The sequence below is a fragment of the Vitis riparia genome, chromosome 5 (genome assembly GCF_004353265.1).
Source record: "Vitis riparia cultivar Riparia Gloire de Montpellier isolate 1030 chromosome 5, EGFV_Vit.rip_1.0, whole genome shotgun sequence".
NCBI lineage: Eukaryota > Viridiplantae > Streptophyta > Magnoliopsida > Vitales > Vitaceae > Vitis > Vitis riparia.
The window spans coordinates 21,200,665-21,262,643 of NC_048435.1; the positions used below are offsets into that span (position 1 = coordinate 21,200,665).

At 30.9% G+C, this 61,979-nt stretch overlaps 3 protein-coding genes across 4 annotated transcripts; 1 reads left to right on the forward strand and 2 right to left on the reverse strand.

Annotated features, from left to right (window-relative positions):
- Nucleotides 1-2,140: 2,140 nt before the first annotated feature.
- Nucleotides 2,141-4,581, reverse strand: LOC117914061 (ankyrin repeat-containing protein ITN1-like). The gene is made up of 4 exons (XM_034829227.1): nt 3,859-4,581; nt 3,209-3,753; nt 2,658-3,080; nt 2,141-2,471 (listed from the first exon to the last, which is right to left on the reverse strand). The coding sequence occupies exons 1-4, from the start codon at nt 4,445-4,447 to the stop codon at nt 2,433-2,435; spliced, it is 1,596 nt and encodes a 531-aa protein (XP_034685118.1). The 5' UTR covers nt 4,448-4,581; the 3' UTR covers nt 2,141-2,432.
- A 3,378-nt stretch (nt 4,582-7,959) lies between these two features.
- On the reverse strand, nt 7,960-10,401 carry LOC117914060 (ankyrin repeat-containing protein At5g02620-like). The gene is made up of 3 exons (XM_034829226.1): nt 9,650-10,401; nt 8,920-9,467; nt 7,960-8,575 (listed from the first exon to the last, which is right to left on the reverse strand). Exons 1-3 carry the CDS (start codon nt 10,377-10,379, stop codon nt 7,988-7,990), a joined length of 1,866 nt encoding a protein of 621 aa, XP_034685117.1. The 5' UTR covers nt 10,380-10,401; the 3' UTR covers nt 7,960-7,987.
- Nucleotides 10,402-25,259: 14,858 nt separating this feature from the next.
- LOC117914195 (ankyrin repeat-containing protein ITN1-like) lies at nt 25,260-49,647 on the forward strand. 2 transcript variants are annotated; one of them, XM_034829423.1, is made up of 4 exons: nt 25,260-25,982; nt 26,476-27,008; nt 27,550-28,076; nt 49,593-49,647. In XM_034829423.1, the coding sequence occupies exons 1-4, from the start codon at nt 25,289-25,291 to the stop codon at nt 49,624-49,626; spliced, it is 1,788 nt and encodes a 595-aa protein (XP_034685314.1). In that variant the 5' UTR covers nt 25,260-25,288; the 3' UTR covers nt 49,627-49,647. The 2 variants fall into 2 exon arrangements, with proteins under 2 accessions (XP_034685314.1, XP_034685313.1); XM_034829422.1 differs by lacking the exon at nt 49,593-49,647 and having other exon boundaries at nt 27,550-28,314.
- The last annotated feature ends 12,332 nt before the right edge of the window (nt 49,648-61,979 follow it).

Here is a 61,979-nt window from a genome sequence, read left to right on the forward strand (position 1 = left end):
AGTCCCATTTTTCTTATGTGGTTGTAATTTGTTCATCTGATTGTTCTACTACCTTATTTTTTTCCGGTGGTTTCTGCTATTTGAGTCGCTTCGTTAACTTCTTGAGCCTTTTTAAAAAAGGACGAGGAGGGAATGCTGTTCATATATAGTTTTGCCTTCACATCTATTCTGTTCTTTTGATGTCACAGCAGACACAACTTACACTCGCTGCTTCCCAAACCAAAGCAGTTCTACCACCAGTCGAACTGACAAAAAGAGCTGGCAACCAACACCTTGTAATATAAGTCTATGTGTGTGTATATATATATATATACTACCGATGAATATTATTAGTGGATATTTCCAAATCTTTGGAGATTGCAGCAGAATTAAGCAAACCTTTCAAGCACAACACATAATGTTCTATTCCTAATCACTCCCCATTAGGGTGTGTTTGGTACTGTGAAAATGAGGAGTGCATTTTCTCTTTCACTCCCATATTTAGGTAATTTAAAAATGATGATGAGAATGAAATGAAAAATGATTTCAATGGAAATGAAATCTCATTGAGATTTCAATTCATTCAAATTAGGAGGTATTTTGATTCTTTAGTGCAAGTTCTTAAAAATATTTTTCAAAAAATAAAAAACTAAGACTTTTTTAGATAATTTATTTTTAAAAATATTTTTTTTATTTTAATTTTTTAAAAACCACAAATTATAAATTCAATTTATATTATGCAAATTAATTTTAACTCACGTTTTATTAAAAATAAAAACAAATTTGTAATTAAAAATAAATAGTTTTTAATAAAATATGAATATTAACAATGTAATAAAATTACAAATTATATTTTTTATAAATATTTTCAAAAATGTAGATATTAACATTAATTGATTTATTTTGTTGAAAATAAATAATAATAATTCAAAATTAGTAATTTCTAATACCATTTAAAAAACTTCATGGGTGGAATAATATTGTTCTATGGCATCAAGCTTTCTGCTCTCGAAAGCTACAAAGTGCAACAGTAACCCACCTAAAGTTTTGTTAGAAGCATTCGTCTACACCTCAAGGAAGCATCAGGTGCAGCAGTCTCAACATTGGCAACACTGGCCCCATTGTAATCGTGTTTTTCAAGCATTGGACAGCTTTCTTGCAATCCGACTCCCAATAAAGAAAATTAGGTAAACCAAGGAAGGAATATGGATATTGAGATCTTACAAAAGCAAAATTAATTTATTTTGTTAAAAATAAAGAAAAATTATTCAAAATTAATTATTTCTAATAATATTCTATTTTGAATGAATATGAAAACAAGTAAAATTTAATTTTTTAAGGTATAAATGTGCCAAAATTTTCATTATATGCATACATTTATTACTCAGTTACAAATAAAACATTCTGAATTATTTTATTTAATATATAATTAATTAATTAGTTTTCTGAATTTCAAATTATTATTAAAAATTACAAGATTTGTTAAAGAACCTAAAACATTAATCGTGTTTATTATTTTTTATAGTCATTATATATATATATATATTAAGTTTTAAATTATTTTTTAAAATCATTAAACTTATTAATAAATTAATACAAAGTCTCACTTCATTTAAAATTCATTTTCTCTAATAAAAACAAATCGGAAGAATAATTCTCTATTTTACTTTATTTTTAAAGAATAACAACTAAATAATGGTATAAATTTTTAAAAACAATTTTGTTTTCAAATCACATGGCTAAATGGGTTTTTATTATTTAGCAAAAAAAACACTCAAGGATTTTCTTTTAAATGAAAATAAAAAATTATTTCAAATTATGTTCAATATGAGATTTTTTTTAAATAAAAAATTATTTTAAAACATGAGAAAGAATATCATTGAAAATTTCGTTTATTTTTTCATTTGTATTCCCATTTTTACTTAGAATTGAAATGGAACTAAATTATCATTTTCATCTTATATTTTTATATGGATCCGAATAAAAGAATTAAAATGATCAAATTTATTTTTATTGAGAGAAAATAAGTCACATATTTTTGTAGGGAATTAAACTGAATTCCCAACATGTGAAAAACAAAAAAATAGAGAAAAACACACGCCAAAGAAAAAACAATCACACGCACAAGACAATATTTACGTGGTTCTGCAATATGCCTACGTCCACGGAGTTACAGGGATATTACTATTATCAGGGAAAAATACAGAGTACAAAAACTCCAATGGCTATAATATTTTCTCTCTATATATAACACGGCAACCACACCACACTAAAAAAACCTTAATTACAAAATGTGGTTCCACAATGTGCTAAACGGGCCCAACAGGCCTCAGTAAATCTTCCATTAAAAAAGTCATGCAATATTATTCGGTCGGTCGTCAAACCAGATCAAACAAAACTAGGCTCCACAAAGCCGAACAATTTTTAGTTTCCACCGCCCAAGACGCATGCTCTCACGCCCAACATGTGAAGCATGGAGATGGAAGAGGCTGCTGAAGATGCAATGCAAAGTGAGAATTGGGAATCCAAAGGAATGTGGCAGCTACCACCATTGATCCCATCCCAAACAGGGTGAGATGAGAGGCATAAAAAAACAAGCGTAGCCACGTCCTCATATTGAGGTCATAAAACAGTGCATGTTGCACTGCCATACTAAAAAATATGAATACGGCACTTACCGAGAACGTCAGGGCTATGGTATCCGACACAACAAATGCTTTGAAAGATGCTTTCTTTGTTAAGATTGCCATCCCATCTGTGTCGCTGTAACCACCAGGCAAGGTGAAACCTGCCGCAAAGGTTACTGTTGCCGTAAGTGTTGCCACTATCAAATGGGTTTCACTTGCTTTTTTCACGGAAGAGATGATTTTATCATCCTCCTCCTCATCATCATCTATTTTGCCACCATATTTGCTGTCATCCTTTCTGATGACGTGCTGCAAACTGGAAGGTCTAAAAGGCAGTCTTGAATATTTCTTAAATCCTTCAAATCGGTCATCTACTTGTGCCTGCTGCGAACTGGAAGATCTAAAAGGCCGTCTAAGATATTCCTTACTTCTCTCATGTAGGTGATATAACTGCGGACATTCTAACGCAGAGAGCTGAAATTTGACCAGAGTAAAATTCCTATTAGAGAAAAACAGAAAATTATATATATAATGCATGATCAAATAAATGGATGATTGTCAAATGGGATAAAGTAATTAAAAATTTAGTTAAAAAGCCTTACCGTGCCCCATGAAAATTTATTCCGGGAAGAAATAAAGTTGTCAGAAAAGTTTAACTTTTCTTTGTTCCGTTCCATCTTATCCACCGTTTCGTCCAATATGAAATCTACATCATTAACTCCGAAAGAAGCAAGCAGGTGGAGGGGTGTGTCTCCTTGAGCATCTTTCTCATTTACAAGTCCTCTCACTCTTAATCCATCCTTTATTAATAACTCACTACCAAAATGAGAAGGGTGCTTCTTCATCATGGCAAAGTGAAAAACATTATTGCCATTCTCATCAACCTGCTCACAACAATCTGGAGCATGTGACAGCAGCAACTTTACTATGTCCATACAGCCATTGTAACTTGCAATGTGAAGGGCTGTTCTGTTGCTATTTTTTATTCCAAGGTAGATTACAGACTTGTCTTGTGATGATTCGTCTAGTAATTGCTTGGTAATTGCGGCATCACGCATGTATGCAGCACAATGAAGCGGAGACCAGCCATTTTCATCCACTTCTTTGATTAGCATTGGCTTCCATCCTAGTATCTTCTTTGTCATTGCTGATCAAATAAATAAATGAAGAAAGAGAGGTCAAGGAATATTAAAGAAAATTAATTATAAAATGAACAACCTAACGCATTACTATAGGCCCTTATATGCACTACCTTGGTGACGGCAGAGTACAGCAGCATGCAAAGCTGTTCTACCCTCGATGCCTTTGTGATCTGATGAAGGGCTGGTGTCTATGATTATTTCCACCAAGTCCTCATATTCTCTCTCGGCAGCCATGTAAAGAGGAGTGTAGCCTGTACTGTTAGCACCATAGATGAAGTGAGGGTCTGCCTCAATCAATAACTTCACCACTTTTGAGTGATGATACCGCACCGCCTCGTGCAAGGCTGTGTCTTTCTCCTTATTGGTCATCCTCAGCATCGCCTTGTCTGTTCCAACGCCACTTTCGATCTCTAAGTGAAGTGCTTTTGCATCAAGGAGAGCTTCCACAACCGCCCTATGGCCTTCTCTCGCAGCAAGGTGAAGTGGAGTGTCGCCTTTAAGATTGGGCTGCTGCAGTAGAGGTGAACATGAATGAGAGTCAAGGATCCACTCTACGCATGCCAGCTGACCGAACTGGGCTGCAATGTGGAGGACAGTGTTCCTTTTTGGGGTTAGTTGGGGTTGAAGATGAGCAAATTCCGAGTACTTCCCCTTGAGGACTGATATCACCTCTATACAAAGCCTTGTACAAATCAGCATCCATGTGGGGGATCTCAGTTTGGCTAACAGCTGCAATCTGGTTCGGCATCTCAGTTTGGCTTGAAAAGGTTTCCGAGTTAAGGTTCTGCGATTCTGTAATTTGATTGGAGCTGGACTGATCCATTTTTGGTGTTGGAGGAACAAAGTAATAATCAACTCTTCACATTCTATCTATCCATCTATCTATATATATATATTTATATTTTGTGAGCAATTCCCTTCAAGCTTTTGTCCTTAATTGAAAGATATTTTATGTAGAGCATATGTGGTAAGGGCTTTTGTAAGTTGTTTGCCCGTATATATTTTTCCCTTTCTTTCTTATGAGGTTTTTCTGTCTTTTCTGACAGCTCCCCTTTTTATTTACTTTTTCTGATAGGGTTGTGAAACCACTGCAAAACGGGTAGATTTTTATGATTTTCTCCTCTCTTTTTTTCTTATAAACAATAAAAAATAAATAAATAAATAAACTCGAATAAATAATTTTGTTAATACATGTATAATATAAAAGTTTGTACTCTATTTTTCTATTTCATTTTAAAAAATATCATATCTTTAGAATAACTTCTTAAATTATAAAAAATATAAGGACATGTTTGGCAATTATTTTCGAAAATAATTTTTATATATAAAGTTTTATTTTTAATCATTCTATATATTTGTATAATTATTTCTTAAAACAATCATTAGAAAATAAGTAAAAACAATAAAAAAAACTGAAAGATATTCTCTTAAAACACTTTATTTTTTTGTTTTTAAAAACAGAAAAAAAAAACATAAAACATTTTTTAGTTACCAATGTGTTTTTTGTTTTAAAGAACAAAAAATTGTTTTTAAAAACAATTCCCAAACATATCCTAAATATCTAAACATATTTTTAGTTTTAATTTTTATTTTCTAGAAGAATGAAAATACCATACAGAATCTTAACCTATCTTTAGTCACACTAATTTTAGGGTAATCTCCGCTCAAGAGTTTATTTTCGTACATTTTTTCTATATATGACTACTTATCTTTTTTATTTATTTGTTTGTTAGCTAGAAAAATAGACTATGTGGGAGGTCACCCCAAGTATAATATACATCCTTTATAACGCTTGAAGAGTAGTCATCATGAAAATCATTTCATCATTTCGAGAATATTATAATTTTGAGAATAAAACAAGTGCGAGTAAGCCATTACCAAAGTAATAATCAATTTCCTCAATCGGAAACAAATTAATAAATAAATATGATAAAGGGAAACGAACAAAACACCACTTATACTACATATTAAACAAGTTACAACTTGCAGCCATGAAAGCTATCTTAGACCCGACACTATTATTTTAGTCCCTTCCAAACTTATTTAAGCCAAACCCATTTAGGTTTTGTTTGCAAACACTTTATAAAAAATAATTTTTAAAATTCATTTATGATATTTAGTATAATAAAATTTGTTTAGAAATTTGAAATGTATTTAACCTATTTTTTTATATTTTAAAAATAATTTTTATATAAAATATTTCTTTTTATTATTTTTAATAATTATATAATTTTTTAAAATAATTATAAAAAAGTAATAAAAAAAAAGTGATAACAACATAAAATAATTAAAAGTTATCGGCTGAAACACTTTATTATGTTTTTAAGGATAAAAAATTGTTTTTCACTTTTTTGTTATTACACATGTTTTTCTATTTTTTTTTTAATTTTTTATGAAAAAAATAATAGTTATGAAACAAGACTTTAACTTCCACATCATGTTCTCCTCAACCGTCATTATTAATCAACTTATAAATTAATTTTGCTTATTAATTCCACAAGATCAAAATTTATTTTAAAATTTTAATATTAAAATTGAATGGAATATGATTATTTAGTATCTCAAAAATTTGTCACTGACAAACTATCGGTAATTTTTATCTTATCAACTTATGAACTCAGACCAATAGAGAGTTAGAGCTATTTTCCATATACCAACAAATAAAAAAAGCTAAATAGTCAAATTTGTACATCTAGTCAAATTTAAATAACGCAATTTTTCCCACTTATCGACCGTTGGGTATACTGGAATACTAAAATATTTCATACAATGCATATTAACCATTTCTCATCGCTTGTGGCCACAACTTACCACATAAAAGAATGTATAAAAATTATGGTAACTATAATGAAAAGAAGAACACTACTATTTATTATTTATTAATATTAAATAACATTAATTATTATAAATATTTTATTTAGTACTCATACTTTTAGGTTTAATTTGAAGATGATAATTATCAGGTTAGTTTTTCAATTCTAGGTTTTATTGAAAGTTCCTATTATCCATAATATGTTATACGAAATATAAGTATTAATGTAATTTATTGTATTCATCGAATGGTATGTGACCATGTGACAACGTCAGAGTATATAATGTTTCTTCTTTGTTTTAGTCTGCCACTCAATGGATTCGTCTATAGTGTGTTCTTTGTTTGATCTGCCACTCAATGATTCCGAATCATTGCATGTGCAAGTGTTTGTGATAATATATATCACGTGAATTGTGAAAGAAAAGTGTCTTTTCTCCCTTTGATTGCATTCACTGAACAGCATGTGACCACTCAGAGCAAAACCAAGATGAGTTTGGAATCCGACGGGGAAAAGGGCAGCAATGGTAGGGCCCACTTCCCTTTGAAACCTTGTTCAGTCGTCCGTCCCCACCCCTTTGATTGCGTAGGACAAACCCCCACCATAACACCATGTGGGTTGCCCCCTCTTTCGACATCATTCCATGAAAACAATGCCGTTCTATGAACGGAGCGGAGGATCGCTTGCACATGGCACTTATTTGATTTTTTTATTTGAACAGCCAAAGGTAATGCTAACATTATTAAAAATAGTACTTATGTGCTAGAAGGTATGTAAAATCTGAATTATTTTTAGATAAATGTATTCAATTTGAAAATTTTAAATTAGGATTGTTATTTGATTTTTTTCAAATGTATGTATGAAAACACAATTTAACTTATATCATATATAATGTTAGTGTAAGGAAGAGTTGTCTAGCTAGATCCTGATCCTGGTCTTATTGGGATCCCAAAATATGATTTGATCTCGAATTACAATTATAAAACAAGATTCTGTGTTCCTTTGCTGTACAAAATAGGAGCTTCTCTACAACACTACCCATTTTCTGCTCCCCACAAAAACCATGGCCGTGGTTTTATTTTTATTTATCTAGGCTATGTTTGTTTAAAAAATGTTATAGAAAATGATTTTTCATATTTGGTTTCATCATTAAAAATATAAAAAAATCAAATATAATTAAAATTAATTAAAATTTTATATATTTTAAATTTATTTAATCTTTATATAAAAAAAGAAAATAAGTAAAATAAATTTAAAGAAACATATAAAAATAATTTATTAATTTAAATATATTTTTTATTTTTGTTCTTTCTTTTTTTTCCACTTTTTTCTCTCCATTTTCTTTCCTTAAAATTTTATGGGAATCAAAGATAGCCTTATTTTGTATATTGATTTGTTTACAAGATCTGCTATTTGCCCAACTGCAAAATCATAAACTTAAATATTTATTTTCATCTTTAGGAAGTTGTCTATATACAAAATAATAGACAAGAAGAAAGATGCAGCAGATGATATAAATAACGGTTGGAAGGCCAGAGGAAAGTGGTAACACAGCGTTTAGGCCCGTCATGAATGCAAACACCATTGCTCCCATGCTTGACACGGTGAGAACAACGCCCATAATTAAGTGTTTGTCAAGGAAGTCCTCGTCCTCATGAAACGACATAGAAAAATAAACCAACACAGCAGATAGGGACAGGATCACGGCTATGGTGTCTATCACAATAAATGCTTTGAAATCTGCTCTCTTTGTTAAAATTGCCATGCCATTGTCATTGTAACCACCAGGTAAGGTGAAACCCGCAGCAAAGGTTACAGTTGCTACAAGTGCTGCCACTATCAAATGGGTTCCACCTTGTCTTTTTGTGGTCGAGATCCTTTTGTCTTTTTCGACGTCTTCGCTTTTACTATTATTACCATCACTAGTACCACCACTGTCTTCATTGATAGCCTCCTGCCAACTAAAGGGTCCAACAACTTCTTTCTCCCATTCCCTCCATTGACTTCGAATTTCTTTCTGAAATTTGATCAAAATAAAACAAATAAACCTTTTTCCTTAAAAAAAATAAAAATAAAAATAAAAGAAATAAAGAAAGAAAAAGAATGTAGTTCATGTGTCGCTGTTTTGGCTTTTTGCTCTTCCTTTATATAAAAAGATTTTCTCATCTTCCCTCAAAATGTTTTTCCATAAGTCTACAATTTAGACCCACAGGTTCTACAAATTGCCTTCATTATGGTAATTTGGTAGTTAATTTCTATTTTAAGCATGATTGTCTCTACCGATAATAAAAATAGAAAAAATAATGATGATGGAGTCTTTCCATATCATTACTAATAAAAAGATTAGGTTAGGATCCTTACCATGTTCATACTTGCTCGAGGCTTAACGTTAGCCCTTGAAAAAATGTCTGGGGCCGTTAACTTATCCTTGTTGAGTGCCATTTTATCCACTCTATTGTCCTTTGGCCAATATGTATCCAAAACTTGGTAAGAAGCAAGCAGGTGGAGGGGTGTGTCTCCTTTAGCGTCTTTCTCATTCATAAGTCTTCTCACCTGTAACAAACTATTCTCAACCAAGATATAACTAGTAGCAAAATGCTGCTCGCTCATCATGGCAAAGTGAAGAACATTATTTCCCTTATCATCCACTTGCTCGCAACAATCTGGGAAGCGTGACAGCAGCAGCTTTACTATATCTTGATGGTTACGGTTAGCTGCAATGTGAAGTGCTGTTTTCTTGCTGTCCTTGATTCCAAGATAAGTTACAGATTTATCTGGTGATTTGGCTAGTAATTGCTCCACAATTTCAGTATGACCAAAGTATGCAGCACAGTGAAGGGGAGACCATCCTTTCTCATCCACTTCTTTTGTCAGATCTGGCTTCCATTCCAATAACCTCGCTGTTATTTCTGTAAACAAACGAACCAACAAAAAACAGAGAAAACAAATTGAAGAAAATTAAGTTAATAATTGAAGTTCCCTCTAGTGAAGCATGACTCCTAGAGGTGATCATGTTTTCTAACAATAGATTGCATGACTATCTAACCACATGGGAATCGAGATTCAAGGGAAGGATCTGCATATGTGATACCTTGGTTATTGCGAATTACAGCAGCATGTAAAGCCGTTCTACCCATCATGCCACTGTAAGATGGTGAAGTGCAAGTTCCTAAGATTAAATTCACCAAATCTTCAAAACCTCTCTCGGCGGCCATGTAAAGAAGAGTGTAGCCTGCAATATTAGCCCCATAAATAAACTCGGGGTCTTCCTCGGTCAATGACTTCACAACCTCTGAATGATGATACCTCACTGCCTCATGCAAGGCTGTGTTTTCCTCCTCATTTTTCATCCTCATAATCGCCTTATCTCCTCCAACCCCACTCTCGATCTCTTGGTGAAGTCGTTTTGCAGCATCAATGAGTGCTTTCACGACTGTCAAATGGCCTTCTCTCGCTGCATGGTGAAGTGGAGTGTCGCCCTTCAGATTGGGCTTAAGCAGGAGAGATGAAGATGAATTCAGCCCCAGGATATACTGAACACAGTCCAGTTGACCGAATTGGGCTGCAATGTGGAGGACGGTATTCTTATTTGGGGTTAATTGGACCACAAAATGATCTTCTGACATTTGTTTCAGGACATCGATCCTGCCATATGCTGCGGCCTCGTACAAAGCAGCATCCATGCAAGTGATCGGAGTTTGGCTGCCATCTGCATCTGCCGCCTGGTTCGAGATCTGGGTTTGGCTACCGTCTTGAGCTGCAAGCTGTTCCAGGTAAAGAGTATGTGATTCTGCAGTGTGGATGGAAGTGGAAAGATCCATAGGTGCTTCAGCAATCAGCACTATCCTCCTCTACACAACTTTTCCCCACCCCACCTTGCCTCCATTATATATAATATTAAAAAAAAAAATTATATTAATTAATTTTTTCATTTCTACTTTTTAACATATATAAAATATTTCTTTCCATAAAAATAAATTATAAATATTTATCATATTTATTTATTTTTAATAAAATTTAAAATTTTATAACTAAAAAACTTGAAAATTTTTGTCAAGATATATGCGTTGACCCTACCACCTTTGTCAAGATCTGGTTGGTGATCTGGGCTTCCCGAGCATCTTCAGCTGCAACCTGAATGGACTCTGTACTCAAGTTAAGTTTGGAAGTAGTGGAATCGGACATTATTGTTTGACAAGTATCCGTTCTATATTGTGCTTCGATGAGGAGGCCGAGGGAAGCCACTCCCAATATTATTTCGTAATTCAGAACTGCTTCCACTGTGAGAGACGGGAAAGAAGTAGTGGCTCTTAGCTCAACCATTGGAGCAGTTGGTACTATTTATAGGCCGCAGGCCAAAATGTTAGGGCTGCTAATTTTTAATTTGAACAAAAACTTGCATAAACAGTACAAAAAAATATTTCGTGAGGTATTCAATTTTTGGCAATCTTTTGCATGATCAAAGAATTTCATTGGGTTTGACCAAAAAATATAAACATTATATTATTTGGTATCTGTAATTTATTTTGTTCTTAAAAAATATATATAAATACAAATTTATTTTTGCTAATTATATACAAAGTAAGAAATACAATATTATTTTTTGTAATTATTATATGAAAATTACCTTTATGAACATGTGCAAGTTAAAGAATTCATTAACACATACAAAGTTAACAAAATTAGTATGCACGCGCACAGCTGCATGCTAGAACAAATTTATTGTTAAAAAAATACTTTAATCTACATCATTATCAGTCATCTAAGTTCATCATCTTCCAAAAATGATTGAATGCATTATCAAATTGATATCCCTTTAGGACTTGTGTTTTTATTTTTTCATTTTTTGTTTCTTATTTATTTATTTACTTATTTTTGTATCTCTCTATTTTAATTTCAACTTTTTCACAAATTTTATTGGATCCATATATGTAGCATTGTAAACTAACAATTTCACTCTCGGATTGGGTTGGTATATTTGCCATATGTCACCAAGTTTTAGTTTAATTTTTCTAAATGATAATTGGGCATTTTTCTCTTACATTTGAAAGCTAATTAGAGTATATTTGACAACTATTTTTTAGATCAATTTTTAATTTTCTAGAACTAGAACAAAAAAAAAAAAAAAACACACACACACACAAGGAAAGACATTGGACAACTAAAAAATTATTTTTTATTTTTTATTCTTAAAAATAGAAAATATGATATTTTTAAAGAAAAATTTATAGTTGTTTTTAGTTGTTTTGGTTTGTATTTTTAAAAACTGTTTTTAAAAAATAATTATACTAATATATAGAATAATTAAAAATAAGTACTGAATATAAAAATTAATTTTAAAATATAGTTAAAAATATTAAAATAAGTTAAAAATATTTTAGACTCTCAAACAAATTTTTATTTTACAAAATATTATAAAAGAGTTTTTAAAAATTATTATAAAATAATGGTTTTTTAGAAATATTTTTTAATATAGTTACCAAACCGGGTTTGAGCTTTGCTCCCCTACATGTTGACTCAATTATTAATTATGTGGCATTGTATAATTTTAATAGGAAAAAGACGGGTATATATCTATCATAACAAACAAAAAGGTGATAGATGTGTGTTTTAAAGCAGTTGGTTTCAAGTTATGTCTATATTCAAAGATATTTTATGTAGCTTATGTTGACATTTAAGGATATTTTATATAATATTAATATAAGGAAAAGTTGTTTGTTTGATTTTGTTTCTTTTTCTACTATAGATCCTACCTAGATCCTAATCCTTGTCTTATTGGGATCCCAAAATATGATTTGATCTCGAATTATAATTATAAAACAATAACACCATGGTAGCTATGTGTTCCCTTGCTACATAGAATAGAAGCTTCTATACAACACTACGCAACTTTTACCCCCACAGAAACCATAGTCGCTCCTTTATCTAGCTAAATGCATTTTATTAAATATTTTTATAAATGGAATTATATTTCTGACATTCCTTGGATTTCCAAGGATAGAAGATGGAAGGATTATAAGGAAGAGGATGTTTAATCGTAATTTTTTTAGTAATATATTTTAATAATATATATATATTCTTAAAGAAGTAATTGCTCCACTTTTATCTCATATTTGGATTAACTAATTAACTTGATTTCCTCCTTAAAGAACCAATTTGTGTCAATTTAAATATAAATCAATATCAAATATTAATGTTGATGAAGACGGGGTACCCAATCAAAGTGGTAGAAGTATCTTAAGGTCATATCACCTTTGTCAAAATGCATGTGTTGGTCCTACCACCTTACCACCTTTGTCAAGATGTATGTGTTGACCCTACCACATTTGTCAAGATGTATGTATTAATATCCTCGAAACTTTATCATACGAACTAAAACAATAAGTGAAAATATATCATAACCCAACAATTGTTTTTTTTGACAATAATTGTTTTTTGGAAGATGAGTAGTCCTTTTCAACTTAGGTTCACATTCAAAGATATTTTGTATGGAATAAATCCATATTCAAAGATTATATATATATTCCAAACATAAATCAACTTCAAATATTAATATTGATAAAGATTGGGTATCTACCATATCAAAATGGTAGAAGTATCTTAAGACCATACCGCCTATATCAAGATGTATGTGTTAATATACATACATCAACAAATAAAAACAAAATTAAATAGTCAAATATCGTATTTTTCTAGAGTTGGAAGTACATATAAACACCGCAATTGGTTTTCTAGAGGTAAGTAGTCCCTTTCAATTAAGTCCAATTTCAAAGATATTTTCTATAACTCTACATTTCACATTCAATATATTTTGTGAGCAATTCCCTTCAAGCTTTTGTCCATGATTTAAAGATATTTTATGTAGAGCATACGTGGAAGGGCTTTTGCCCACGATTGAAAGGTATTTTATGTAGAGCATATGTGGAAGGAAAAGTTGTTTGCGCACACATATATATAAATATATATATTTTTTTTCTCTTTCTTTCTTTTTAGACATCTCCCATTTTTATTTACTTGATGAGATTTTTATCCTATCACACTCCGGCCTCAATAATTTGGCTACATTAAACCCATTAACACCATTTTATTATTTATTTTTCTAAATTGTAATGCTTCATATTTCTCTCATATTTGAACCAACCATTCAGCTTCGTTTCACGCTCATTCCTTGATTCACCCATTTGATAAGTGACTGTCAATCATAAATCAATATAGAGATGAGTCGTTGCTTTCAAATCATGTCCAAAATTTTTAGATATTTTTTGTAACTCAAGTCCACATTCAAAGATATTTTACGTCCAACATGGGTGGAGAGGAAAGTTACTTCCTCAAATACCATATTCTCTTTCCTTCTATGGATAAGATAATGCTTGGTTCTAATTTCATATGTAGTATAATTTTAATTCTTAATTTTAAGAAAATTATAAAAATAAAAATAAATAGTAAATAAAAGATTCATTCCTAAATTTGTTTAAAGTCATTTTAAATCTTACAACTCATTCTCATTATATTTATAAGGCAATCAAGCAACTTGCTGTCTCACATGTAAAGATTAAAATGTGGTCAAAACTCATCAAAAGAATCATTAAATGTTTTTCTACTTATTGTTATATAATCATCATTATATTCTTGTGTATTTTTTTTAAAAAAATAAAACTAGTTTTAAGAAAAATATTAAGTATTTTTAAAAGCTAAAATTCAATTGAAAATTTATTTATACGTTCTACTTTTGAAAATAGTGAAAACCAAAGCATATTTAAATGCATTTTTTTCCCTCTTTTATTTCTTTTGTGCACATTTGGACTTTTCACAAGAAAATGGACAAAGTAGCTTTGGGAATAAAAAATAGAAAATGTTTATGGTATCAAAACCTAGTTATGTTTTTTTTATAGAAGAAAGAAAAAAAAATGAATGAATTATACATATATATATATAGTAAGGATCAATGTGAGGTAAAATCCCAAGAATATTACCAAAATTATTTTGGTAAATTATTATTATTATTATTTTGGTAATATATATATATTCTTAAGAAGTAATTGGTCCACTTTTCTCTCATATTTGGATTAACTAATTAACTTGATTTCCGCCTTAAAGAACCGATTAGTGTCATTTCAAATATCAATGTTGATGAAAACCGGGTACCATATCAAAGTGGTAGAAGTATCTTAAGGCCCTATCACCTTTGTCAAGATGTATGTGTTGGCCCTACCACCTTATCACCTTTGTCAAGATGTATGTGTTGACCCTACCACATTTGTGAAGATGTATGTATTAAAATCCTCGAAATTTTATCATACGAACTAAAACAATAAGTGGAAATATATCATAACCCAACAATTGTTTTTTAGGAGATGAGTAGTCCTTTTCAACTTAGGTTCACATTCAAAGATATTTTGTATAGCATAAATCTATATTCAAGTATTATATATATCTATATATATATATATTCCAAACATAAATCAATCTCAAATATTAATATTGATAAAGATTGGGTATCTACCATATCAAAATGGTAGAAGTATCTTAAGGTCATACCACCTATATCAAGATGTATGTGTTAATATCCTCAAAGCTTTGTCATTTGAATTAAATCAGGAGGTGAAGTATATCTTAACAGAACAATTATTTTTCTAAAGTTGAGTAGTCCCTTTCAACTTAAATTCACATTCAAAGATATTTTATATAGTATATGCCTATATTATATATATTTATATCCACTCATATCTTATTCTTTTTTTTTTTTTTTTATCAAATCCACATCAATAATGTCTCTTGTGCAAACATTGAAAAAATCGTCAAACCCATTAAAAAATCATTAAAAAATTCTACTAATTTTGATATACTAATTTAATTTGATAGGAAGAAATCCTACTAGTTAATTATGTTTTTATTCCTTGATCATTTACACTTTCGTATGATCCATCAAATTCATCTTCCACAATTAGTCTACTTCTTAGTTAATTTTGTTTACCAATTTTAATATGATCAAAATTAATTTTAAAATTTTAGGTTATGTTTGGTTTAAAAAAAAATTGAGAGAAAATATAAGGGAAGAAAATTAAAGACGAAAAGAGGAATGAAAGAAAAATGAATGAAAATAAAATAGATTTAAAATTAATAAATTATTTTTATATGTTATTTTATTTTTATTTTTTAAAAAAAGAAAACAAAATAAAATAAAATAAAACATGTTTAACTCCTTATTTGGAAAAAATAAAATAATAAAATAAGTGTATGGATTAAGAATGAGTTTTGAGGGTCAAGTTCCCTATAGGGTAAGCCTTAGCATACCTCCAAACCCATTTGTTTACAATCTCTAATAAACAATAAGAGATACTTTAACATTTAATTAGTCAATCAACGGATAGAAAAGAAATTAAGAAACTTGATGCCTCACGTACAAAGATTAGAAAGTGGTTGGAACCACTCATGAGAAAATCATTAAATTTTTTCCTTTTTATTAATGTATAATCATCAATATATTTTTCTACTTTCAAAAATAAAAATAAAACTAGAATTAAGGAAGATATTAAATTTTTTTAAAGGAAGATATTCAATATTTGTTTAAAGTTAAAAAAATGTAATTAAAAATTTATTTATACGTTCTATTTTTAAAAATAGTATAAACAAATGTATGAATACATATTTCTTCTCATTTTTCCATTTTGGTATTTTCTTTCTCTTTTTTATTTGATTGGTCTATTCAATGGATTTCATTGATTATTATTGATTTCTTAAGTAGTAATTGATCCACTTTTATCTCATATTTGGATTAGCTAATTAACATGATTTCCATGGTAAGGTCCCAACTAGTGGCATTTCAAATATAAATTAATATCAAATATTAATGTTGATAAAGACTGTGTATCTACCATATTAAAGTGGTAGAAATATCTTAAAGCCAAATAACCTTGAAGATATATATATATGTGTGTCCGCGCGTGTGTGTTGGTCCTAGCACCTTTGTTGAGATGTACAACTTTGTGCTACAAAAATATCAGGATGTTTTTTTTCCCCACTAGATATGACTATTTGGGACCACATCTTTTGTGGGTGCATTTGGCCCGGATCCTTTTGCTGCACCCACAAAATATAATGCTTTATTTGCTTCTAACTTGTCTCTTGTTTTGAACTTGTATGACAGTAGGAATAGTCCATTATTATCTTTATTCAGTGAAAACATGGCACGCCATGCACCTCCAAATACACAAGCTGACAAGAGATATGAAAGGTTGTCGGTTTTTTAATATATAAAAAGTTATAATTTACAAAATTTATGAAAGGGTCCACATATATAGAATATTTATAAAATATGATTTCGATATATTCTAAAAAATTGTAAAATGATTGACCTTTGGGTCATTTAAAATTTGTGTGCCTATTCATAGAAGTATTTAATGAAATATTTAATTATTTTAAAATAATATAATTAAATAAAATATAAGATGATGATCTTAAAGACTTAAGCTTGGTGTCTAATAAAAGTTAATACTTGATACATAATTATTATACGTGACTTTAAATTAACTTATGTTTAAACCATCAATTTAAAACTTATTATAAAATTATATTATTAAATAAACACATTTACCTTCATCAATACTTACAAAATGGGGGAGAGAAACACAAAAATAAAGAGACACATTAATGTTATTTTAGGTTGAATTATATATACTTATTTATTATTTAGTTATTAAGAAATAAATTTATTACTTCACATTAATAATAATAAATTCTTTATTAAGTCATCTTTATTAATGTTTGAGTGTTGTTAAGTATGAACTTATATTTTTTTAATTATTATTTTTAAATGGTAAATTAATTTACTTTTATATTTTAAAATCTATAAAATTAATTATTATATTTCTTTTTATTTTATGCATTTAAGATAAAAAAATAGTTAAAATTAATAATTTGAAAAAGGAATAGCAATGTAATATATTTCCAAACATCAAAATTTATTAACATAATAAAAATTTTCTATTTTGAGTAATAGCTCATTAGAAAATTTTATATTAAAATTTCTTAAGAAATAAGAGAAATATAACTTAAAACAAAATCTATTCCAACTAAAATAAATTATTATTTTTTATTTATTTTTAAGACAACAGTTATCAAAATTTTAAAAATAATAAAAATAAATTTAAAAATAAACTGAATTAAATAATATAGAAATAAAAAATAAATAAATGAATGAATAGATGTGATGTATGATATTAATGGGTAATTAATTATTCATGGCACCCATTTCAAGGCTTACATCACACGTATCTTCTTAAGAATTATTTTTCAAGTCATCCTTTCAAATAAAGCGTTATTTAAAATGGATGTCCATTTAGTTATGATTTTAAAAAATATTTTTAATTTTTCTAATAATTCAAAAAAATTTTATTATTTAAGTGATAAAAAAAATTAAAAACTTTTTTTATGTTACTATCAAACACATTCTAAAAGAAATGGTATTAAAATGAGTTAATATTTATTATTTACTGATAATAATATAATAATGGATTTTAAATTCAAGAACAGCAATAAAGAGGGGACCCGTGAGTATCCTATTTAATGTTGAATATTTTATTTATTAATTAATCTCTTTAGTTGTATCAACAATAAAAAGCATGTTAAAATAATGGAATAAGTTTTTCTATCCTGTGAATTTATATATAACTTTGAAGAACTCATCTTAGAACTACAAAATGATTATTTTAACAAAATGGTACAGACAAAATTGTGGGCCTACCCTCAAGATTCCTTTCATATTTCAAACTTGTAAAACTTGTTTATGGAGGAGTTGGTGGTGGTGGGAATAGTTTACAATTTTTATTCATTTTTTGTTTGGCACTAGGGTGGACAAATTTAAGCAAGTGTTTAAATCTTGGTGATGACAGGATGGATGAATGCATTTTTGAAAAATTATTTGATTAAAAAAGAATGAAATGATTTCAAATTTGTATTATTGATGCAATACCAACCAAACTTGTGTTCGTTTATCATTTTTGGAGTCAGACGGATATCTTCCCTATACAAAAGGATGTCTGGATAAGGTGATTCGGACATACCCATCCGAAGCTTAAGTAAAAAAATAATAAAGACGAGTCTACTTATTTTGAATGACTTTGTACATGCGTTCCTTTTTCATGCTTCTTGAGGGGTATTTATAGAGCGAATGACACCATTGTTATAGCGTTGATGGATGTCAGATGGAATGGACAAATCACACCAATTGAGATTTTTGGACGAATTAACCAACATAGCCAGAGATTTTAGGTACTGAGCATATGGATAATCACACCCAGTGTTTGAGTAGGACAACATTTACATCTAAAAGTCAATGAATACTAATTGCTACACACAATTAGCGACATTGAAAAATGTAAATGCAGAGTCAACTACATGGTCCGAGACTCTTACTTGACAACCAGCAAATGACATCAGTCAGGGAATTTTGTTTGGTATGATTGCCCAATCCGTATAGAAATGATGACATTGACTCTCTTGCTAAGGCTCGATTTCCGCCTTGATAACAATCATCATCATAAAAAAGACATGAATGCACCATCAATGCTATAGCGATGGTGCCATCTGTTTTATAAAAATCCATCAAGAAGCATAAAAAATGTACACACGTATAGAGTCATTTAAAATAACTAGACATATTCTTATTATTTTTTTACTTAAGCTTCAGAGGGATGTGCCCGAACCACCTATCCGGACATCCTTTTGTGCAGGGAAGAAGCCCGTTTGACTCTAGAGAAGCTAGACGAACACAAATCTGGTTGGTACTGCATCAATATGTATATCTAATTTCTTGTCTTTATAACCTGATAATCCTCTTTAACCTTTTTATTATTTACATATAAGTTATATATATATATATATATATATATATATATATATATATATATATATATATATATATATTATTTTTATAAGAAAAAGATAAAAATATTTTTTTCTAAATGGATAGTTAAAAAAATGTAGAAAGTTAAATTTATAAATTGAGAATCATTTCATCCTTTAATCAAATGACTTTTTTTCAATAACTTATTTCTATTGTAAAGGGCTGGAATCATTTGTAATGTTTATATTAAAATTTGTGTGCCTATTCATAGAAGTATTTAATGAAATATTTAATTATTGTAAAATGACATAATTAAATAAAATATAAGATGATGATTTTAAAGACTTAAGCTTGGTATCTAATAAGGGTTAATACTTGATACTTAATTATTATATGTGACTTTAAGTTAAACTATGCTTAAACCATCAATTTAAAACTTATTATAAAGTTATATTATTGAATTAACATATTTACCTTCATCAATACTAAAAAATGGGGGAGAGAAACACAAAAATAAAGAGACATATTAATGTTATTTTAGGTTGAATTATATATACTTATTTATTATTTAGTTATTTAAAAATAAATTTATTACTTCACATTAATAATAATAAATACTTCATTAAGTCATCTTTATTAATGTTTGAGTGTTGTTAAGTATGAACTTATATTTTTTTAATTATTATTTTTAAATGGTAAATTAATTTACTTTTATATTTTAAAATCTATAAAATTAATTATTATATTTCTTTTTAAAAATAGTTAAAATTAATAATTTGAAAAAGGAATAGCAATGTAATATATTTCCAAACATCAAAATTTATTAACATAATAAAAAATTTTCTATTTTGAGTAATAGCTCATGAGAAAATTTTATATTAAAATTTCTTAAGAAATAAGAGAAAATATAACTAAAAACAAAATCCATTCGAACTAAAATAAATCAATTTTTTAAAATTTAATTTTAAGACAACAATTATCAAAGTTATAAATGTGATGTATGATATTAATGAATAATTAATTATTCATAGGTCGCACCAATTTCAGGGCTTACATCATATGCATTTTCTTAAGGATTATATTTCGAGTCATTTCAAACAGAGTGATATTTAAAATGGATTATTAAGATCCCGTTTAACTATGTTTTAAAATTTTTTATCATTCAAGTGATAAAAAAATTAAAAATATTTTCTATAACCGCTATCAAACGCATTTTAAAACAAATGGTATTAAAATAATATTTATTATTTTATAATAGTATAATAATGGATTTCAAATTCAAGAACAGTGTTCAAGAGGGAACACGTGAGTATCCTATTTAATGTTGAATATTTTATGAATTAATTAATCTCTTTATTTGTATCAACAATAAGAAGCATATTAAAATAATGGAATAAGCTTTTCTATCCTATCAATTTATATATAACTTTGAAGAACTCATCTTAAAACTACAAAATGATTGTTTTAACAAAATGGTACAGACAAAATTGTGGGCCTACCCTCAAGATTCCTTTCATATTTTCAACTTGTAAAACTTGTTTATTGAGGAGTTGGTGGTGGAATCATTTGTAATGTTTATATTCTAAAAAAAAAAATTGGGAAATGATTGGCTATTAAGTCATTTAAAATTTACGTGGCTATTCATCAAAGTATTTAATTTGATATTACTTTTGAATGTTCAATTGAGTCAAGTATTTATAATAATCTTATTTTATGTTAATATAGTACTTATCTTTTTTATTGATTAATATAAAAAAATATTTCTTTTCTCAATAAAGATAAATATTTCATTAACTTATGTGGACCAACATCTTTCTCGTGCGTTTCTATTTGAAAAAACTAATTTTATTATGAAAGATTATTTTTTTAAGAAATTGAAATAACCACTTATTTTTGTTCATTAAAAAAAATATATATTAAAAAAACCAATGACTCCTTTTTAATTTTATATTAAAACTTTGCAAATTATCTCAATTCAATAAAAAAGAATTCAAATTTATTGTTAAAAAAAGTTTGAATTTTTTTTTAAATATTAGAAAATATTTTATTCTTATTTAAAAAAAAAGGGGATTTTGCCCTTTCTATTTTAGAAAAAGGATTTGCAGTTTTTTTATTTTAGAATAAATACCTTAGAGGGTTTTTTTTTTCAAAAAAAAAAACTTTGAAAAAAAAAAAAAGAAAAGACTTTTACAGTTTTTATTTAATAAAGGCTTGATAGGTTTATTCTATTAAAAAAAAAAAAAAAGATGTTATTTTATTGGCAAACTTGGTGATAAAGAACAAATCAAATGAAACCGAAATAAAGAACAAATCATACATTCATAGAATTGAAAGTGAAAACGAAGGAAAAAAAATACGGAAAGAGCCCCGGCAAAATGTCGTCCACCACCGCCTCTAAGATCCTAGGCCTTCAAGCTTGGTCTTTATCTACCCTTCCACGTGATGGACATGCTCTAGGCGAAAAGTAAGCAGATGGAGGCAGTAAAGTTGGCCCATGTCCAAAATCAAAACAAGGCCAAAATGAGAATGATTAAAACAAAACCCAAACCAATATGCACAAGCCCAAAACAAATAAAGCCCCAACGCAACAGACAAATTAAACTAGGCCCAAACTCAAAAAAACAAATGTGATGGACCAGAGCAATAGTTGAAGCCTGAAATAGTATCCAAGAACCCCAATACCCATAAACGTGAATCAATAAAAAAACCCAAATCAAAGCCCACAAATAGCCCAAGTTCTCAAAACTAGCACTTTGAAGATTGAAAGGAAGGGTTTTGCTTTATGCTCCTGAAACGGATCAAGTATAGATAAAATATTCTATTTCATTTGTGGATTGACATGATTGGTCAAATTAGGTAAAAACCCTGTGTAGCTTTGGACATAGATTGTTTGTTTAATTTCGTATTTTGATATTAATATGTTTGTATTAAAACTTTACCAATATAACACCAATCATCAGTGTAACCACCATTGTTCTCATGGCAAAAATAGTGACGAAAAAGGCTTGAGATATGTGTTTATAAATGAACTCCTTTTCATGGTGGAGTGCATAAAAAAGTGAGGCATACAAATAAATGTAGATGTGGAGAGCATTGTGGTGAGGAGTAATAGGCACAACAAATACTTTAAATGTTATCATGTGGATTTGTTTGACATAAACTAATTTAATGGCACAACAATTATAAGTGATGTTTATAAATTTTACTTTTTGATTGATTTAATTATATGTGGGTATAATTTTAAATACTTATTATTAATTAAAGGCGACTACCTACTGCTCTCTATTTTGTCATAGTACAATGGATTTAATGCTATTTTGTACAAGTATTAATCTATGAAACTAAAGTCCAAACAACATAAAAGATATTTTGTAAAAGAAGTTTCAATCAAAGTGGTAGATGTCTCTGTGTTAAAGCCCTACCAACTTTGTTGTCAGAGTTAAAAGCCCTATCAATTTTGTTGTTGGAGTTAAAAGCCCTACCAACTTTTTTGTAGGAGTTAAAAGCCCTACTAACTTTGTTGTCGGAGTTAAAAGCCCTATCAATTTTGTTGTTGGAGTTAAAAGCCCTACCAATTTTTTGGTAGGAGTTAAAAGCCCTACCAACTTTGTTGTCAGAGTTAAAAAGAATTGTTGGAAGTAAATCATAACTAACACAATTATTTATATGGAGTAATGATGAAAATATTGGTAATCATGGATATATCGGTACTTCAATTTTATAGATATATTGAAAATATATCGACATATATTTTGATACAAAATATTGATGGACTTAAAATTGATTAGAACTTACAAAAACGTAAAAAAAAAAATATTCTTAGAAATGAAACTAGAAATATGATAGATATTTTAAAGTTGTTTTATTGAAGAAATTGATATTTGTATGGTATAATTTATCATATTTGATAATTATATTGTATACGTTAATAAAAAATATAAATTTTATAAGTATACATTTATTATTAAATTACATCAAATATTATTTGATAATAATATTGTGATATTTGATTATAATATATCTAATTTTAAAATATATTTAATATTAAAATTATGATCCATTTAATTCAATTATATTAAATGATATAAAATAAAGGATAATATGTGTATACTTTTTTAATATTTAATTAATATATAAATGATATTAAAAATATTATAAAGAAAATTATCATAATAATTTTTATATTTTTGGTAATTAATTAATTAATTTTTTATTTAATTATAAAATAATTATAATTAATTTGTTCTTTGAAATATTCTTTTAATATTTTGTTTATATGATGAGTTTTAATATATATACATTTGGTGAAATATAAACGAACTTGTCCCAATAGTCGACTGGAGTTAGAACCTTTTGTTTGGGATTTGAGTCGTTAGGATTTTTTAATCCTTGATGCGGAGATGAGAGTAGTTTTGTAAAAGTTATATTTTTTTAGCATAAAGGAAAGTTCTATGTCCAAAATAGGATTTTGATTTTCTCTTTCTTTCTTACATGGATAAGAGTAGCATGTAAAAGTTACAAAAATAAAAGTAGGTTTCATGAAGCCAACACATTAAAATAAAAAAACAAAAAGGTGAAGACATTATGGAGGAAAAATAAAAAGAAAAAGGAAAAATTATACGGTATAATTTGGGTTCCACATGTTAATTTGACAAAAAAAAAATCATGATGTGTTTTTACTTGTCATGTAAAAAAAAAATAATAATAAAAATAAAAAATAAAAACAAAATTTTGTAGTGGTTGGAAGTGAAAAGAGAGGAGAGGTTAGAAGTTATTGTTGAGATTGATAATTTTCACAATTGAAGCGTAAGTTTTGAGGATTATTTTTTTGGAAAAGTGAAATAGTTAAAATTCTTAAATATATTATTTTTTTAAATAGTGCATTTTAACATAAAAAAAATAAAAATATTGATTTATACGGATATATCGATAATTTAATTTTGTGAATATATTGGGATATATAAGAAAATGTTAATAAATATTTTAATACAAAATATTGGTTAAATAAAAATTGAAAACTCATAAAATATTAAAAAAATTTAAAATAAGTAATAATACATATATTGAAATTGTTTTGTTTATATATAAAATAAATTGGTAGCATTTTTTATATAAAGAAATAATGATATTTAGTTAAGTATTTTTTTATTTTAAAATATTAATATTTTATTTATAAATTTATATTTGCCTTGTATTTAATTAATATATAAAATATATAATAAGATAATAAAAATAACTTATTTATAATAATTTTATTTTCATTAAATTTTGCTAGCTATAATATATCAAATATATATATTATATTTAAAAGATATGTATATTATAGATGTATAAAAAATTAAAAACTGTTATCTCAAATAACAATTCAGGTGGCTCAATGGTACAACTTGTTTATTGCAGATCCATGGGTCGAACTCTATTCCCGTGATCTACTTGACACTTTTTTTAAAAGCCTAAAAATGCTATCCCACATCGACCGCTTGATAGAAAATAGAGCACGATTTAATAGAGGGTGCCTCGCACTATTAGCTGTTTGGTGCAGCGGGTAGCCTCTGATCCTTTACTTATTTTTGTCAAGTTATCATGCATGTGATATAACTAAAAAAATTTAAAATTAAAATCTGATAAAAAAAAAAAAAAAAGATGCTCGGTCACGTGCCGGTGTACAACTTTGTGCTACAAAAATATCATGATATTTTTTTTCCCCACTAGATATGACTATTTGGGACCACATCTTTTGTGGTTATGACTATTTGGGACCACATCTTTTGTGGGTGCATTTGGCCCGGTTCCTTTTGCTGCTGTAATATAATGCTCAGAGGCGGTGGATTGTGGTGTTGTGAAAGATTTGGTCCAAGCAGAGAGGCTGTAGGGCTTAAGCCACTAATGGATCCTTCCACTTCCACTTCCAGCCATGCTTTAGAATTACAGAACCTTAACTCAGTTCCTAGTCGGAACCAGGAGAATGTCACATGCATGGATCCTGAAATTTACGTGGCTGCTGCAGAAGGCGACACCGATATCCTCAAGAGAATGCCTAGCGCTGACCTTCAATTCCAATTAACACCCAATCACAACACTGTCCTTCACATTGCAGCCCAATTCGGTCAACTGAACTGCGTTGAATGGATCATTCAGCACTACTCTGCAGATTCGTCCCCACTGCAGTGCCCCAATCTGAAAGGGGACTCTCCCCTCCACCTTGCAGCAAGAGAAGGGCATGTAGAGGTCGTGGAGGCTCTTATCAGTGCTGCAAAAACAGTTTCCGAAAGAGATATTGAGAGTGGAATTGGAGCAGATAAGGCCATGCTGAGGATGACTAACAATGAGAATGACACAGCCTTGCATGAGGCAGTCCGGTATCATCATCCTGAAGTGGTGAAGTTGTTGATCGAGAAAGATCCCGAGTTTACATATGGAGCTAACTTTTCCGGTGGGACTCCTCTGTACATGGCTGCTGAGAGAGGGTTTAGAGACTTGGTGAAAATAATCATAGGGAACCCTAATCGCGATCGACTGGCTCACACTGGCCCCATGGGTAGAACAGCTTTGCACGCAGCTGTAATTTGCCATGACCCAAGTACGCATATTCTTTTCCTCAATCTACAATATTCCTATGTGATTGACTTATTAGCATCACAAGTATAACATATAGAGTGTTGAATAACAATTTTTAACCTAGCTAAACAATGGGGTTAACCAAGTCAAAAGAATAACAATAAATGACATCCTTACCATTCTCTTTCGAAGCCCTTCTCTCCAGATCGAATCTACCGTTTCTTCAAATGAAGCTTTTGATCTTTCACAAAAACTATTTTGATATATTTGTTTGAGTATATATGCTTGATGGTTGATTGTTTCAGTTGTTTGGATGAATTGTTTGAATAAAAATTTAAATGTTGCATTACAAGTAGTTGATCTAGTTTCTTTTAAGCCGACATGTACGCATGATTAAATATGACCGTTGAAAACATAGAGAAAATTAAGAACAAGATTTACTAAAGGAAACTTGTTTCTTAATTTCTAAAACTCTTCTTTTTCTTTTTTCTTTTTATTTTATATGTGTTGAACAGAAATGGTAGAAGAAATTCTGAAATGGAAGCCAGATCTAACAACAGAAGCAGATGAAAACGGGTGGTCTCCACTTCACTGCGCTGCATACTTGGATTTTGTTTCAATAATGAGGCAATTACTTGATAAATCTGACAAGTCTATAGTCTACTTAAGGGTAAAAAACGATGACAACAAGACAACTCTTCATATTGCGGCCACTCGTGGAAACAAGCGCACAGCAAAACTGTTGGTGTCACGCTATCCAGATTGTTGTGAGCAAGTGGATATTAATGGAAATAATGCTCTTCACTTATTGATGATGCAAAGAGGATCTTTCAAAAGCTTGTTAAAGATTCCCTGGATGAATGTGGGAGCACTTATAAATGAGAAGAATGTTGAAGGACAAACACCTCTCCATCTGCTTGTTGATTCCCAGTTGAGATTTCGTCATGATTACACAAGGAACAAGAAAGTAGATAAGATGGCACTTAACAACCAAAACTTGACTGCTATAGACGTAATTTCATCGGCTGAGGATTTATTTGGACACAAGGTAAGCCTATCTAACTCTCGATTAATTTTCCAAATAGCTAGGAATTGGTGCACATACAAGTATGCTAAGTATATATGTCGAATTATAATATAATTAGTACTATACTATATTGATACTTAGAATGGTAAAACCATCAATTATATTACTAAGTCAAATGAAATGGTGGTACATGTTTAGTATTCAATTAAAAAGACAAGCAAGAGACAACCAGATTTGACTGAAATTTAACTAGCCTTTTTATTACGTTCTACAACATATTTGCTTTACAACTAGATGCTCTTTATATAGAGCAAATCAGCAACAGATAAACACATAAAAGTAGGAATATGCAACAAACTTCATTATCTTCTAAAGACTAGGACAATCTGAAAACCAGGCACTGTAAATAAAAATATTAAGTAAATGGTTCCAACAGTACATTATGAGGCGCATTGAAGCCAAGCTACTTCAAATAACTTGGAGTATGTAAAAGTAAAATCATTAATATCCTATCCTCCATATATATATTTTCTCTAAAATGATTTGACTGATTAAACTTCAGGCTGTTATTGTACGGCACCTGAAATGGGCCAAAGCTAGATTCGGGCCTTTGTTGCGGCAGAAGACTATGAGCAAAGACAAGGACAACAAAGACGAGGATAACAACGAAAGAAAACGTAATAAAGGTTTAGACGTATCTTTCTTAAAGAAAGCAAGTAATAGTCATTTGCTAGTGGCCACACTCGTAGCCACTGTATCCTTCGGAGCAGGTTTTACATTGCCCGGCGGGTATAATAATAGTGACGGCACGGCCATTTTAAGAAAAAAGATAGCTTTTCAAGCATTTGTTTCGTTTGATCTCGTAGCCCTGATGTCGTCTGTGACTGCTATATTGTTTCACTTTTATGGTGCACTGAATCACAAAAAGGAGCAGCTCTCATCATCACTAAGGTTCGCCTATTGGTTCACCCAGTTGGGTATAGGAGCAATGATACTAGCATTCGTATGCGGCGTGTACACCATGGATCCACCTCACTCAGGGATGACCTTTTCTATTTATATCATCTTCATCTGCGTTTCGATTTTCATCTTATTCACTGGGGTACGCGTAACTTCTTCAAAATTAGGATTTAATTTTTTATTTCAAAAAAAGTTATAAAAATATTTTCAGTTTGAGTGAGATTTTGTTTTCATATTTAAGTAATTCATTTTTCTATATTTTGCCATTCAGAGTTTCTATTTTGTTATATGTAAAGGTTGCGTGATATTTAAATAAAGATTGATAAAAGTCCGGGGATTCTTATTTTCCCCATTGACTCATTTGTCACAATAATATTTTTCTTTTATTTAGAAGAGAAAATATAAGATCTTGGAAGTATCCCTCATCCCATTGATGACGAGTGGGACCAAATAATTCGATCGGGGTAGTTGCTAAACCATACCACATAGTTATAGGCTTGCCTACCATCCACACCAAAACAAATGGAGTTTTCCCAAAAAAACTTGTTAGGGGAGGAAGACCTCCCAGGGATAAGAGACATAGGGCTAAAGAGAAAGCCAAAAAAGGATGGTGGGGCGCATTAAAGGCTTTTGTGTTAGCGAAATCTCTTTCTACTAAATGAACTAATTTCTTAGCAAGATGTTCTAAAATTGTGATACATAAAAATCCTGGGAATGATTGATTGAGGATGAGGAAATAATTGAAAGAAATTTTTTAAGAATATTGTGATGGGATGAAGTGGCAAAACAAGATAGAAATTTGATAGTTATCACGAAATGCTATAGTTCTTACATATGATTTCTTAATTTATTTAGAAGTAATTCGCAGGAGGAAAAGGAAGGTTGGAATGCTAACAAGCGTCTATTCTTGAATTCACTCGACCCGATAGTACCCATTTTGTGAACGTCCGAGCGATATAAATTTAGCAACACTTTTTCCTCAAGATCATTTGGTAATTTTCTCTTGATTTTTCTCTGTTAGCTATCACTTCTCATGTAATCCAATCTTTTCACTCTAGTGAATCGATATAATATCACATATATGCCTGGTAGAATTCAAGGGATGTCGCAAATCAATTATCAAAGGAACTTCACATAGATATTGAAAGTGGTATGTCAATATCTTGATGTGATTAACCAAATCAATTATCAAAGCAACAAAGGGGTTAACCAAATCAAACAAAAGGCCCAAACAATCTCACATGCTAACTACTATGGAGGAAAACCTTAAGGTTAACCATCTCCATGATTGTAAGAATCTTTTATTTGTAGAGCATTGGTACCAAGGACAGCTATTTGGCACTGAGGAAAGTTGTTTGTCCATTTTCCTTTGTCCGTTGTCTATTCACTTAATTTTCTCTTTGTCTTTCTCTTTTTTGTGTGGGGGCGAAGTGAAGTACTTGCCCATTTAGCGTGATTTAAAAGTAATTTTAAGATCAAGTTTAAATTTAGTCCCTAAATGAAAAAATGGAAATGAATATCATCCCTACCCAATTCTTATATGTCAAATTGGTTCTTCTATTAAAATTTTCTATGAAATTGATGAAAAAACTCATGTGAAAAGTGTGCACACTTTAGCATGAAATTGTATATAATAAATTAGAATAGGTCTAATTTTTGTGTGTGTTGATCATATGTTTTCCATCCATTTCTAAGAAAAGAAAAAAAAAATTCTTAACAAAAATAAAAATAAAAAAATCACATTTAACAATAGTTTAGGGTTAATATTGTAACAAGAAAATTAAGAGCTAGATTGAGACATAAGTGTGAATTCTCATCACACAAAGATGTTTTGATTGTATTGATCAGTATGGATAATATACGCTAAGAATAGGCTTCACAAGAAAGGAATTGCATAAGTCAATGAGCAAAAAAGGATAGAAAGATGTAGACCAAAACTTGTACTTAATAATTGTTGGAGGATGGAGTGTATAGTTGACCTAAGATTTATGTATATTGATATTCCTCTTTATTCTCTTAGGATGAAGTTTGATATGTTTCTTGACTAGAGATGTCAATGGCATGATATGCAAGATTTTTATTCTTGGCATGCCCCCTGGCATGAGCATGGACACTTAATTTGCTTTTAAATGATTGAAAGGTGTCCTTGTCTAATGGTTTTGTAAAGATGTTAATAGGTTGATTTAAGGATGCAATATATCGTGCAACAAGATTACCCAATGTAACTTTTTACCTTACAAAATGATAGTCAAGTTCAATGTGCTTTGACCACACATGAAACATCGAGTTAACTAACATATAAAGTGCACTAATATTGTCATAAAACAGTTATCGCAGTTGTGCTAATGTAACTCAAATGCCATAGAAGAGGAAGGTTAACCATGTTATTTTAGCTATTCTAGAGGCAATGGACTAATATTTGGCTTCACAACTAGATTGGGATATGGTGGGTTGTTTTTTTTTTTTTTTTGTTAGACACCAAGAAATGCAATTCACACCAAGGAATGCACAAAGCTCAGTTCTACTTCTATTGGCATCTTAGATCTAAATAATGGAAGTAATATCAATTTTAAAAAATTGATATTTAGGGTTAAAGTACTAACCTTTAGGTTTGGATGTTCTCCAACCTTAAATTCCAAGTGTTGTAGAATCAAATTGATATCCTCGGAAATCTCGTAGACCCACAATCTTCCACTTGATGGCTCTTCCTTGATTTTGGCACACTTTCGGTGAACAAGAAGAGAAAGTAAAAGATGTGACTCTCTTTCTTTCTGAAGGTAGAAGACAACTCTATAGAAACACCTTAATCCCTAAATTGATATTTATAGGGTTCTCCATTGGGCTTAAGTGACTTAAGTCCACTAAAGGCTTGTGTCACTTAATATAGCCCAAAATGGGCCCTAATTAATTAATTAACCTAACATGACCTACTAATTAATCAATTAGCCCAATCAAGATGTCTTGCTCACTTACCATTATGCAACCTTACGTACTTGCCAAAATACCCTTATGTACAAAAGTGAATCTAGAGTCAATCTAACCCTCATAAATCATGTCAACAAGGTATATAAGCTTGAGCGAGGACTACTAGATACCATAAGACAGTACTGACTCCCTAATAATCTAATTCTAAAACTGATTCAATATCCCACTATACAAAATCAACTGCACTCTAGTAGCTTATGCAAATAACAATAATACACTAAGAGTTCGAGTATGTGGCTTATTATCCATTGCATTCATCTCCCCATGAACATATGTTCGTAGTCTAACAAGCTAAAAGCTATTAGCCTTTCAAGACTACCTATACTATCCTCGAGTTACAAATCTCCCTATTGTGTATTCAATTGACATATCTTGGCCCTCAAAAAGCCTATGTCAAGTTCCATTTAAGAAACTACTATGGTCATAGTTTACATAAACACACCTTCTTAGGATCATCCAAGGGAACACTTTATCTCAAACTCATGAAAGTGAGAATACCTATTGCTAACAGCTTCCATCAATAGTGACTCAATTCATAAGAAATATATGACTAGCTTACGATCTCATGCATAAGTCAAAGTCACTACTAATTTTAGTTCAAGCTCAGTATTCTCTCAAGGTTGAGAGACAACACAATGAAGCAACATGATGAAGTCATGACTACTTGATAGGCTTAAGTCATGACTCACCGTAGGTCCTGTTCAATGTGTAGTAACCATACACACCAGTGTACTCGCCATGGGAAACCCATCTTGATGGCTAAAAATACTCATCCTTCAAATTAGGAGGCAGTACACTACAACCTTAAATGGATTGCCTAAGTCCACAAAGCGGTTGTGAACGAATCATCTACTTACCACCCATAACTTGGATCTTCCGTGCAACTAATAATGCACCTAAGTCATATACAATGCAAAAAATATTAGGCGAGAATGCTTATAAGGTGTAATGCATGGAATAAGGATAGATAAAAGTTAACTTTTAATGACTCTATCCTAACATTCTCCCACTAGCCCATAAAGCATAATGCTATTAAAGCATACTGGATACTGATTATCTAAAACCCACGTTATCCCTATGATCAACAAAAACTCTACTTGTCAATGTCTTGATGAAAGGATCCACAAGGTTCTCCACAAAAGGTATCTTGTCAACCATCATGTCACCCCTCTATACTATCTCAATAGTTTGGAATACAAGTACATAATCCCTTGTTCTATAAAGATACTTGATTATATGCTTAACAAAGCGTAATTTTCGTATTCTTGCAATCTCCAAGGGCTTTAAACCCAAGAATATATTGTGTCCCCCCTAGATTTCCATTTAGAACTAAGTAAATAAACTAATCTTAATTTATGATAATATATCTACATCATTTCCAATGAGTCGATTGTTATTTACCCACAAGATCTTAAAATACCATCATGCTTCCCTACACTTTCTTGTACCTATTTGTTATGAAACTATCGGGTTACATCATACAAATGCTAATATCAAGATAATCATTTCGTTCACCATATGAGAATTACGTACAAAATTAATTTTCTTAAATTTGGCCAAATATTAAGGGGTATACAACATACTTGATTTTTTTTTATGTGAAGAATAGTTCTCAAAGAAAAAAAAAATCATATAAAGGGTCACCAATTCCAATTATGTGCTAGGATAATACTATTGGTTGCAAACAAACAAATAGAAAAAAAAGTAACAAGCTAAGTAAAACAAATATATTTTCCGTTTGGAATATAGAAGTTTTTTTTTTCCTTCAACTTGGCTAATCCTCCTGAAAAATCACATATATCTTGTTTTTTTACTACTTAAATGCAAACTCCAAAATTCCATTATAGTTTACGACATTAAGGGTCTATTTGGGAACGTTTTCAAAAATTATTTTTTAAAAATGGTTTTATCATGTTTTCTAGAACAAAAGTCTATTTGGGAATTTGAAATGTTTTTAACTTATTGTCAATGTTTCCAAATATTTAAAAATAAATAAATTTTATCAATGATGCTTCATTTTCATTTGTTTTTCATATTTGCCCCTTTTTTAAAAATAACTAAAATATGTTTTCAAAAAACACCTTATTTTCTGTTTTTAAAAATAATTTTTTTTCTAATTATCAAGCATATTTTCTTTTTCTTTTTCCTTAAAAAACATAAAAACATTTTTGAGAATAATCAACAAACCAGCTCACCATAATACTTTTCTTAGAAAGTAACTTGTTGCAATCAAACACCTTTTGCCAAAAAAAAAAAACCCCTTCTCCAAAATAATAAATTACATTCTAACAAATACACCATGTCAACATATTGATAATGGTAAAATCATTCATTCATATTTTATAATCTCATTGAGAATTAATTAACTGTAAAACTAAATAAAATGGTATAATAAAATGGTAAGTGACTGTTAATTAATATCTATTGTAGTAATACTAAAGCCTAAATTACCTAGTAATTCTGGTTGGAAAAAAAAAAAAAAGACCAAATATAAGATCATTAAGGCTTCTAATATCTAGGTTGTCATCTTTTGGGATCAACATTAATGTGTTTATTTATTTAAATTAAAAAGATTAATTGTTTAATGAAACCAATAAAAACCTTAATCTAAAATATATAAAGATAAAAATATAAAGGAAGTTTTCTAAAATATGAAAACTTCTAATTCATTTTAAAACAGATAAAAATTTATGTGAATTTTTAAAAGACTATGATTCATTATTAAAGTTCTTCTAATGTTTTTATTCATTTTTAATGGAAATATATCGTTATAATGTTGGTATAAATGAGTTTGTAAATTAGAAAAGATTAAAAAATTAAAAAGGAAAAAAAATTGGTGCACATGATCAAAAGATGAGTGAGTTTGTAAAGTTAAAAAATTAAAAAAAGAAAGATACATTTGGGAAGATGAGCGAGTGGTAAAATAGAAAGATTAAAAGAGAGAGAGAGAGAGAGGCGTACATTTAGTAAAAAGAGGGATACATTTAGTAACATGGATAAAAAAAAATTAAAAATAATACTTGAGTGGTAGATGTAGCAATAGATATAAGTTTATACAGTATATCCACAGCATACTTAGGGAGCTACTATTTTTGGGCACTTGGGGATGATTATTTTGGGTTTTGGGCCTATGAGTCAAATACTTCAAAGTAATGTCATCAAATATTATTATTATTATTATTATTATTATTATTATTATTATTTTCAAAATTGGGCCTTTTAATTGTAATACTTAACAATAATCACCAAATTCACTGCATATAGACATATGCAAGAAGAGTTTCATGAAGGTTAGGAATGACATCAAAGTAAGAGTGGGTTTGGGTTAGGTGTACCCCATTTCGACTTCATCCTATTTATGTAAACCTATTCTCATCCTCGTCTTAATAAAATATTAAAATGGGGTAAGACGAAATGGGTATGAAATTTTTCCCATATCCAACCCCTTTATTTTTAATACTTTTATTTTTTATTTTAAAAATCTTAATTATATTAAAAAAAATATTTTTGATGAATGAATAAATAATATAAATTTTTATAACTTATTTTTATTTGAGAAGTAGAATTCTTTTTATTTTTTATATTTGAAAAAGAGAAAATAAAAAAATAAATAAAAAATTTTATAAAATTATACACGAGTTAAGACAAGGCAATTGTTGTAATCATAGGGTTTAAAAAAAATTAAAAAAATCTCAAAGTCATTCCTCATCTACTTAATTTCATCCCAAACTCATTCTATTATTGACAAGGTGAGGTGAATACCCTAAAAATCTCAGTTCCATTGACATTCCAAATGGATGTGGAGACATAAAAGATATTAGGGTTCTATGCCACTACAACAAAAGTGATTTCGAATGAAACTATTGTTAAAAAATACTCCAAATTAACCACTACTATATAACTTTAGACATTAACTTTTATGGTACTTTTACCCATAATTTTACACAATGATTTCAAATACTATTTGCAATAGGCTTATTGATCTAAAGCCATCTTCCAAAAGTAATATGAACTCTGAGCTGATTAATGAAAATAGAAATTCAAGGAAAATTCTCCAAATATGTCCAAATATCACCATGATCCGAAGATATTTTGTATAGAATACTAGTTTAGATGATTAAAGATAGTTTGTATAAAACATTGGTCTCCATTTTGAAAGATACATATTTTGTACAGAGAGAATTGGTGCTTGTTGGCTTCTTCTTTTTGTTTTTTGTTTCCTCTTTTCTTGACTCCTTAAGGGTCCATGATGGAAAAGCCTCCAAATTCATTTTTGTCCATGATCTCCTGGTCCAAAATATTAATCAAATATAATATGTCCAACAAGATTAACGGGTATGTTTAACCACATCCACATCCACATCCACATCCAAGGTAAGTTAGTAGATTCTTCACTGCACTGTACAGAACTCAATTGAATGAGAAAACACATCCAAATCTTGAGCACTAAAATATTTCTTATTTTCCGATTTGCCTTAAATTATGAGCTTTGTTCCATCCCATATCTCCCACCTTTTCTTATAATCTCATTAGGCAAGACCTAAAATATTTATGAAATATTTCTACCACATTTACTCATCTATAAGGAAACATATTTCTATAATAAAACATATTTTTATAAATAAATATGAATATATAAAATATTTTATTAAATAATAATCTTTATTAAAGCAATATATACTAAAAAAGAATTTAAGACAATTTTTAGTAATTTCCCTTGATTCAAATTTCATCAAATCAGTTTTCCATCTTATGTTATAGTACATCAAGTTAAAGTGGCTTCATATTTTTCCAATGCAACAAAAAAAAAAGTAGCGGAAAATAAATTGAATAGGAATGTTTGGCTTGAAAAAGGAAAAAGGAAAATAGAATGAAAGCAAAAAGTAACAAAAAAAAAAAAAAAATCCTATTTTATTTATTGTATATAAAAGTTGAAGAAAAGAAAATCAAATTATGAGAAATATTATTTAACCAAATTTTCCAAACATTTTATTTAAAAAATAAGAAGAAAATCTTTTAAATTTTTTCTTTCTTTTCTTTTTTCTTTTTTTTTTTTTTCCTTTTCCTTTTCATTTTCCTTTTTTTTTTCTCAAATGATTTTCTAGGTACTTTCAAAACCATAGTGTAGAACATTTTATTTAAAAAATAAGAAGAAAATCTTTTAAAATTTTTCTTTCTTTTCTTTTCTTTTCTTTTTTGTCCTTTTCCTTTTCCTTTTCCTTTTCCTTTTTTTTTTCCCAAATCATTTTTTCAGAAACCAAACATGGTGTAGAAGTTAACAAAGATAAATTTAAAGTTTAATAGCTTTAAATTATTTCACATTCACATAAGCGATCACATGACAAAAAACTCCCCCTCACAATTGACCTATCAAATACTTAGAATCTTCAAGATAGTTTATAATAGTTCAATTGCAATCTCATGATTTTTCCAGTAATTGATTGGATTAATTAATAGTTCACTAGCTATAATAATTCAGTTCATTGGATTAATTAACAGTTCCATAGCTATAATTGTGATTATGTGAATGCTACTTGCAAGGAGCTGAATAGTTGTATTAGGTTTAATGAATGGGTTATTTTCTATACTTTTCGATGTTGGGCACGGGCATTTCCTCAAAAGCCAAACAGAGTATTACATCTACTAGGAATTCATGTGGTAATATTGTGGTTTAGGGTTTAAGATTTATTTATTTTGTTTGATTATTGACTTTTTATTTGATTATAGAGATATATTTAGGCTATGTTTGGTTCCTGGAAAGTCGTAGGGAAAAAAAATGTTAAAAAAAAATGTCATATTTGATTTTATTATGAAAAATGTTAAAAAAGTTAAATATAATTAAAATTATTAAGAAATTTATTTTTTTAAATGATTTAATTTATATATAGAAGAGTTAAATCCATGAAAAAAATTAAAGAAATATATGAAAATAATTTCTTGATTTTAAATTTATTTTTTATTTTTCTTTATTTTTTATTTCCTTCCATTTTTCCTTTTTTTTTTTTTTTCACTCACATTTTCCTTCAAATTAACTCTCTATGAATCAAATATAGTCTTAATTAACTTCATAAATACACCACAAAAGTAAGGAGATTTTTTTTCTTTTTCTCTCTTTTTCTTTTTCATTTCCTTCTCTAATATGCTGCTCTGATCACCACTTTTTGATTATTGAGACTGAGATCATTGAACAACAAGAATCAGTTATCTGCTCCATTTGTTAAAAGATGGAACATTGGAACTCCTGGAATCTGGTACTAGAAATAGAAGCCATTACTTGTTCGTTTGTCCGACAGATTGGTAGGTTTAGATCTTGAGAACATGTGTCCATGAGGTTTACATATCAAGGGCCAGATTAAATCTGTATCTGAACTTGTAAATTTTTCATGCTTGCATGTGGATATGAACTTGTTGGTCCAGACAACTTTAGGATTAGTTACATCCATATGTGATATATCATATTAGATGGAGGGAAAAGTTTCTAACATTACATAAATATAGACTCCTCCTAAATTTATAGATGTGTTTTAAAGTTATGAAAGTCTTCTTAGGCCAAAAGTGGATAATATCTTCATGATTGGAAGTGGATCATTACAAATAGTATTAAAATTAATCTTTGATCCCAATGTGGGGGTCTATTTGACCTCTTGAGAGGTGTATATTTATTTGGCACGTTGTGTCTGTATGGAGGATAATTATAATATCTCACTTCAGATAGAGGAAAAAGTCTTTGACACTAATAAGTATAGATTCCTTTTAATTTTGTAGAAACATTTTAAAGTCATGAGGATCCTTTAAACTTAGAGCGAACAATATCTAAACAATGGGGAATGGTCATTACATCATAAGTGTAATGTGTCCTTTTTCAATCTAACTATAATATAGAAACATACTTCTTTTTATATCTATAGAAAAGGCATCATGAATCATATGATGCCACGTACATATTTTTAAATTTCAATATTTGTACCCTACTCTCATATGTTTGTATCTTTGTACCTTAATCTCATTCGTTTGCATCACAAACCATATAGCGTCATGTACATATTTTTAAGTTTAATTATTTGTACCCTAGTTCCATATGTTTGTACCCTTATATCTTAGTCTCATTTATTAATACCATTTTTCAATAACCCACACTCACAAAACATATTTAACGGTCTAAGATTTTTTGGTGTATATATATATATACTTTCACCACAAAGAGCATCAAAAGTATTCTTTATAGCATTAAAAGTACGCTTGATTATGATTCATATTGTTCAGTATCTAATAACGTTAATCTTGTTAAATATAGTGATTGGAACAGAGGCCTAGATGATCGAAAGAGCACCACCAATCAAGGATAAAAATATAGGAAACTAATAGAATATAGGTAATTGTATTCTACAAAAATATAAGAAATGTCATATGAAAATTCCGTAAAAAAAAAAATTGGTGAAACAAAAATTGATTAAAACTTGTTTTTAAAAAATAGGTTTTTTTTTTTTGGAACATGAACTAATTATTTTTAGTTATTTCCATGTTTTGGAGCTATTTTAAAAAAAGTTATACAAATATGAAGAAAATTAAAAATAAAATATTACATATAAAAGTTATTTTAAGAAATATTTTAAAAACATAGAAAACAAGTTCCAAAACAATTGTTTATGAAATCTTTTTCAAAAACTATTTAATAAAAGTCATTTTAAAGAAGTACCCAAGGAGATCTTATGGCTCTATATGTTAATTGTTTTCGAAAATAATTTTCTATTTTTTAAAAAGGAAAAACAAGAAAACATGTTTGACAACTAGAAAGTAATAAAATAATTATTTTTTTTGTTTATAAAAATATAAAACAAAGTATTTTAAGATAACATCTATTAATTATTTTTATTTATTTTTTTAAACTGTTTTAAAAAATTAATTATACAAATATAGAAAATGATTAAAAATAAATCACTATATATAAAAGTCATTTTTAAAACATATTTAAAAATATAGAAACCAAGTTAAAAGCATTTTAATTCCTAAACAAATTTTTATTTTACAAAATATAAGACAATAACTTTTAAAAATTGTCCTCAAAAACCATTTTTTAAAACTATTTTCAAAAGTAGTTCTTGATGAGAGTCTAAGCCTTCCCTCCTTGTCTTTGAAATAAATTCAGTGTTAAAGCAGTGCATATTGTTTAAGCCTCTAAGCACTTCATATATATATATATATGGTTGTTGAAAAATTTCAAAGAAAAAAAAAATAAAAAGAAAGGAAAAGTGAAAAAAATAAAAAATTGATTTAAAATTAATAAATTATTTTATATATTACTTCAAATATCTCATTTCATTTATTTTTCTTCTTCTATCTAAATATTAAATTATTTAAAATTGTGTGAATTTTTAATTAGTTTTAATTATATTTAATTTGACTGAATTATTTTTTGGTATAATTAATTTAAGTACTTTTTTCAATTAAATCTAAAAATAATTTGCTTTTAAGATTAAAACGGTATGCTCTTAAATTATCACCAATTTTTTCTTAATCACATAAGCCAACTTTTTACCACCTGCTTTTCATTTTTCTTTTCTCTTCTTGACCTTTAACTTTGTTACCATAATCAAACTCGATTTCTTAATACAAAATAAACTCATATTCATTTTTTGAAAATTTTGGATAATCACTTACTTCCATTTTGTACAATTTAGATGAAAAATAAATTTACTATAAATTTAGAAATTTGTCTTTAAAAAATCCAATATATCTTAAATAGGTTCTATTTTCTTTCAATTTTTTTCTTCTATTTCTCAGCAAAAATGTATCTAAAATTTTCTTTAAAATGGGAAAAATTAAAAAACATTTTCAAATCTACAACAATGAAGATAAATCTAATAAGAAATTGTTTAGAGCAACTTCAATTGAATTTTGAAATTAATTTTTTTTAAATAATTCCAAGTTATTTTATACAAAAGATAACTTAAAAATTAATATTTTTAAAAATAATTATAAATTTAGAAATAGTTTCATAATTATCATATTTGAAAACAAGAGTATTTTTTTTTCAAAAATATTTTTGTTGATGGAGACCAAATGGAGGACTTTATTTGGTCTGCAGAAAGCAGTGTCAAGACATTCTTTTTCTTTTTCTTTCTCTTTTTTTTTTCTTTTTCTTTTTCTTTTTTCCTAATTTTTATTTTCATTTTCTTTTTTCTTTTTCTCCCTTTTTATTTATTTATTTATTTTTTCAGGTGGAACCAACTTAATTTTAGAACATTTTTACCAACAAAATACTTTATATAATAAATTTTTAAGTCATCTGCATAGATAATAGAATTGCCAAGCATCTCCTAAAATAAGATTTGGTGATTTGGCTAAACTGTCTTCTCTTCAAAATTATTATTTTTTAAAATATTTTTATCTTACTTAAATAAAATAAAAACAAATGTAGTAATTAATTTTATAAATATCGATCTTAAGACAAAAAAGAACGTCACCTAAATTATGATTTTGTTAACTTTAGCATCCATCCAGACAAAAATTGAGGAGGGAAATTAAAGAAGTAAAGAACTTGTATGGCCACCCCTGCCTTTGGTACAAGCCAATAGCAACCTGCTAAAGGTGTTTGCACCTGTTCCCTTAGCTGTTGCAATATATACAAAGCCCAGGCCTCAGAGGCGGTGAAGACAACGGCTGTAGATCAGCTTAAGCACACCAATGGATCCATCCACTTCCACTTCCGCCCATGCTTTAGAATTACAGAACCTTAACTCAGTTTTTAGTGGGAACCAGCAGGATGTCACATACATGCCTCCTGAAATTTACAGGGCTGCAGCACAAGGCGCGATCCATATTATCCTCAACAAAATGCCCAGAGATGTCCAATATTTAACACCCAAAAAGAACACTATCCTCCATATTGCAGCCCAATTCGGTCAACCGAAGTGCGTTGCATGGATGATTCGACATTACAGTGGGGATTCATCCCCACTGCAGTGGCCCAATCTGAAAGGGGACTCCCCCCTCCACCTTGCGGCGAGAGAAGGGCATCTAGAGGTCGTGAAGGCTATTATTCGTGCTGCGAAAACAGTTTCCGAAAGAGATATTGAGAGTGGGATTGGAGTGGATAAGGCAATGCTGAGGATGACCAACAATGAGCATGACACAGCCTTGCATGAGGCAGTCCGGTATCATCATCCGGAGGTCGTGAAGTGGTTGATCGAGGAAGATCCCGAGTTTACATATGGTGCTAACTTTTCTGGTGGGACTCCTCTATACATGGCTGCTGAGAGAGGGTTTACAGACTTGGTGAAAATAATCATAGAGAACACTAATCGCAATCGACTGGCTCACACTGGCCCCATGGGTAGAACAGCTTTGCACGCAGCTGTGATTTGCCGTGACCCAAGTAGGCATATTCTTTTCCTGAATCTACCATATTTCCTATGTGGTTTATTCATTAATATTACAGGTATAACATATATAGTGTTGAATAACAAGTTTTAACCTAGCTAAACTATGGGGTTACAATTTCTTCATAACTTCTAATCTTTCTCAAAAAATATTTTGATATATTTGTTTGAGTATATATATGCTTGGTGGTTGATTGTCTCAGCTGTTTAAATGTTATATTCCAAATAGTTGAGTTACTTTTTAACCTGACATGCATGATTAAATATGGGAAAATGGAGTAGACTAAAGGAAACTTGTTTCTTAATTTCTTATACTCTTCTAATTTTTTTTCTTTCTTTTCATTTTATGTATGTGTTGATCAGTAATGGTAAAAGAAATTCTGAAATGGAAGTCAGATCTAACAAAAGAAGTAGATGAAAATGGGTGGTCTCCGCTTCACTGCACTGCATACTTGGGTCATGTTCCAATAGCGAGGCAATTGCTTCATAAGTCTGATAGGTCTGTAGTCTACCTAAGGGTCAAAAACGATGACAATAAGACAGCTCTTCATATTGCAGCCACCCATGGGAACAAATGGGTCATGAAACTGTTGGTGTCACACTATCCAGATTGTTGTGAGCAAGTTGATGTTAATGGAAATAATGCTCTTCACTTATTTATGGTGCAAAGAAGATTTTTCATCAAAAGCTTGTTGAAAATTCCCTGGATGAATGTGGGAGCACTTATGAGTGAGAAGAATGTTGAAGGACAAACACCTCTCCATCTGCTTGCCCATTCCCAGGCGAGATCTGATTGGACTTTCATAACAGACAAGAAAGTAGATAAGATGGCACTTAACAGCCAAAACTTGACTGCTGTGGACGTAATTTTACTGGCTGAGGATTTATTTGGACAAAAGGTAAGCCTGTCTGTCTAACTTTATTAATTTCCCAAATAGCAAGGAATTGGTGGACTAATACTATACTATATTGATATTTAGAATGGTAAATTGATTAGGTAATTAATTAAGCCAAGCAAAAAATGGTGGCATACATCATATGATTTACTCTATTAATTGAAGCCAAGCTACTGTATACTCTGTTTTCTTTGATTAAATTTCAGGATCTTATCATACGAAGACTGAAACTTGCCAAAGCTAGAATCGGGCCTTTGTTGTGGCAGAAGGCTATGAGCAAAGACGAGGATAAGAGCCAAAGCAAACGTAATAAAGGTTTAGACACCTCTTTCTTAAAGAAAGCAAGTGATAGCCATGTGCTAGTGGCTGCACTCGTAGCCACCTATCCTTCGCTGCAGGTTTTACACTGCCCGGCGGGTATATTAATGATAGTGACGGCACGGCCATTTTAAGCGAAAAGCCAGCTTTTCAATCGTTTGTTGTGTCAGATTCCATGGCCCTGGTGCTCTCACAAACAGTTGCAAGTCATAGCATTGCTAATTAAGGTGGACGTACTGGCTCACAAAGTTGGCTGTGGGAGCAATGGTGGTAGCATTCTTGACCGGCTCGTACACTGTACTGCCCCATCACTCGGGCATTGCAACTTTTATTTTGATCATCAGCACCTGTTGTATATCTTTCATCTTATGCACTAACGGAAGCCAAAATGAAAAGAATATTGCCCAAGCAGAATCTTTTTGGAAAGTAAATTTGATTTTTGGAAAGTTCCTCAAAATTAGGATTTATTTTTTATTTTTTAAAATAGATAGAATATAAGCTGTATGTTGTCTATTTACTGAGTAAGAATATTTGAAGTATTCACTAAATGAGAATTTATTAAATGAATAATTATAATGATTATTAGTCAAGAATGTGAGACAGCCAAAAAGTGGAGTTATTTTGCGTGGTATAAATAAGGGAGATGGCTTTGAAGATGAGGATTTAACAACCCAACAAGAAAAAAAAAAAACATACAAATATATTAATTTGATAGAAAGACCATTCATTTAGGTTCCTTCTCATCATGTTCTCCTTGATTGTCGCTAGTGCTCAACTACTTAATTAATTTTATTTACTAATTCTGTAATATTAAAACTAATTTTTAAATTTTAATATTAAGATTGAATAGAATATAATTATTTAGTATCTCAAAAATCCTACCACATTGACAACTTGTGATCAAGTCGGACCAATTGAAAGATAAAAGGAACAAACACAAAAGTAAATGGTCAAATTTGTACACCTAACTAACAATTAAATTAAAATAATAATCAATTTCTAACTAAATTAATAAGATAATAAAAAAAGATGTCAATGAGTCATTACTAAAATAATAATCAATTTCTTCATCTAGCAGCAATATAATAAATGAATCTAATAAAAGAAAAACAAATAATTAGTCGTGTTTCGAAAAAGAATGACAAAGTTTGATATAATTAGTTAATATGATTCAAACTCAACACATTTTTTATTGGTTTGGATTGAATATAATTATATTTGGATTAAATTCATATCAACCTCTATAAATTTTGAAATAACAATTAATCCACATATACTGTTCCACTCATTTGAAAAACTTTGAATTAAGTTCATCTCAATAAATCTCATTTAAGCCAAACTCTTCAAGAAGTGGAAGGCATAGAAAGCTTTAGCCAAAATTTGTCATATTATCCATGACACCTCCCAAACTCTTCACATTTCAATGGTGGGACTCACAAGGTTGCTTTCGTCATTCCAACTTGTGACTTGTTTATTGAGAGGTTGGTGGTGGTGGGAATGATTTTAATTATAAAATATGATTTCCATATATTCTAAAAATTTGTAAAATGATTGACCTTTGTGTCATTTAAAATTTGTGCACCTATTCATCAAATTAAGTATTTAATGAAATATTACTTAATTTATTTACATACATATTTTATAATTAATTTTGAATGCAATAAGACAATGATTTAAGACTTAAGTGGTATTTAATAAGAATTAATACTTAATACATAATTATTTAACATTTAACCGTCAACTTAAAACTTATTATCAATTATTATTTTAAGAATTAGAACTATTTATAAAAAATTTATATATATATATATACTATTAAATTGATATATTTATTTTCATTGGTACTAAATAATGAGATTATAAGAGAGAAAAAAAGAAAGAAATATCTCAAGGTTGCTTTCATTTTTTAACTTGTAAAACTTGTTTATTGAGGAGTTGGTGGTGGTGGGAATGATTTAAAATTTTTACTTAATTTTTTATTTGCCTCTAGGATAGACAAATTTAAACATCATAATTATTTAGACCAGAGCAATTGTTTAAATGTACAGAAAAGACAGTTGTGATATGATTGACCTCTGGGTCATTTTAAAATTAATTTATGCACCTATTCGTTAAAGTATGTAAAAGTATCATAAAACTTAAAATAAGTTGTTTTTAGGATATTGGGTCATTTAAAATTAATTTACGCGCGTATTCGTCCAAGTACTTTAAAGTATCATAAACCTTAAAATAAGTTGCTTTTAGGATGGTGGGTCATTTAAAATAAATTTACGCGCAAATAAGTTGCTTTTAGGATCGTGGGTCATTTAAAATTAATTTATGCGCCTATTCGTCAAAGTACCTAAAGGTGTCATAAACCTTAAAATAAGTTGCTTTTAGGACGATGGGGAGAACCTTAAAATAAGTTGCTTTTAGGATTATGGGGTCATTTAAAATTAATTTATGCGCCTATTAGTCAAAGTACCTATAGGTATCATAAACCTTAAAATAAGTTGCTTTTGGGATTGAGATAAGGCAAACAATTGACCACATTTGCTCATGCACGAGAACATTATATATATTTGGATGTTAGGTGCATGATGGAATGATAGAAAAGAAAAGATAAGTTAAATCAACATGAAGACCATTCATTATAGAATTCATTGCATCAAAGACATACTTGATTGTAATTTATATTACTTACCCCTCTAGTAATTTTTAGCTTATTAGATATAGAGATAGATCTGTAAAGGCTTATATGATCAAAAGAGCTACTATGTCTTATTTATTTGGACCTTATAGAAGTAATCAGTTGTCACATTTTTAATTGGTAAAATGGAGTTTAACAACACCATGTGTCTATCATGTAATTTGATTAAAAAAATTGATCAAAAAAACTTAATTTGTCATAAGAAGTAATAGAAATCTTTCTTAATAACAAATCAACAATCACATTTTTTAAAGAATCTAATATTTTATGATTGAAGTAATTACGTTAACAAAAAAATATCATTTGTATTGTGAAAAAAGAAATACAATTAAAATTTGTAAAGTATTATAATAAATTAGAAAGACACTTAAATTTGAAAATTTTAGAAGACAAAAAATGTTACTAATTTGAGTTATAAATTAATCAAGTTTAAGGGGTAAATTAAAATGTAAAGTTGAATTTGATAAATTTTCAAAAATAGATTTTTATTTTATTTAATATGAATATGTATAAATTAATAGAAGGATGTTTAAGAGTTCAACAAGAGAGAGAATAATTTTGGCTAAATTTTGTCCTATTAGTTATCTCCCTTGGTAGAATTATCTTGAAGTACTAGTACTGTATCGTGTCATGCACGACATGGAGACTCTTGGTCCACTAGGCATACAAATGAATCATTGCATTTGAAAAAACGAAACAAATATAAAACGATTAAAAAAAAGAAAAAAAAAAAGAGGAAAGTGACTTGGGACCACAGCTTTGTGGAGGCATTCGCACCTGTTCCCTTTGCTGTTGATATAAGACGCAGAGGCGGTGGATTATGGTGTTGTGAAAGATTTGAGAGAGGTGGAGACGGCTGTAGAGCTTAAGCACACCAATGGATCCATCCACTTCCACTTCCACTTCCAGCCATGCTTTAGAATTACAGAACCTTAACTCAGTTTCTAGTGGGAACCAGGAGGATTTCACATGCATGGCTCCTGAAATTTACAGGGCTGCTGCAGAAGGCGACACCAATATCCTCGAGGGAATGCCTAGCGCTGACCTTCGAGTCCAATTAACACCCAATAAGAACACCGTCCTCCACATTGAAGCGCAGTTGGGTCAACTGAAGTGCGTTGCATGGATCATTCAGCACTACTCTGCGGATTCGTCCCTACTGCAGTGGCCCAATCTGAAAGGGGACTCCCCCCTCCACCTTGCAGCGAGAGAAGGGCATCTAGAGGTCGTGAAGGCTCTTATCCGTGCTGCAGAAACAGTTTCCGAAAGGGATTCTGAGCGTGGGATTGGAGCAGATAAGGCCATCCTGAGGATGACCAACAATGAGAATGACACAGCGTTGCATGAGGCAGTCCGGTATCATCATCCTGAGGTGGTGAAGTTGTTGATCGAGGAAGATTCCGAGTTTACATATGGTGCTAACCTTTCTGGTGGGACTCCTCTATACATGGCTGCTGAGAGAGGATTTAGAGACTTGGTGAAAATAATCATAGAGAATACTACTCTCATTCCACCGGCTCACACTGGCCCCATGAGGAGAACTGCTTTGCATGCAGCTGTGGTTTGCCATGACCCAAGTACGCATATTCTTTTCATCAATCTACAATATTCCTTTGTGATTGACTTCTTAACATTACAAGTATAACATATAGCGTTGAATAACAATTTTTAACCTAGCTAAACAATGGGGTTAACCAAGTCAAAAGAATAATAATAAATTGTTGATGGCGGGAACCACTGGAAGTAACGTTTCTCCCTGATATTGTTGCCCAATCAACTGGGAGTAATGCTTCCTCCTCTTCTCCTACAAAAGATGTCCGGACAAGTTGTCCGGACATACCCTCCGAAGCTCTAGTTAGATTGACAGTTAGAGAGAATGCCCACTCTTAGGAGGTCAAGAAATGGATTGTCTTACCCCCTTATTTCTCCCTCTCCCTTGCCTTCGAGCTATGGGAAAGCTTTTATAATGTCTGGAGCCTTGTCACCTCTATGCTGAGATGGCCTTTTGATTTTCATAGTCATGATGGTTGCACAGAGGGTGGTCGAGCAATCATCATCCTTTAGGTGGTTGACAGTGATTGCTGGTGGGGCGACCTTGTGACTCGCTTGTCACCTCACTCTATAGGTGGCGCAATGCAGAGTGTAGCAGGTTGCCTGAAAGGACAAGGAGTCGTCCCATCGAGCGTACTTTTGATGGGGGAAGAATGATTGCTTGTGGGATCCGGTCAGGGATCCTGCTTGGAAAGCGTCATGCATTCTTAGAGGAGGACAAGGTAGCCGATCATTGACTCTTGGGGGCCGGATTGGGTGTTCCTACCCAGTGGCACTTGTTTGGACAGAAGTGGAGGGATGCCACGTGTCTAATAGAAGGTTGCCTCATGGGGCCGAGGCAATATGCCACGTGGTCGCCTAGGGGAGGTCCTTACATAAATGACATCCTTACCATTTTCTTTCGAAGCCCTTCTCTCCAGATCGAATCCACCGTTTCTTCAAATTAAACTTTTGATCTTTCACAAAAACCATTTTGATATATTTGTTTGAGTATATATGCTTGATGGTTGATTGTTTCAGTTGCTTGGATGAATTGTTTGAATAATTTAAATGTTGTATTCTAAGTAGTTGATCTAGTTCTTTTTAAGTTGACATGCATGACTAAATATGACCGTTGAAAACAGAGAGAAAATTAAGAACAAGATTTACCAAAGGACACTTGTTTCTTAATTTCTAAAACTCTTCTAATTTTTTTTTTCCTTTTCATTTTGTGGATGTGTTGATCAGAAATGGTCAAAGAAATCCTAAAATGGAAGCCAGATCTAACTAAAGAAGTAGATGAAAATGGGTGGTCTCCACTTCACTGTGCTGCATACTTGGGTTATGGTTCAATAGTGAGGCAATTACTCGATGAATCTGATAGGTTTGTAGTCTACCTAAGGGTCAAAAACGATGACAACAAGACAGCTCTTCATATTGCGGCCACCCGTGGAAACAAGCGCACAGCAAAACTGCTGGTGTCACGCTATCCAGATTGTTGTGAGCAAGTTGATATTAATGGAAATAATGCTCCACTTATTCATGATGCAAAGAGGATTTTTCAAAATCTTGTTAAAGATTCCTTGGATGAATGTGCGAGCACTTATAAATGAGAAGAATGTTAAAGGACAAACACCTCTCCATCTGCTTGCCCATTCCCAACTGAGATATCGTCCAGCTTACATAAAGAACAAGAAAGTAGATAAGATGATACTTAACAACCAAAACTTGACTGCTATGGACGTAATTTCATCGGCTGAGGATTTATATGGACACAAGGTAAGCCTATCTAACTCTCAATTAATTTTCCAAATAGCTAGTAATTGGTGCACATACAAGTATGCTAAGTATATATGTCGAATTATAATATAATTAGTACTATACTAAATTGATACTTAGAATGGTAAAACCATCAATTATATTACTAAGTCAAATGAAATGGTAGTACATGTTTAGTATTCAATAAAAAAGGCAAAGCAAGAGACAACAAGATTTGACTAAAATTGAACTAGCCTTTTTATCACGTTCTACTACACATTTGCTTTACAACTAGATGCTCTTTATGTAGAGCAAATAAGCAACAGATAAACACATAAAAGTAGGAATATGCAACAAACTTCATTATCTTCTAAAGACTAGGACAATCTGAAAACCAGGCACTATAAATAAAAATATTAAGTAAATACTTCCAACAGTACATTATCAGGCGCATTGAAGCCAAGCTACTTCAAATGATTTGGAGTATGTAAAAGTAAAATCATTAATATTGTATCCTCTATATATATATTTTCTATAAAATGATTTGACTGATTAAATTTCAGGCTGTTATTGTACGGCACCTGAAATGGGCCGAAGCTAGAGTCGGGCCTTTGTTGCGGCAGAAGACTATGAGCAAAGACAAGGACAACAAAGACGAGGATAACAACGAAAGAAAACGTAATAAAGGTTTAGACATATCTTTCTTAAAGAAAGCAAGTAATAGTCATTTGCTAGTGGCCACACTCGTAGCCACTGTATCCTTCGAAGCAGGTTTTAGATTGCCCGGCGGGTATAATAATAGTGACGGCACGGCCATTTTCAGAAAAAAGATAGCTTTTCAAGCATTTGTTGGGTTTGATTTCTTAGCCCTGTTGTCGTCTGTGACTGCTATATTGTCTCATTTCTATGGTGCACTGAATCACAAAAAGGCGCAGCTCGCATCATCACTAAGCTTGGCCTATTGGTTCACCCAGTTGGGTATAGGAGCAATGATAGTAGCATTCGTGAGCGGCATGTACACCATGGATCCACATCACTCAGGGATGACCTTTTCTATTTATATCATCTTCATCTGTGTTTCGATTATCATCTTATTCATTGTGGTACGCCAAATTCAACGTTAAGAATGCCCGAGCAAGATTATGTTGGAAAGTACGTCTGATTTTGGTAACTTCTTTAAAATTAGGATTTAATTTTTTATTTCAAAAAAAGTTAATAAAATATTTTCAGTTTGAGTGAGATTTTGTTTTTATATTTAAGTAATTCATTTTTCTATATTTTATCATTCAGAGTTTCTATTTTGTTATATGTAAGGTTGTGTGATATTTAAATAAGATTGATAAAAGTCCGGGGATTCTTATTTTCCCCGTTAACTCATTTGTCACAATAATATTTTTCTTTTATTTAGACGAGAAAATATAAGATCTCGGAAGTATCCTAGTCCCATTGATGACAAGTGGGACCAATAATTCGATTGGGGTAGTTGCTAAACCATACCACATAGTTATAGGCTTGCCTGCCATCCACACCAAAATAAATGGAGTTTTCCAAAAAAAAAAAACTTGTTAGGGAAGGAAGACCTCCTAGGGATAAGAGACATAGGGCTAAAGAGAAAGCCAAAAAAGTATGAAAGCCAAAAAAGTATGGTGGGCCGCATTAAAGGCTTTTGTGTTAGCAAAATCTCTTTCTACAAAATGAACTAATTTCTTAGCAGGATGTTGTTCTAAAATTGTGATACATAAAAATCTTGGGAATGATTGATTGAGGATGAGGAAATAATTGAAAGAAAATTTTGAAGAATATTGTGATGGGATGAAGTGGCAAAACAAGATAGAAATTTGATAGTTATCACAAAATGCTATGGTTCTTACATATGATTTCTTAATTTATTTAGAAGTAATTCACGGGAGGAAGAGAAAGGTTGGGATGCCAACAGGCATCTATTATTGAATTCACTCGACTCGATAGTACCCATTTTGGGAACGTCTGGACAATATAAATTTACCAATACTTTTCCCTCAGGATCTGCTAGTAATTTTCTCTTGATTTTTCTCTGTTGGTTATCACTTCTCATGTAATCCAATCCTTTCACTCTAGTGAATTGATGTGATATCACAGATATGCCTGGTAGAATTTAAGGGTTGTCACAAATCAATTATCAAAAGAACTTCACATAGATATTGAAAGTGGTATGTCAATATCTTGATGTGATTAACCAAATCAATTATCAAAGCAACAAAGGGGTTAACCAAATCAAACAAAAGGCCCAAACAATCACACATACTAATGACTATGGAGGAAAACCTTAAGGTTAACCATCTCCATGACTGTTAGAATCTTTTATTTGTAGAGCATTGGTACCAAGGACAACTGTTTAGTACCAAGGAAAGTTGTTTGTCCATTTTCCTTTGTCTGCTGTCTATTCATTTAATTTTCTTTTTTTCTTTCTCTTTTTTGTGTGGGGGTGAAGTGAAGTACTTGTCCATTTAGCGTGAATATCTGGACAAGCCTTTTCCATGATGAGATAAGGAAATGGGTGGAAAATAGTTACACAACTTGGCATAGTAATGTTTAAAGTAATTTTAAGATCAAGTTTAAATTTAGTACCTAAATGCTCTCTTTTTTATATATAAAAAAGAAAATGGAAGTGGATATCATCCCTAGCCAATTGTTATATGTCGAAAATGGTTTTTCCATTAAAATTTTCTATGAAATTGATGAAAAAAACTCATGTGAAAAGTGTGCACACTTTAGCATGAAATTGTATATAATACATTAGAATATGTCCAAATTTTTTGTGTGTTGATCATATGTTTTCCATCCATTTCTAATAAAAGAAAAAAAAATCGTAAAAGAAAAAAAGAAAAAAGAAAAAACTCACATTTAACAATAGTTTAGGGTTATTATTGTAACAAGAAAACTAAGAGCTAGATTGAGACATAAGTGTGAATTCTCATCACACAAAGATGTTTTGATTATATGGATCAGTATGGATAATATACGCTAAGAATAGGCTTTACAAGAAAGGAATTGCATAAGTCAATGAGCAAAAAAGGATAGAAAGATGTAGAGCAAAACTTGTACTTAATTGTTGGAGGATGGAGTGTATAGTTGACCTAGGATTTATGTATATTGATATTCCTCTTTATTCTCTTAGGATGAAGCTTGATATGTTTCTTGACTAGAGATGTTAATGGCATGATATGCAAGATTTTTATTCTTGGCATGCACCCTTAACCTGGCATGAGCATGGACACTTAATTTGCTTTTAAATGATTGAAAGGTGTCCTTAGCTAATGGTTTTGTAAAAATGTCAACAGGTTGATTTAAGGATGCAATATATCTTGCAACAAGATTACCTAATGTAACTTTTTACCTTACGAAATGATAGTCGAGTTCAATGTGCTTTGACCACACATGAAACATCAAGTTAACTGACATATAAAGTGCACTAATATTGTCATAAAACAGTTATGGCAGTTGTGATAATGCAACTCCAATGCCATAGAAGAGGAAGGTTAAACATGTTATTTTAGCTATTCTAAAGGCAATGGACTGATATGTGGCTTCACAACTAGATTGGGATACAGTGGGATGTTGTTGTTGTTGTTTTTTTTTTCTTTTTCTTTTTGGACACCAATAAATGCAATTCACACCAAGGAATGCACAAAGCTCAGTGTACTTCTGTTGGCATCTTAAATCTAAATAACGGAAGTAATACCAATTTTAAAAAATTGATATTTAGGGTTAAAGTACTAACCTTTAGGTTTGGATGTTCCTCAACCTTAAATTCCAATTGTTGAAGAATCAAATTGATATCCTCGGAAGCCTTGTAGACCCACAATCTTCCACCCGATGGCTCTTCCTTGATTTTGGCACACTTCCAGTGAACAAGAAGAGAAAGTAAAAGATGTGACTCTCTTTCTTTCTAAAGGTAGAAGACAACTCTATAGAAACATCCTAATCCCTAAATGGATATTTATAGGGTTCTTCATTGGGCTAAAGTGACTTAAGTCCACTAAAGGCTTAGGTCACTTAATCTAACCCAAAATGGGTCTTAATTAATTAATTAACCTAACAAGACCTACTAATTAATCAATTAGCCCAATCAAGATGTCTTGTTCATTTACCATTATGCAACCTTACATAATTACCAAAATACCTTATGGACCCCGCATTTCAGCTCATGCGTTTCCTTCTCGATGGCGAGCTCAATTTTTGGATAAGAATGATTTCATTGATTAAGGAAAATGACTAGGAGTCACCACTTATTTTTGTTTTATTTTTAAAGGGTAAACAAAATAAGAAAGAAAAACCCTAAGTGTGACTCCTTATTTTGGAAAAGGTGGTTTGTGAAAAACTGAATCGGGTTCAAGGGTCAGGTTACTCATCAAGAAGGTACGGTAAAGACCGTATCACCCCTCTAAGTCCCTAAAGTCGGGTCTCTACTAATAAAATGAAGCTGACATGGCAATCAGTAGGAAAATCAATGGATACTCAAATTGATCATGCACATATGAGAATCAAAACACTCAATAAAGAACGATCGAAGTGGGAGCGGGGCATACCTTGGCATCAAACGATCAGTGCGCTATCAAGAGAGCGGGTTAGTGCACAATTAAAAAATAATCTCATGCATGTCAGAGAGTAGGATGTATGATAATCCAATCAAACAATCAATTAATCAATTATAAAGTCACCCATGTTGGGCCCTCACCAAAGCCCGTTTATTTAGCATGACTTAATGTCACAGATTCCATTATTCTGGGATTATGAAAAATTTATTCATGCTTATTGAAATCAAGAGGAGCAGAAGATCGTTTGAAAACCGGAGCGGAATTAAAACTATTCGAGAGAAAACTGGATTTTTGGAAATTTATTTAAAAAATTGGAATCTCGAAGATTACTGGAAAATTGGAATTTTTGAGTTTATTTGAAGATCAGACTTTTAGAGATTAAATATGAGAATGAGAATCTTAGAAATTAAATTTGAACGGGATTGAAATTTTGAAAATGATTTGAGAGTTCGGGATTTTAAACGAGTGGGTAAGTGGATAAGTGAATAAGTAAAAGAATGGAACAATAACAGTGGTGAAATAATAAAGATTAGGTAAATAATTACAAAAGATGGAATTTTAGAGATTGAGGGTGTGAATTTAGAGATTGAAAACTTAAGAATTTATTTAGAGATGAGATCTTTGGTATGCGAATAACTAAATAGGTAAATGGATGGGATAACGTTAGTAATGAGAATAATCATTAAACGGCGATATACGAACGGTGGAGCTTTTGAGATTGGAAATTAGATTTGGAAGTCGGGTTCTGAAGAATTAAACTTTAACGATTAGAATAAATAAGTAAATATGGAATAATAATGCTACTTAACGGAAACAAAATTTTAAACGAATAGAAAATGAATAGTGGAATTTTTAAGATTGGAAATTAAATTAGGACGTTGGATTTTTGAAGAATTGGACTTTAAATAAATAGATAAGTGGTGAATAATAATTCTAATTGATGAAAATAAGATATAGATGAATAGTGGAATTTTTAGGATTGAAAAATTAAATTAAGACATAGGATTTTTGAAGGATTGGGCTTTAGATAACTAGATAAATATGGGATAATGATTATAATTGATGAAAATAAGATTTAAATGGACTATTGAGATATTAAATTGAGACGTGGGATTTTTGAAGGATTAGACTAGATAAATAAGATAAATATGAGATAATGATTATAATTGATGAAAATAAGATTTAAACGGATTATTGAGAGATTAAATTGAGACACGGGATTTTTGAAGGATTAGACTTTGAATAACTAAATACGTATGGGATAATAATTCTAATTGATGAAAATAAGATTTAAAAGAATATTTGTAGAATTAAATTAAAACATGGGATTTTTGAAGGATTAGACTTTGAATAATTGAATAAATATGAGATAATAATTCTAATTGATGAAAAATAAGGTTTAAACGAATATTTGAATAATTAAATTAAGACAGGGGATTTTTGAAGGATTAGACTTTAAATAACTAGGTAAGTATGAGATTATAATTCCAATTGATGAAAATAAGATCTAAACGAGTCATTGAAGAATTAAATTAAGACATTGGATTTTTGAAGGATTTAGACTTTAAATAACTAGATATATATGGGATAATGATTCAATTTGATGAAAATAAGATTTAAACGAACTATTGAAAAATTAAATTAAGACATAGGATTTTTGAAGAATTGGATTTTAACTATTGGAATTTTTGAAAGAATTAAATACATAAATACGGACTAATAATAATAATATCAAGAATAATATCTAAACGAATGAAAGTAAATAGTCGAATATTTGAAATTGAAAATCGATTTAGGAAGTCGGATTTTTGAAGAATGGTTTTAAAAGACATAAGTTGTGAAAATGGGACTTAAAATTTGGATGGTAGAAAATTCATTGAAGCCAACATAAATTAATTATATAAAAATTTTCATATATGATGATTAGACATAACTAAAGCAAAGAAGATGAAATATAAATTATTTTGGGTTTTAAAAACAATATTCCATCCTAATAATTTATCCTTTGGTTGTGTTTAAGTCGAGTTAACATAATAGGCAAAAATAAAATAAGATAAAAACAAAAATGAATGGATAGATTAATTGATTACGAAGATTAGAGGTTTGAAAACTTATTTAGAATCGGAAAAGCCAAATGGACTATCTCAACATGGAGTTGGGCCATGAGAGTGGCTAGCATAGGGAGCATGAGGCCATCCATCAATGCAAATGGGCCTGGGCTCCAACTTAAGCCCAAATCCAATGACATCATGAGCAAGCCCAAAACCAAAACCAACATAGGCAAGCCCAAAACCTATCACCATCACAAACTTGGGCCTAGTTCCCAACTCAAACCCAAGTCTAAACCCATCCCCAAGAGCAAGCCCAAGAGCTCCAAACTTCCTCACAGTCCATCTCTCCAGCCGGGCATCATCAGCTCCACCAGTAGCCTTCTTGGCAGCCATCCTCAAGCTCTTTTTCTTCACTCTCCCAGGGCGACCGCCTCCAAGGGGGCTCGTGAGGGAGAAGTCGCCACGCTTCCAGGAGTCCATCCTCACCAAGAATGAGGGCTTTGGCTGATGGCAGGAATGGGAAGATGGTGAGTGAGAGATGCCCGCGGGTATGGGAAAGACGGGTATGAAACGAGGATGGCGTGATGGAGGTGGCCTTGCGCATGGGACACGAGTAGTAATCCAAATGGGCAGGCCATGAGCAAGATCGAAAGTGAAAAGAGACATGGATATGATGGGTGTCGGGAATGATGAAATACAGGTTTGGAAAATGGGTATGAAAGTTGGTGTAGAGGATGGGTATTGTAATGGGTATGATTTTTGAGGGGAATGGGCGTGATGAGGGGAATGGGCAGCCAGCAGTGGGTGCAATGAGCATGAAAGAGGACATGACGGGTATGGAGGTTGGAAATGGAACGGGGTGAGGGTATGGAAGATGATGGTGTGCATGGGTGTGAACGATAGGATGGGTATGTAAGCATGGGAGGTGATTAAGGTGGCCGTGTGCATGAGAAGGAGGGCTAAGTGGGATGGTTGGGTAATCCTTGAAGGATGGCTATAGGTGCATTCATGATGGGGTTAAATAGAAGGAATGATGAGAAGGAAGAGGTTTGGTGTGGTGACGGGTATGAAGGTGGTCATGCATGGCCGTGCATGGAGGTGGGCATAAGAGATGGGTACGTATGCATGAGGATGGATGGGTAAGTGGGATGGTTGGAAAATGGGTATGAGGATGAGTGTGAGGAAACGGGCAGTGGGTGTTGAGAGTGTAGAGAGAGAAAAGGTGGTGGTATGCATGGGTATCATCCTATTATGAGGGGTGGGTATGGATGGATAGAGAAAGGAGGGTGGCTGTGACATAGGTATTCATGCATGTCGGGATGAAGTTAAATGGATAAGGAACGAAGGATGGATGAGGGGTATGGGCGTGAAAGGCTGGATGGGTGTAAAATGATGTGATGGAAGGGAAATAGGTTCGGTGGGTGGTTTAAGGGAGGCGAGCTGGATGATGGAAGGAAAGATTGAGATGAGAGTGTGGCAAATGAGGAGCAGTCAGATGGGTATGGTGATGAATGGGTTAGGTAAATTGTAGATGAGCCCAAGGCTGAGGGAAATAGGTCGCTGCAGCATTTGGAGAGGGTAGTAGCCATCCTATGCAAGTGAGAAAGATCTTGGCATGAATTGGATGTGCTTGACCCGGATGACGCGGCTTTGGGACAGTCCCGCATCTCTCTCAGGGCATTCGTGAACGCATTCCAAATTTTCCCCAGCCATGCAAAACAGCCAGATCCCATGAATGGTTCAGCTTCATCTGTTACCCCACCTTGTTGCTGTTCAGTGTCTGGTTCTTCATCATGAGCGATCCAAGTCCTTGAATATGAGGCATATCCTATGGATTGATTCCCTTATTCACATTCTGCTCCACTCACACCATGTTTCATTAATCCCATATTTCATAACCACATTTTCATGAATTTAGTTATTGGACAATCAAATCCACCTCTTCAATGCACAACCGACAGCACGAGGAGGGCAAACTTCAATCTCTTCCCCACTGTTCTTACATTTGTCACTCTTGTTTAACCTCAGGCCCAACACGTTGCCAGTTTTGGATGATGAACTCTTTGCATGCAAGCTTCTCTATTTACAGATATTAAAAGAAGAACACAGATCCTAAAAAAACAGAGCATACATCTCGTCAACGTCCCTGCTTCATCTGAACCAATGGGTGGCTCAATCGGTTCTATCAAATACAAGAAACAACCTTTGTGTCTAGGTCTTCATTCACAGAAAGGATCACAAATATAGAAGCCAAAACAACAAAAAAACGAGGGAAGGATAATCAAGGAATAAAGTAGAAAAACATGAGTGTATCAAGCCTCATGTCGGGTGATATCCATGGGCTGATACAGGTGGGAAGATCTCAAGCCAGAGCCACAAAAAAAACGTGAGAAACATATCTCATTAACTCCAAACTAAACCATAAGGATAACAGGAAGATCAACAACAACAACAAACAAGTGATCCAGAAAAATCAATGAAATTTAACATGTAATCCAACCCAGACTGATGAGCAATGCAAAGCAAACCAAAATGAGAAAGAGATGAGGAGAATATGAATCAAAGGGAGCAAGAGACTCACCCCAAACCCACCTGCAGCTGCCTTCTTCCTCTATTATCTCCTTCTCCAGTAAGTTCTCCTCTAAGATCAATGGAACCAGCAAGCTCCCTTCTCTGTAACTAGTAGACTCTCCAGAAAGAATACTCTCAAGCTCCTCTCACCTCCTCACTCTCAAGTCGCTCTCTGTTCTTTTCCTCACTCCCGTTCTTCTAAAAACCATCCAAAAGCTCCCCGAAATCTCACCTCTCCCAAAGTTCTCTGCTACTACTCACAATGTTCCTCCCCCCCAAGAAACATCCTCTGTTTTCCTCTCAAAATCTCTTTTTCCAAATCTCAGTCTTCTTTGGCAAGCCACCACTTGCCCTGCTGTTCCTCCCATCAGCAAGTATGGGCTCCTCAACAACCAGCATGGTCGCCCCTGCCTCTTGCAGCTAGTCCTGTGCATGGAGAGGGGTCCCCCCACACTTCTCGGGTGCTGCCAGCTCCTCCAGGTGATGAGAAGGCACCCTTCCAATGCTATGAAAACCCTTAAAAAAAACTAAAAGTCTTCTGCTCTTGAAAGGGGGTCTAAAACCCTTATGGACAAAAGTGAACCTAGAGTGAATCTAACCCTCATAAATCATGTTAACAAGGTATATAAGATTGAGCGAGGACTACTAGGACCCATAAGATAGTATCGACTCCCTCATAATCCAATTCTAAAATTGATTCAATATCCCACTATAACAAAATCAACTGCACTCTAGTGCCTTAAGCAAATAACAATAATACACTAAGAGTTCGAGTATGTGGCTTATTATGCATTACATTCATCTCCCCATGAACATATGTTCGTAGTCTAACAAGCTAAATGCTATCAGCCTTTCAAGACGACCTATACTATACTTGAGTTGCAAATCCTCCTATTGTGTATTCAATTGACATATCTTGGCCCTCAAAGAGCCTATGTCAAGTTCCATTTAAGAAACTACTATGATCATAGTTTACATAAACACACCTCCTTAAGATCACCTAAATGGACACTTTATCTCAAACTCATAAAAGTGAGAATACCTATTACAAATAGTTTCCATCAATAGCAACTCAATCCATAGGGAATATATGATTAGCTTATGATCTCATCCATAAGTCAAAGTCACTACTAACTTTAGCTCAAACTCAGTATTCTCTCAAGGTTGAAAGACAACACAATGAAGCAACATGATGAAGTCATAACCACTTGATATGCTTAAGTCATGACTCACCGTAGGTCCTGTTCAATGTGTAGTAACCATACACACCAGTGTACTCACCATGGGAAACCCATCTTAATGGCAAAAAATACTCATCCTTCTAATTAGGAGGTAGTACACTACAACTTCAAATGGATTGCCTAAGTCCATAAATCGGTTGTGAACAAATCATCTACTTACCACCCATGACTTGGATCTTCCGTGCAACTGATAATGCATCTAAGTCATATACAATGCAAAAAATGCTAAGCGAGAATTCTTCTAAGGTGTAATGCATGGAATAAGGATAGATAAAAGTTAACTTTTAATGACTCTATCCTAACATTCTTCCACTAGCCCATAAACCATAATGCTATTAAAGCATACTGGATACTGATTATCTAAAACCTATGTTATCCTATGATCAACAAAGACTCTCCTTGTCAATGTCTTGATGAAAGGATCCACAAGGTTCTCCACAAAAGGTATCTTGTCAACCATCATGTCACCCTTCTATACTAACTCAACAGTTTAGAATACAAGTACATAATCCCTTGTTCTATAAAGATACTTGATTATATGCTTAACAAAGCGTAATTTTCATATTTTTGTAATCTCCAAGGGCTTTAAACCCAAGAATATATTGTGTTCCTCCTATATTTCCATTTAGAACTAAGTAAATAAACTAATCTTAATTTATGATAATATCTCTACATCATTTCCAATGAGTAGATTGTTATTTACCCACAAGATCTTAAAATATCATCATGTTTCCCTGCACTTTCTTGTACATATTTGTTATGAAACTATCGGGTTACATCATACAAATGCTAATATCAAGATAATCATTTTCGTTCACCATATAAGAATTATAAAATTAATTTTCTTAAATTTGGCCAAATATTAAGGGGTATACAACATATTTGATTTTTTCTTATGTGAAGAATAGTTCTCAAAGAAAAAAAAAATCATATAAAGGGTCACCAATTCCAATTATGTGCTAGGATAATACTATTGGTTGCAAGCAGATGAGTTGCAGAAAAAAAAAAGTAACAAGCTAAGTAAAACAAATATTTTTTTCCTTTTGGAATACAAAAGTTTTTTTTTTCCTTCAACTTGCCTAATCCTCTAGCAAAATCACATATATCTTGTTTTTTTCCATTATAGTTTAAGACATTAAGGGTTTGTTTGGGAACGTTTTCAAAAATTATTTAAAAAAAATAGTTTTATCATGTTTTTTAGAATAAAAGTCTATTTGAGAATTTGAAATGTTTTTAACTTATTGTCAATGTTTCCAAATATTTAAAAAAAAAAACAAATTTTATAAATGATGCTTCATTTTCAATTGTTTTTCATATTTGTCATTTTTTTTAAAAAACAACTAAAAATAACTAAAATACGTTTTCAAAAAACACCTTATTTTCTATTTTTAAAAATAATTTTTTTCTAATTATCAAACATATTTTCTTTTTTTTTTTCCTTAAAAAATAAAAAAACAGTTTTGAGAATAATCAACAAACCAGCTCACCATAATTCTTTTCTTAGAAAGTAACTTGTTGCAATCAAACACCTTTTGCCAAAATAAACCCGTTCTCCAAAATAATAAATTACATTCTAACAAATACACCATGTCAACATATTGATAATGGTAAAAGCATTCATTCATATTTTACAACCTCATTAGAATTAATTGACTGTAAAAAAAAAAAAAATGGTATAATAAAATGGTAAGTGACTGCTAATTAATATCTGTTGTAGTAATACTAAAGCCTAAATTACCTAGTAATTCTGGTTGAAAAAAAAAAAAAAAGCAAATATAAGATCATTAAGGCTTCTAATATCTAGGTTGTCATCTTTTGGGATCAGTATTAATGTGTTTAGTTATTTAAATTAAAAAGATTAATTGTTTAATGAAACTAACAAAAACCTTAATCTAAAATATATAAAGATAAAAATATAAATGAAGTTTTCTAAAATATAAAAACTTCTAATTCATTTTAAAATAGATAAAAATTTATATGAATTTTTAAAATAGTATGATTCATTATTAAAGTTCTTCTAATGTTTTTATTCATTTTTAATGGACATATATATTTATAATGTTGGTATAAATGAGTTTGTACAGTAGAAAAGATTAAAAAATTAAAAAAGAAAAAAAAACGGTGCACATGATCAAAAGATGAGTGAATTTGTAAAGTTAAAAAATTAAAAAGAAAAAAGAAAAGAAAAGAAAAGAAAATGATACATTTGGGAAGATGAGTGAGTGGTAAAATAGAAAGATTAAAAAAGAGAGAAAGAGAGAGACATACATTTAGTAAAAAGAGGGATACATTTAGTAACATGGATAAAAAAAATTAAAAAAAATACTTGAGAGGTAGATGTACCAATAGATATAAGTTTATAAAGTATATCCACAGCATACTTAGGGAGCTACTATTTTTGGGCACTTGGGGATGATTATTTTGGGTTTTGGGCCTATGAGTCAAATACTTCAAAGTAATGGCATCAAATATTATTATTATTATTATTATTTTCAAAATTGTGTCTTTTAATTGTAATACTTAACAATAATCACCAAATTCACTGCATATAGACATATGCAAGAAGAGTTTCATGAATGTTAGGAATCGCATCAAAGTAAGAGTGGGTTTGGGACAGATGTACCCCATTTCGACTTCATCCCGTTTATGTAAACCTATTCTCATCCTCATCTGAATAAAATATTAAAATGGGGTAAGACGAAATGAGTATGAAATTTTCCCATATCCAACCCCTTTATTTTTAATAATTTTATTTTTTATTTTAAAAATCTTAATTATATTAAAAATAATATTTTTGATGAATGAATAAATAATATAAATGTTTATAACTTATTTTTATTTGAGAGGTAGAATTCTTTTTATTTTTTATATTTGAAAAAGAGAAAATAAAAAAAAAAATTAAAAATTTTATAAAATTATACACAAGGTAAGACAACGCAATTGTTGTAATCATAGGGTTTAAAAAAAATAAAAAAAATCTCAAAGTCATTCCTCATCCGCTTAATTTCATCCCAAACTCATTCTATTATTGACAAGG

Bases quoted from the DNA above. Each gene is read 5' to 3' on its own strand.
- LOC117914060 (XM_034829226.1), bottom strand. From the start codon at position 10,379: ATGGATCTTTCCACTTCCATCCACACTGCAGAATCACATACTCTTTAC. The intron at 9,468-9,649 runs GTATCACATATG...GTTTGTTTACAG, and splicing joins TGTAATTCGCAATAACCAAG to AAATAACAGCGAGGTTATTG. The intron at 8,576-8,919 runs GTAAGGATCCTA...ATCAAATTTCAG, and splicing joins CTCGAGCAAGTATGAACATG to AAAGAAATTCGAAGTCAATG.
- LOC117914061 (XM_034829227.1), bottom strand. From the start codon at position 4,447: ATGCTGATTTGTACAAGGCTTTGTATAGAGGTGATATCAGTCCTCAAG. The intron at 3,754-3,858 runs GTAGTGCATATA...TTATTTGATCAG, and splicing joins TGTACTCTGCCGTCACCAAG to CAATGACAAAGAAGATACTA. The intron at 3,081-3,208 runs GTAAGGCTTTTT...GTCAAATTTCAG, and splicing joins ATAAATTTTCATGGGGCACG to CTCTCTGCGTTAGAATGTCC.
- LOC117914195 (XM_034829422.1), top strand. From the start codon at position 25,289: ATGGATCCTTCCACTTCCACTTCCAGCCATGCTTTAGAATTACAGAAC. The intron at 25,983-26,475 runs GTACGCATATTC...TGTGTTGAACAG, and splicing joins TGTAATTTGCCATGACCCAA to AAATGGTAGAAGAAATTCTG. The intron at 27,009-27,549 runs GTAAGCCTATCT...ATTAAACTTCAG, and splicing joins AGGATTTATTTGGACACAAG to GCTGTTATTGTACGGCACCT.